This window comes from Lathyrus oleraceus, chromosome 2 (genome assembly GCF_024323335.1).
Source record: "Lathyrus oleraceus cultivar Zhongwan6 chromosome 2, CAAS_Psat_ZW6_1.0, whole genome shotgun sequence".
Lineage (NCBI taxonomy): Eukaryota > Viridiplantae > Streptophyta > Magnoliopsida > Fabales > Fabaceae > Lathyrus > Lathyrus oleraceus.
This window is the reverse complement of record NC_066580.1, coordinates 85,350,253-85,422,341: the sequence shown is the minus strand read 5'-3', so window position 1 is coordinate 85,422,341 and position 72,089 is coordinate 85,350,253.

Here is a 72,089-nt window from a genome sequence, read left to right as displayed (position 1 = left end):
TTGTTTTTAATGTTTGATGATAATAAAATAAATAACAAGTAAATAAACATGCATGATGAATTTGTACAATGATGATGATGAGTACTTTAATGTAAATTACAAGGTAATGACATAAAAGTAAATTACAAAGAAAAGAAACAATATCACAATAGTAATGGTTAGTGAGTATAAATGATATAAAACAAATATAAGTCAATAATACCAAAATCACAATAACAAAGGTTAATGGCAAACAAAATTAATGAAGTAAAATTAGTGGTTAGTAATATGTACAAAAATGAATATTTTTTAAGACTATTTTCTTATGCCAAAAAGACTTAAAATATGACACATTAAGGGATAGCTTATCATTGATGCAAAGTATTGAAGATGATTAAAAAATCAACTAACAATAGATTTGTAACAAAGAAAGTTATGCAACCTTAAGTTCATCTATTAGTATTAAAAAAAAGTGATTTGTTCTCTTTCTTTTATTTTTATTCCTCTTTTATTTAACAAGATAATAAGGTAGTAAATAAATTAGCATAATGTAAATGATATAGTTAGATAACAATAAACATAAACATAAAATACTTGAAATAAAGTGAACAATAAAATAAATTGCAAAAAAAATAAAGTGCAATAATATAAATGTTAGGAGTTAATATTTAGTAGTTAGTAACAATAAGCAAATGGATTAGCAAGTTAATGTAAAGACATGGTTTCATCTATGCATCAAATGACCCAAATATGGTTAAAATAGAGGCAATCTATCAATGCCTCAAAGTATCATGAATGATCTATTGATCAACCATAGATAGGTTTGAAACATTGAAGATTTAATCAACTCTAAACAACCATGGTAAAGATCTAATAGACCTCATCAACCAAACAAACACAACAACAAGTCCATAATAAAAGAAAATGATAACATACACAAAGCAACCACAAAAAGGTGAAAAAGGATAGTAAGAGTAAAAAATCTTTAAAAAAGGGTGAGTAAACCAAAGTCAATCTTTTTTTTGCAAGCTTTAATCTAAACCATCTCAAAAGACCAACCAAGAACAAGCAATCATTTTTAATAAAAAAAAGAAACTAAAAGTTAAAAAGTTTAAGTTAAAATCATTACCCACAAAATGTGAAAAAAAGCTAGGTAGAAATGGTGTTGAGCTTGAATGTGAAGTAAGGGGTTTGGGATAAAAATATTTGTGGTGAAAGCTTAGTAAAAGGATTGGGTTATGAGTGTTAGAGAGTGAAAAACTTTGAGGAAAAAAATGTGAAATGAAAAAAAGTTGGTAGTGGTGACTTTTGGGAGAGAAATTTTTTTTGGGTTTTGATTTAGGTTTGGAGAAGAGGGGTTGAATGATATTTTTTCATCAATTTTGGGCGCTAGAAAGCATGAAAAATGAAGGGGAATGGTGCATCTATTTATAGGGAAAGTTAGTGGGAAAATGGGGGGAACCAAATACCCTTTGTGCAAAAAAAAGCTCTTTTTTTTGGAGTGTGGGAGGCAAAATCCGGTTTCCCCCCTTTTCCTCTTTTTTTTTTTTAATTTTTTTTTTTAATTTTTTTTTTAAAATCATGCCTTGATCCCATGCAATGTGTATTTGGTTATGAAAGTTAATATAATTATGATGAGGAGATAATGAAAGCATGCATGTGCAGTAGGGCCATGAATCAGATGAAAGTTGTATCGGAGTAGGGTGAATTTCGGGGTATGACACTCATTACTCTTGTGTATGGTGTTTCTGTGCTTCTGTGTTGTTCTTGCTGCAGGTTGCCGTCTTTTGAAGATGAATCAGGCTCTTTGAATGCCTGAGGAATGAACATATCATGTGCATCATATACATTAGCATTATACTCATATCATTCTGCATAACAAGTGTTCTTGTTCGTGACTTCTCACTCTGGTTCTTGTGTCAGGCAGGATAGCTGATCAGCGACCGCACCGTTACTCAACCAGATTGAATCATCAGAGGAATATGGACCATGTTCAAGCAGAATTGGCTGAGATGAGGGCAAACATGGCCCACTTTGTGACGATGATGCAAGGGGTTGTTCAGGGGCAAGAGGAGCTGCGTGCCTTAGCCCAAAGACAGGAAGCCGTGATTCCACCGTCCAACCGTGCTTCACCAGTGGGTGTGCCTGTTCATGATAATGTTGTTGCTGCTCCCATCACTGATTATTCCATGAGAGATGATTTGAGGGGTCTTCGGATTAATGGACAACCTCTTGCTGCAGAGACTGTTAATGCCAGAGCTACCCGGGCTCCGGTTCGTCATCCTGCTCCGTTGGTTGACCGACAAGAGGACATGTTCACTTTGCTTAGTGAAGACGATGATGTAGTGAGGACTGAAGAGAGGGATAGGAAAGTTGATGCCCTTGCTGAGAAGATCCGAGCTATGGAATGTCTGACCTCTCTTGGGTTTGATGTGACTGATATGGGTTTGGTTGATGGGTTGAGGATCCCTTACAAGTTCAAAGCGCCATCCTTTGATAAATACAATGGCACTTCCTGTCCTCGCACTCATGTGCAGGCTTACTTCAGGAAGATCTCAGCATATACTGACGATGAAAAGATGTGGATGTATTTTTTCCAGGATAGTCTATCTGGGGCTTCCTTGGACTGGTACATGGATCTGAAGAAAGAATCAGTCAGAAGCTGGAAAGATCTGGGTGAATCCTTTCTGAGGCAATACAAACACAACATGGATATGGCGCCAAGCCGAACTCAGCTGCAGAGCTTGTGTCAGAAGACTAGGGAAAGCTTCAAAGAGTACGCCCAGAGATGGTGTGAGCTAGCCGTAAGAGTACAACCTCCGATGTTGGAGAGAGAGCTGACTGACATGTTCATCGGGACCTTGCAGGGTGTGTTCATGGATCGCCTGGGGAGTTGCCCGTTCAGTAGCTTTTCTGATGTTGTTGTCTGTGGGGAGAGAATAGAGAGTCTTATCAAAGCAGGTAAGATCCAAGATCCTGACTCTTCAAGTTCTTCGAGTTCTAAAAAGCCATCCTCTGGGGCACCCAGAAGGGGAGAGGGTGAAACCAATGCTGTGCATCGTAGGAGGAATGTGAACAGAGGACAGTATCGGCAAGTTGCTGCTGTGACTACTCCAGCAACTCATCCCCAACAGCAGAGAAGACCAGCTCAGCAATATCAACATCAACAACATCGTCCTCAACAGCAGGCTTACCAGCCTCACAGTGGTAATCAAGCTGGTACGAGTAATGAGAGGAAGAATATCACTTTTGATCTGATCCCTATGTCATACGCAGAACTGTATCCCGCTTTGATAGAGCGGAACTTGATTACTCCCAGAGACCCGCCGGCTATACCTGTCAACCCTCGATGGTGGTATAGGCCTGATCAGCATTGTGTGTATCATTCGGGTGCTCCTGGTCATGATGTGGAAAGCTGCTTTCAGTTGAAGAATAAGGTGCAGGACCTTATGAGATCAGGGATTCTGAGCTTTAAGGACTTGGGTCACAATGGTAATCAAGCTTGAAGATAACAAGCCCCGGGCTGGCGATGGCTTTTCTTCTGAGGTCTTCAACGAAGAGGGTTGTTCAAAAGCGGAAGCTGTTGATGCGAAGGATACTGGCATTTGTCATCCCTGGAGGGATCTGTCACAATTGGGTCACTGTGGGCGTTCCTACAGTTGTTCATAAGTCAGAGTAATAATCACTTTGTTTAAAAACCCTTCTCCCATGCCAAAAGGAGAAGTGATGACATTGTTGGCAGCATTTGAGTAATGATATTTTCATTCAAATAAAAGCATGTTAAAACATTTGTTTTTCCATTTGTTTTCCCTTTTCGCTTTTTGCATGAAATTGGTGATCACAAAAAACCCCAAAAAACAAGAATAAAAGCAATCTTTTCATCTGCATAACGATTGTCTTGTTTGATTTCCAAAAAGCTTTTCATATTCAAATCATTATGCAGGTTGTTTCTTAAACCCATTGAACATAATGATCCGACGTCATCTCCCAATTTTGAATTCCCTGTATTTGAAGCGGAAGAAGATGATGTTGAAGGGATTCCTGATGAGATTTCCCGACTTCTTGAGCAAGAAAAGAAGATCACTCAGCTGCATCTCGAGAATCAGCAGAACAGCCAGCTGGGGCATTAAAAAAAACAAATGTAAGAAAAAAAAAAGAAAAAAGAAAGAGGAGGGTGCAAAATCAAAAAAAAAAAAATCATCAAAAGAAATCAAAAGAAATCGAAATCAAAAGAAAGAAAGAAAGAAACAAAATAAAAATAGCACCCTCAAAGTCCCAAGTTGACTGATGCTGAATGGATTCAGAGTCGTTACGACCAAGTGAATCTGATCAAAAAGAAGAGATTAACTGCCATGTGTCAGGGTCAGTTATATCAGCAGAGAGTGAAGAAAGCATTCAATAAGAAGGTCAAGACTCGAGAAGGTGACCTTGTGCTCAAGAAAGTCTTGTCTTTCGCGCCCGATTCCAGGGGCAAGTGAACCCTAAGCTATGAATGTCCATATGTTGTCAAGAGAGCCTTTTCAGGCGGTGCTTTGACAATTACAACAATGGATGGAAAAGTTCACTCTTCCTGTGAATTCCAGATGCAGTCAAGAAATACTTCGCCTAAAAAAAAAGTAAAACAGCTCGCTAAGTCGAACACCCCAAAGGGCGACTTAGGCAAAAAGGAGCGTCTCGGTGGATTGAAAACCCGAAAGGGCGATCCAGGCAAAAGTTAGAGACATTGAGAAAAAGAATTTGCATCCCGCTAGATTGAGCACCTCACACTGGGGCAATCTAGGCAAAAATTAGGGATTTGGCAAGTAACTGCATCTTGACAAGACTGTGTTCTACATCTGTCATCCGTCAGGGATTCTCGATTCGTCGTCAACTGAAGCTTCGGATACATCGAGATTCAAATTGGTAGAGAAAGGGACATTATGTTCAATGTAGCCCTCTCCAATATATATCACCGATTTCAAACTTGTACAGATCTATGGAGTCTCGCCCTTTGCAGACTACCATTCCATCACACTGATTTGAGCTTTTATCCCATTATTTGCACTCTTATTTGTTTCGACTCAACAAATGTTTTGCATGTTTTAATTGATAAAGTATCATTGTTTTCAAAATAAACAAATTTTTCACAAAATTGTTCTTAAACAAAGTGAACATTCACAATGATGGAAGGATACTTAGGAGATCCGCAGTGCTCTCCCAAGGGTGGTATGATTACCAACAGGTAAGACATTTGTTCGTATCTCGAGCATGACTGTATCTTTTTCCTGTAGAACCTCTCATGGTTTCTTCTTAGCGAGGTTGCTTGATGCAGTGTTGGTTGAAGTTGTTCATCTTCATGTCCCCGGCAGTGCAACATTCTTCCTCCAAGTCCCTGTTAGCCCTATTGTGGTGCATCTCCAGTAGAGTGTTGTTTGAGCCCTATTGTGGGGCATCCCCAGCAAGTTTGTTGTTTGAACATACTTATGTGGGCCAGTTCCCAAGCAGAGTGTTTATTGAAAACTTCAATTTTCGTCTCTCCAGTAGAGCAATCTTTTCCTCTCCCCGGCATGGGTGGTTTTCTTTGGAGGATTCGGTAGTTGGTGGATTGACATCCCAGTAATCTGGCATTCCCTCGGATAGATATCCTCAGCGGAGTTGTTGGAATGATGAACTTTATCAATGCCTATCTATCCTCCTCAGAGATCCGGTTGCTTCTTGGTATCTCTGATCTCCAGCACGGGTTGTTGTTGCGGCGTGTCTGCCTGTATAGTGAACTCCTTTATCCGGCTGTGATTGAGGATCCCTCCGGAAGCCTATTGTGGCCTTCCTCCCCTGCAGGATGTTGTGGCCCCTGATATCCCAGTCTCCAGTGGATTTTCTTGGCTCTCTGGTGACTTTGGTTTTCCCTCTGGAAGAGTGGTGCCGGATGGTTGATTCCTGGACCTGTGTGTTGAGCATGTCTGTTTGTCAGCATTCATCATACATTTTTTAGGTATAATGCATACATGCATAATCATAACATTCAGATACTCATGTTGCACCTTTGGCCATGTATCCGTTGATGGTTGTCTCCTGCTAGTTATGATACAGATCTCTCCAGTAGATCCTCCCCGACCAGATGTGGGTGTGTGTCTGATCTCTCCATGTAGAGTTGACCCCTTAAGCAGAAAGTGTCTGTCATTTCCTTCTACGCTCCCCACTGAGTTTTATCCTCGTGGATGACGGTTGTTTTCGTTCCCTCCCTACACACATAACGGGATGGGTTTTCCCTATTGAGTTCTTTCCTCATTAGGATGAGTCTTGATTTTGTTTGCCTGTTTGGATCGATCCTAAACTGTTTTACTTATGCCTGTCTCTTGTGCTTCCCTGTGGTATAAATGAATAGTTGCTCACTAACCGGCACTCATTCATCTTATCTTCAGCGGAATTTGTTGGCTTCTACCTACAAACCGGTAGTTGTAAGTCCTATCTTTGTGGTTTTCTACCTACGAACCGGTAGTTATAAATCCCACTTTCGTTCCCTAGTAGAGGTAACCATTGGGTTTCATTCTGGTTGTTGGCGGATTTTGCGGTCTTCTACCTACTACCCGGTAGCTGTAAATCCTTTTTTCTCACTCTGTCTCTCAATAGACTGTTAGTTGGCTTCTACCTACGAACCGGTAGTTGTAAGTCCTATCTATGTGGTCTTCTACCTACAAACCGGTAGATGTGAATCCTCTGTTCTCCCCTGTTGTGGAGTCGACCCTTGTGCTCATCCTAGTTGATGACGGTTGCTTTTCTGTGGTTTTCTGCCGACTAACCGGTAGATGTAATCCCCTCTTTGTGGTTATCATTACCCAGTTGGTATTGATATTCCTTTCCCCTTTCGGGTGTTTGCTTTGGTTAAGCAATCTTATTCCCCAGCGGGTCTTCCCCTTCCTTTTGATTGGTCATCTTTGCATACCTAGTCTCGGTATCCCGATGCCTTTCGATTTCGGTCGATTTATCCATTTAACAACCTACAGCCCGGTTATGGATAATCTCCCATGCGAGTGTATTATCTACGTTTTGACGGCTATAGATAATATATCTCATGCGCTCTTTGGTCGAAGTTTTGTCCTTCCCAGTTGAGTAAGATTCGTATTCTTTGTGGAATCGAATGTCCATCCATTAACAAGTTTGCTTTCGCTCTCTTCAGGATGGTGTCGGTCGATTTATCCATTTAACAACCTGCAACCCGGTTATGGATAATCTTCCAGGCGAGTATATTATCTACGTTTTGACGGCTATAGATAATATATCTCATGCACTCTTTGGTCAATCTTTTGATTGTCTTCTCCAGCAGAGTAAGATTCGTATTCCTTGTGGAATCGAATGTTCATCCTTTAACAAGTTTGCTTTCGCTCTATTCAGGATGATGTCGGTCGATTTATCCATTTAACAACCTACAAACCGGTTATGGATAATCTTCCATGCGAGTATATTATCTACGTTTTGATGGCTATAGATAATATATCTCATGCACTCTTTGGTTGAACCTTTTGTTTGCTTCCCCAATTGAGTAAGATTCGTATTCCTTGTGGAATCGAATGTCCATCCTCTAGCAAGATTGCTTTTCTAGCCCTCTTCAGGATGATGAGTGTTTTGGAACACAAACCAATTCATGCTTTGGTCGGTCACCTGTTTCATGCCTACAACCTGGTATCCTTGGTGTTCCTTCCTTTCTGCTCTCTGTCGTGACCTTGATCCCCAGTGGGCTACCTCTCCGTTGGTTTCGATAAACGTTGAGTTTTTCCTATTCGTCCGTTGACGTATAGTGGTATCATTCCCCTCAGAGTCACCTCTCCGTTGGTTTCGGTAAACGTTGAGTTTTTCCTATTCGTCCGTCGACGTATAGTTGTACCCTTCCCCAGGAATTACCTCTCTGTTGGTTTCGATAAACGTTGAGTTTTTCCCGATCGTCTGATGACGTTTGGCTGTATTAGCTTTTGCCCAAGTGGATTTACCTCTCCGTTGGTTTCGATAAACGTTGAGTTTTTCTCATTCGTCCGTTGACGTCTGATTGTATATCCTATTCCCCAGTCATTCGTTAATGTCTGGTCGATCCCCAGTCAGAGTTCCCCATTAGCGTCGTCGGTAAACGTCTTGTCTGGTTTCCGGTTGCAAGTATTTGATATCCTTTCCATTCATCCGTTGATGTCTAGTCTCCTTCTCCGTTGGTGTCGATAAACGTCGAGCTTCTCCTTCTCCGTTGGTTTCGATAAACGTCGAGCTTCTCCTTCTCCGTTGGTGTTGATAACCGTCGAGCTTCTCCTTCTCTGTTGGTGTCGATAAACGTCGAGCTTTTCCTTCTCCGTTGGTGTCGATAAACGTCGAGCTTCTCCCGTTCGTCCGTTGACGTCTGGTCGAGTCTTCCCATTCATCCGTTGATGTCTGGTTACCTCTCCGTTGGTTTCGATAAACGTCGAGTTTTTCCTAGTCATCCGTTGGCGTCTAGTTGTGTTCTCTTTTCCATTCATCCGTTGATGTCTGGTCTACCTCTCCGTTGGTTTCGATAAACATCGAGTTTTTCCTAGTCGTCCGTTGGCGTCTAGTTGTGTTCTCTTTTCCATTCATCCGTTGATGTCTGGTTACCTCTCTATTGGTTTCGATAAACGTCGAGTTTTTCCTAGTCGTCAGTTGACATCTAGTTGTGTTCTCTTTTCCATTCATCTGTTGATGTCTGGTTACCTCTCCGTTGGTTTCGATAAACGTCGAGTTTTTCCTAGTCGTCCGTTGACGTCTAGTTGTGATTTCTATTCCCATTCATCGTCTTTCGATGTCTGGATGTGGCTGTACCTTTGAAAGAGAAAAATCAAAATCCCCAATAATAAATATCAGATCCCAGTTGAAGTTACTGTTGGATCCCCGCAGAGTGCAAATTTCTACGTTTCTTTAGTATTCAATCCCTGTTTACCCTGAAAGTCTGACAGCCGTTGCTCTCATCCGTTCGGGTTCCCAGTTGATTGAATAGGGGCAGCTGTAGCACCTCAAATTTGCACCTCCCATTTTGTATATACATTTTCATTAGCATTGCATTGTCCACTGCATAGCATTGCATTGTCCATTGCCAAGTCATCAGGCAAACACTGGTCAGGAGATCCAGTTGTGCAAGCAAGCAAGTGCATTTCCTATTGAAGCAATCCCTAGGGTGGGTTCATTGTGTTCATATGACCTAGGGATCATTTTGAAGTGATAAGGCCAAAGGTCGGATGTTCAAAGCTCATCAGTCAAGATGCAATTCATCTGAAACCCTAGAAAGTCAACCAAAGTCAACTGTCAATTCAATCATGGATTTGAAGGTGGAAGATGGTTAGAGAGGCCTCATTCATGTTCAAACAAGTCTCATTTGACATTTCAAACATCAACAATTATGAATTTGAGGTCAGATGAAAAGTTTCCAAAAATCGTAAGTGACCTGTAATTTGAAATTGCCAAAAATGGAAAGGTTTTATCCTCAAGATTACATCATCAAGAAAGCTTCAAATGAAATTTTTTCCAACATGAAAGTTGAAGATCTTTATCTCCCATTTCCAAAAAGTTCAAGATCGTGAATTTCTCATGTATGGTTGAAAAGATATGGATCAATCATTTCCAAGTTAATTTGAACTTCAAGAATGCATAACTTTCAAACCATAAGGCCAAATGGAGTGGTTCTTTTTGTAACATTTCTCTCTTGACATGCACTATCCAATTCATGCATCATAAGCCATTCATTTTGATCATAAAAATATTGGCATTTTCATTTGAATTTTGGAGGGAACTTTTAAATTCAAAAATTATGCATTGTCCACACTTCTAACACATGCATTTGGCTCCAAATTGGTTTTTTAAGTACATTTCCAAGCAAATTCGAGCACTGTTGCATTGCTTTACACACATGAGGGTGAACTTGCAAATTTGCATAAACATTTGGTTTTCACTAATTCCAATTGCATTGGCTTAATTGTGATTAGCAACATGATTAAGGCATCATATAAAAGGCAAAGCATAACAGAAAATGGGAGGAACACTTCATAATTCTCAGATCTAGATCCATTTTCACCATTTTCTTCACTTGGTTCTCTCACTTTTTCATCAAATTTCTTCATAAACCTTGCCTTGTTCTTGATTAATCCTTCATCCACGAGCATAATTGAACATTTTGGAAGCAAGAACCATCAGGTTTCGAGCTGATTTGAAGCTGTTGAAGGTTGCATCCATTAGGGGCAGTTGGAGATTTAAGCAATGTCAAGCAAGATTGAGCTATCAACATTCATCCATTCAATCATATGAGAGCTTAGGAAGATCTGTTTCTGCATTGCCAAGCCTAAATCCATCAAATCCAGTTCTGCATCTCCTTGAAGGTTAGAATTCGACTCTCACAATTCATGAAATAGTTATATGCATGTGGTAGATCTTTTAACACTGAGTGCATTGAGCTTTGATCATCAATTTCCATGGAGAAATGAGTTAGTTATTGTGATTCTAAGTTTGATAGGTGAAACTTCTCTTGCCCGATCCATTCATGTTAGTGAGAGTTAGGTTAAATTGGATGTGAATTCGTGTTGTGCATGGAAAGATGAACATGATGATATAATTATTTTGCGTTTCTGGCACAATTGTTCTTGAGCTGAAGAACACGTATGAATATTGATGAACTTGCTAGGGTTTCTGTTTCCAGGCCGTGTTTGATCTTCATGAGCGCCATTCTGCATGCATTTTTGTGTTAATTTCCATGCATTGGTCCAACGTGTTGCTGGCTTGGCATAATGATTGGACGAGAGCGCTTCCCACTGCCACCTCAGTTAAGTGAAACGATGCGTTTCACTTAACTGGCGCGCTCAATTCAAAACTTCACTCGGTTCGATCCTTGGTGGAGGCAAATCCAAATTGCCTTGCTTCATTTTATTCATTTCTTCCATCCATGTTCATACATGCCATTTCATGTGTTTTTAATTTTTCATTCACTTAGAAAATTCATAACTCCATGATTAATGATCCAAATGACCTGGGAATTTTTGCATGTTGTTCCTCATCATGTCTAGTTTTTTTTGAGTATTTTTCCAGAAATTGTGCACAGTTGGAATTTAATTTTGCCTAGGGTTTGTTTATGCATGTGCTTTTTGGTACCTTGCTTGCCATTTGCTTTGTGAAATGATGAGTTTTAATCCAATGATTCTGAAATTTGGTATGCTTAAACTAGACATCTTGCTGGACATTTTGGTGTTGAGTTTGCATTTTTTGCATTTATGGTTGTTGAGATATGATCTGGTTAATGTAGGTTTGACAATGTGTGTCACACCTTTGCTTGCTCAACTTGATGATTTTCTTTGCCATGTCAAATAAATGCCAAATGATGTGATTGTTTGTATGATGCCTCTTATGGATGTTAGGATTGATCATGAATTGTTGTGGAATTTTTGGATTCATTTCTGATTTGTTTGGTATTTTTCTTGCTGGATGATCATTTGTGGACTTTTGAATAGTCATGAACTTCAATGATTTGTGAAATGCTGGTTGTGTATCATATGGATTTGAAATTTTGCACATTGTTTCTAGACACTGTGAATTTTGTTTTGGATTTGTTTGAAGTCTTTATCATTTGTCAATTCTGTTTTAGGCTTGTGTTAAGTTGATGTATCAAATTGTGCCCTAGTTGAGCTTGTTTGTGCTTACCTTGCCTTATGGAATTTATTTGCCATGCTTAGACTTGTCCAAATGCCTTGATTTTTGGTGTATTGATCATGTGATGTGTTCTGTTTAGACATGATTTTTCTTGGGATTTATTGAACCATTTTGGAATTAATGTGGATTTGTTCATTCTGTTGTTTCAATGTGCTTCCAACTTGCATGCCTTGCCTTATTTGATTTGTGAAATGCTTTTGGTGCATGATATTGATGTGGAACCTTTTGGAGGACGTTCTTAATTGATTAAGGTTGCTTCATGTGGATTTTCATGTTCTGTTTTGAATTATTTCTCCCTCTTTGACCCTAGGCCTTGTCCTAGTGGTTGGTGCTTATGTTTGAGCTTTGTTTTCAGGTTAAGAAGCATATGGTCATGAGGAGATTGATTCATTTGCTTGAGTTGGATTATTTGGTTAATGTTGACTAATCTTGACTTGTTTTGTAGGTTGCTTTTAGCTCATTTGAGTTGAGCTTGTGCCTTGCACATTGTTGCATTGCTTGTTTGACTATGTCTGTTAACTGTTGACCATTGGTTGTCTGTTTGACTTTTTGAGTTGTATACTGATTGAGTTGGATTATTTTCAAGTACATTAGTTGCTTAAGTTCATTGTGAACTTGCTTTTGCTTTGCTTGATAGCTTAAGCATTGAGGTATAATTTCTCTTCTTCATGTAGTCTGGAAGACCTGGCCTGTTATGGGGTCAGGCACCTGTCTGAAGTCCTCCTTAAGAGGCCATGTTTTTGTGTGTTTATTTTTGTGCTAAGCAGGGAAAGTCCTTTGGTAAGGCAATTGGCAGATAAAAGAGATGTGTAATCCATCTCCTGCTAGACAGTGTGTCATCACTTTGCTCACATTACATGTTGATGCATTGTGGATATTAACCCAAGATCTATAGAGTCATTACTTGTGGAGAGAGTTCCCACTTTCTGAACTCCCACACCTTCTCTCATCTGAAGCTCTCCCTGACCAGGGATAAGATTTATGAGGCACACCCCTCATCTCCATTTCATCTTGCTTCACCCTAACTCTCAATGTTAGGGTTAAGAGCTAACATCATCCGATTCCAGTTGGCTTGTGTTTCACAACCTAACCTTGTGTGAGCCCACTTTGTTTGTATATAGTGTGTGCTATTTGATGTGATTGATTGCTCTGTTTGTGCTGTTTAGGATAGCTTGCTCCCTGTGCAAGTTAGATAGCAACCTTAACTTAGGGATGGTATGCATGATAACTTCTAGGCTCGAGTCGTAGTCTCCCTAGTAGTTTGTGTCTCCCTTTGTATCTGGTTAGGCTAGTCCTTTGTCCCTGCGTAGGGGAACTACGTCGCCCTGATCCTCATACCAGATGAGGTACGTAGGCAGGAGATGAGCAGATCTCTCCGGACACCCTTTTTGTTTTGTCCCTTTGTGTGAGTTAGAGTCCGACTTAAGTCCAGCGATTGACAGTTGGTTTCCAGTGTGCGTGTGTTTGGTTCGGAGTCTGATGTAAGTTCAACGATTGGCATTAGGATTTCAGGTTTGCCTGTTTTGTGTGGAGTTTGACATAAGTCCAGCGACTGGCAGTCGATTTCCTGTGTGGTTTTGTTTGGCGTGCGTTAGCCGAGCTACGAGTGCCCTGATTCTTCTCCAGTCAGAGAAGATACGTATGCATAGGATGCGACATCCTAGCGAGCACAATCCCCCCTGTCCTGAACTACGTCGACTCTGATGTCTGTGCCTGATAGACTACGTAGGCTCAGGATGCGATATCCTGCCGAGTTAGTTTCTTTTGTTTCTGTGGCTTTTTCAGCCAGTGTTTGATGTTTGAGCAGTGTTTAGCAACCTTTATCCTTCCTTTTGTGCGTGGATCCCGTCGAGTACGGCGGATGCGTAGGGGTGCTAATACCTTCCCTTCGCATAACCGACTCCCGATCCCATCTCTCTCTGGTCGCGAGACCATGTCTTTTCCAGGTTTTCTTCGAGCGTTTCCTTTCCCTCTTTTGGGATAAATAACGCACGGTGGCGGCTCTGTTGTTTTCGTTTCCCGCCGGTTTTTCGCGTAATGCGACACTGACCACTCTATAGATGAAAATGTAGAGTATGTCGAATTAGAACCAAGGAAACTGTACTTCGACGGTTCCAGTCATAAGAATGGAACTGGTGTTAGGATGTTGATTATTTCTCCTGACAGAATTCTAACAAAATTCAAGTACAAAGTTGAAAGTTTGTGTTCAAATAATGAAGCAGAATATGAAGCTTTGATTGTTGGACTTGAAATATTGTTGAAATTGGGGGCAACAAGAGTCGAAATAATGGGTGACTCTGAACTGGTGATAAAGCAGTTGACTAAAAAATATAAATGTGTGAAAGAAAATTTAATCATGTACTTTGTAATAGCCAATAGACTTCTCAAGGAATTCGACAATGTGGCCTTTAGGCACATTTCCAGGGTGGAGAACCAAGAGGCAAATGACCTTGCTCAACTTGCGTCTGGATACAAAGTGTCGAAGGAAAAGTTAGAAGAGGCCATTGAAGTCAGAGGAAGAGTCATATATACCAAATTGTCCCCATCAGATTTGGAGTCAATAAGATTAGGATATGGTGACGAAGAAAATTTTGAGATATTCAATATAGATGATTCAGGAATTGAAGACTGGAGAAAGCCCATCAAGGATTATCTGCAAGACCCAAATCAGAAAGCCGAAAGAAAGGTAAAATACAGAGCTTTAAGTTATGTACTTTTTGGAAACGAATTGTTCAAAAAGACTGTAGAAGGAGTCTTGTTGAAATGCTTAGGTGAAGATGAAGATTACATAGCTTTGTCGAATGTGCACAGTGGAGCATGTGGCGCACACCAAGAGGGTCATAAAATGAAATGGTTATTATTTCGACAAGGAATGTATTGGCCAGCAATGCTGAAGGACTGTGTCGAATTTGCAAAAGGTTGTCAGGAATGTCAAATACATGCAGGCATACCACATGTTCCTGCAAGTGAGTTGCATTCAATTATAAAGCCTTGGCGATTTAGAGGTTGGGCTTTATACTTGATTGGTGAAATTCGACCAGCCTCTTCAAAAGGGCAAAAGTACATTTTGGTTGGAATAGACTATTTTACTAAGTGGATTGAGGCCATACCATTGGTAAATGTGGATCAAGAAGTAGTTATAGATTTTATCCAAAAGCACATAATTTATAGATTTGGGATACCAGAAAAAATAACAACAGATCAAGGATTTGTGTTCACTGGTAAAAATATGCAGAAATTTGCACAAGAAACAGGATTTAAACTCCTTACTTCGACACCTTACTATGCTCAAGCCAATGGACAAGTTGAAGCAGCCAACAAGGTAGTGATAAATTTGATCAAAAAGCATGTGGGGAGAAAACCTAAAAACTGGCATAAAATTTTAGATCAAGTTTTGTGGGCTTGTCGAACATCTCCAAAAGAAGCAACGAATTCGACTCCATTTAAGTTGACCTATGGACATGATGTAGTTTTACCAGTCGAAATATATTTGCAATCAGTTAGAGTTCAAAGGCATCATGAAATCCCATCAGATATGTATTGGAGTATGATGATGGACGAATTAGTTGATTTAGACGAAGAAAGGTTGTGTGCGCTGGATCTAATAAAGAGACAAAAAGAAAGAGTCGAAAAGTTTTACAATAAGAAAGTAAAATTCAAGACCTTTTCAATTGGTGATCCTTTTTGGAAAGTAATCCTTCCTATGGATCGAAAAGATAGATTAATGGGAAAATGGTCTCCTAAGTGGGAAGGACCTTTCCAGATTTTGAAAAGTTTTTCAAATGGTGCGTATGAAATTGAAGAGATAGGAAAAGACGAGAGAATCTTAAAGATAAATGGCAAGTATTTGAAAAAATATAAGCCAATATTGCAAGAAGTAAAAATAGCAGTAGAATAATTGTGAAAATAATCGTGATAGCTTTGCCAAACAAAAATGGCACCAAAGATATTACAAAGAAAGCCTCAAAGGGCTGAGAATTGTTAAACTAATTCGACTACAATTTGATACTAGCAAAAGCTTCCTTCAATGTGGCAAATTTCTTTTTCTGAAACTGGAGTCGATGATCACAAAGACTTTTGTGGGTATAGAGAGTCTCAATCTCTTGAATAAGTTGTTGAGCCCTTTCTGCATGTCGAATACCCACCTTCAGTTCATCGTCAATCTCATTTTGCTTAGGTTGCTGTATGGATGCTCTGCGCTTTTTCTCTTGGAGATTTTTTCTTGAAGAACAACTATTTGTTTCTCCCATTTCGGGATATTATCATCACAAGTAGCAACTTCTTTTATATAAGTTTCAGAAAGCTGCTGCAGGTTTGAAACTTCGCCAGTCGAAGTAGCAACAACATCCCATTCAGCAACTTGAGTCTCGGATTTTGTGGAGATTTGTTGGGAGAGATCTCTTTGACGATGAAGGTCTGCAGTCGCCAAGACAATGAGGGTCATCAGCTCCATCACAAAACTGCCAACCTCAGCAGAAGTTTCCAAGACGTTTATTTGTTTCAAAATCTTCTTGAGTTCAATATGAGCAGTGGCGTTTTCTTCTAAAACATTGAACAAATCAACATCAAGGATTTTCGTCTTAATCTTGGTCAAGATGGTTGTCAAGATATTGCGCTTCAGAACTGGCCCCAGAGGTAGTCGAACTACTTTGTGAAGAATCTTGAAAATTGTGACGAGCGCTAAGCATGGCTTTCAGATATTTTAAGGGTCTCTGCACCTTGAGACTCTGAAGCTCTTCGCGAGAGAAACCAGTTGAACCAATTGATATGGCACTTCCTTTGGTCTGGTCAGGAGCGGGTTGAGTGCTTCGCCCTAAAGTTTGCCCAGCATCTAGTTGTTTCGACTGGTCATTCTCATCTTTAGCAGCTTCTTCTTCATGGTCATCTTCGACCTGTCAGTGTCATCGCCCTCATTTGCAGCATTTAATCCTGGATGAGGAGGAGAATCATCTTTAGAAGCTTCACTCACTGTAGTGTCGAATTCTGCTACAGTCTTCCTGTCATGATCATTTTTGGGGATATCTTCTTCTCGGACTGTCTCTTCCAGATTTTCTCAGGTTCAGGATTAATTTTTGTCTGCGCCATCTCCATTGTTGATCCTTTTGTCGAATCCTTCAGAGAAGTGGTCGTCGAGTTGACAGTTTTGAGAGCAGAACCACTATCAGGTTTTGGTTTGTTTTTATCTGTAGGTTTTCCTTCGACAGCCAATTGTTTATGAAAATAATTCTAAGTTAGAAGAAAGAAATGCAATGAAGATGAACATAGATAGTCAAAATAAGGATTTACCTCAGGAATCTCAGTATTAAAACTAGATTTCCCACTCTCTGTATCCTTCGACTGAAGTTTGGCGGTTGGAGTACTTGAAGAATCTTTTTTAGCTGACTTAACAATGGATCTTTGGGAAGAGACCCTCTTGATATTATTTTTCTTCTGAGGAGGGGGGTTTGGCTCTGGAGATTCATCACCACATTCTTCATTGGGAACTCTCGCCTCTTCTTTCTTTCCTTTTTGGACTGGTGGGGGCTTTTGACTTACCTAGTCATGCAAACCATAGCCGGTTAAGTTCTTAAAAGGAAAAAGAATAAATGAAAAGGGTGAGGTTTGTACCTTTGTCGAAGGTTTCTTAGCAGCATCTGGTGACGCTTCGACAGAAGCTTTCTTGGTAGGGATCTTTACGGCTAAGGAAAGAAAGGAAAATTAGAAACAAATATAAGAAATACATGATAATACAGTTAGAATAACAAAAGAAAAATCGTGTTTCCTGTTAACACCTTCAAGAATGGGACTTTCCATGCGAACGTGTTCTATTCCAATATGAAGGTGTCCTTGGTAATCGTCCAGATGATACTTAGTCGGAACCACACGCTCAACAGGTTTTTTGTAATGTTGACGAAGAATTTTCATGTATTCCCCACAAACGAACCAATCTGGAAATTGAGGGCTTAAGGCCACGCCAAACTCAGCAGTCGGTAGAGGAGGAAATTTTGGTGAATGACAGCTGAAAGCCAGGTCATAGCGCGCTTCTGGTCGAACATGTGAAGGCAATGACAATTTTTCAAACCTCTCCGTCAATTTATGTTTTAATTCTACTGCTGCTTCGCGTATGGTTCGACTAAGATCATCAGGTCTATACACAGTTTCGAAATATTTTTGAAATTTTTGTATTTCTTTAATATGTCTCTGAATACCTTTTTTGGTCCGATCCTGCACGAAAGCAAAAGCATTTGTTAAATGTGTGGTGAAGGTTGTTACGTCAAAAAATCTGGTAGAATAATAATCCTTCCACCACTCATCAAACTCAGGAGTTTAGAGATAAAATGGTCGAAAGATCACTGGTCGAATATCAAGAGAATCATTAGTTAGCTTCTTCGACAACTCTTTGCTCTCATCTTCTTTATGAAGGGAGTTGTAAAAAATGATAGATCCTTTCTTTGGGAAGATGGGTCGAGGTTTTATTTGGATCAAGCCAAACTGTCTAGTAACGAGATTGGGTTGGTAGAGTATCAAAGCTATTTGGGTTTTGGTTACGTTATGATGGGAAAAAAGGAGCCTGGGGGTTAAAAATGATTCCCAAACATCCAAAAATATATTCTCATCCTTCTGCATTTCCAAGGGCAGTTGTTGGGTAAACCATTCACGTCCAATTTTTCTACTAGCAAAGGGTGCCATGGTCGAAGTGAAATGATACCTTTTGGCAAACATCATGACATAACCGTTGAAAGCTTGTCGGAGGCTAATTCCTTCATCAGTTGGCGTTAGTTGCACCAACCTAGGCCATTCGACAGTCCTGTCCTTCACTTTTTCTTCGTTCACTTCGTGTTTTACAGGAAGAGAAGCTTCAAAGGTGGCATTGAGCCATAATTTTAAAAGCCAGAAAGGTCCTGACAAATTTATTTTACCTTGTTCTTTGATGGTTTTCAAAAGATTTACACTCTCACTCAAGGATTCGTAAAGATTCGCCAAAATCAATTCACTTAAGCATAGTTTGGTTCCTATGTGAAGCTGATTGGCCATAGTGATGAATCTTTTGGCAACTTGGAGGGAACGGGAGCAAAACACATATTTTGTTAGCCACAGAGTCAAAAAGGCTATATGTTCAACATCCGAGACTTCTGTGGTATCCTTGTCATGATAATGAGACATGAATAAAGAGTATGGAGCAAAGCTAGTGTCGAAAGCTATAGAATCTTAATTTAGGTTGGTGGGGTCGAAATCTATCCCATTGGGGAGAAGGCCAACGATGGCTGCTGCATCGAAGAGAGTGGGGGTGACCATCCCACAAGGAAGGTGAAAAGTGTTATAGGTACTATCCCAAAAATAGAGTGAAGCTAAAAGCATATTGGGGAAAATGTTGGGTCCTACTCTCTACAATTGAATGAGGTCGAAAATACCTATTTCCTTCCAGAAATCTCCTTTAATCTTTTCAACCTTATCTAGCCAGGATAAATAGTCTGAAGGGTTTTTCGACCATGGACAAGTTCTAAAGATCCTAGCATAATTCAAATAAGTTAAATTGAACTCTCCATCATCAGTTGAACTTTGTGGGTCAATTTGTTCTACAGTTTTCTCTTGAGGTTGAGGTTTTACTCCAGCACCTATGGGTTTGGTATGGAAATAGGTGGGAAAAAATTCTTTCAGGCGATCTGGTTTAATGTCTGGATTGGGGAGTGGACCTAACATAGCGTGACAAATACCAGAAACAAGAACAGGAATTAATACCTGGGATTTGTAGATACATTCCTTCTCTCTCTCATTGGGAGGTTCAGGAACGTATTGTTGGTTTGCAATAGTCATTGGTTCATTCAACTCGTGCGCAAGATGAAGAGTTGAATCTTGGGTCTCCTTGGAGTGTTTGCTACTGGAAGATTTTGGAGGAGCCATTGTTGAGAAGAACAAAGAAATTTTTTCAGGAAAGTTGAAAGTGTGAAAATGGGTATGAAGAAGAAAGTTTGAAGCTTAAAAAGTTTCAGAGAAAACAGGTTGTGAGTATTTATAAGGGAAGATGATAAAAACGTTTGAGTTTTTGATGATAATCGTGGGACACGTGGCTGAATCACGACGGTGATGATGAAGATGTGAAAGTTTGAAAAAGGCCATGATGTTAGGTGTAGGAAATGATGGGGGTAAGGTCTAAACATGGGCTAGACATGATGTTTCTGAAAAAGTGTAATGATGAATCTGTTTGGGAACTTGAGATTATAAAAGCTTGGAAATAGTGGAATTAAATGAAATGGCATCGAAATATTGGTTGACAACAAATGATTGTTTCTCCAGAGTAGTCGAAACATCTTTGTTGGGGGGCAATTTGTATACATGTATTTTTGACGCCATGAAATTAATAAGCAGAATAGTGTTTTCGACAAATGGAGATGCTTGTTCTACACTTCGACAGATTGGTGGTTCGACATTTCGACAAGAGAAGATGTCTGCAGATGAAAAGACGTCTTTGACAAGTATGGATTGTAAGACCCCAATTTTGTCCCTAAGATCCCTCATGGCATCATATCATATCATTGCATTGCCTCAAGGATCATTGGACACCTTGCTTCCTTCCCTAGGGGTGGGTTATCTTTTTGAGAGTGATTCTTGATCACCAAGCATTGTTTGCATTTGTATATCATTGCTTTTCTTTTTACCACTAACCAAAAGTACAAAAATATGTCATCTAACCTTTGTCTTGCAGATGAAGCATTAACAGGTCAAGGCAGTTCAAGGCATTCATTGAGCAATAGATGGTGGTCATTCTTGAGATTTAGACCCCATGATCATTCACCAGAGTTCGTATGAGTTATGATGTCATTTTGAAGCAAAATCCCAAGTGGTAGAGGCTTGAATTTCATCAGAACATTTTCAGGTCATCTGAAGACCTAGAAAGTCAACTGTCAAGTCAACTGTGGATTTGGAGGTGGGAAGTGACTAGAAATACTTCATTCATGTTCAAACAAGTCTCATTTGACATTTCAAACATTCACATTGAAGAATTTGAGGTCCAGTCAAAAATTTCCCAAAAAAGAAAGTGACCTATAATTTGAATTTGCCAAAAATGGAAAGGTTTTGGACCAACTTCAACTCAAAGTTACATCATCTAAAAAGCTTCAAATGAAATTTTGTTGAACATGAAAGTTGTAGATCTTTCTCTCCCATTTCCAAAAAGTCCGGGATCAAGAATTTCTCATGTGTGGTTAATGAGATATGATCAAATCATGACAAAGTGTGCATGGAACTTCAAATGAGCATAACTTTTCAACCAAAGAACCAAAATGGGTGGTTCTTTTTGCTACATTCTCCTCTTGACCTCTAATTTCCAAATCTTGCATCATATTACATGAATTGTCTTCATATAATCACTTGTTAATCCATTGGTTTTTTGGAGGGAAATCACAAAATTCAAAAATGAACCATTGTTTGAACTTTTTGCCATCACCCTTGGTTTTAAAATTGGATTTTAAGTGAAAATGAATCAAATTCGTGCACTGTTCACACATGCATTCCATGCATAAGGTGAAAAACCACATTTGCACATACACCTCATGTGATTAATCTCACTTAGCATTTGGGTTAAGCATGATTACAGAATAATTAGCAAGGCATATATAAAGAAAAACCTAACTGTTTTCAGGGGATTAGCATTCATTTTTCAGATCTAGATCCAAATTCTTCAAACTTTTCTCTCAAACTTTTTTGCAATTTCTTCAAACAAAAGCACATTCTCTTGCTTGATTCTTGATTCTGAAGTATTGTTAAGCAAGATTGGACGTGGAACCAAGAGAAACAGTGTCAGATTGAAGCATACTCGAAGATGGAAGCATTCATGGTGATTCCAAATTTTGCTGGATTCGTATGCAATTAAGCTTCAATTTCTCCTTCAATCATCTATACAAGCATCATAGAGGAACATTGGAGCTATCACCAGCCTTGAATCAAGCCAAATCCAAATCTGCTCTTCAAGAGGTCATGAATCGATTCTCTTAATTCTCAAATCTATTATGATGTTGTTGTAGATCTTGATGTGCTGGTAATTTTGAGCTTTGAATTATGCAATTTGGTGTTGTTTTGAGTGAGATATGATAGATTGAAGTTTTGATGTTGAATCTTATTCTCTTCGATCCATGCGTATTTTGATGTTTTTGCATGAAATGATTATGGATTCTTGATGTACATTGCATGATGAATCGATTGGTACGCTTTTGGATAATTTCTGGACATGTTTGAGATTTTTTGGAAAATCCAGATGAAGATCTTCATGATCTTCATCTTCAACCTTTGAGTGTTCTTCATTTTCCAGAAATGGCTACAGTTTTGCTACAATTTTGCTACGATTGTTCATCATTTAGCTACGAAATGCATTAGGCCACGGTTTCATGTATTCAGCACGCTATTCTGTTTCCTTGCCACGCTGTGCTAGGGTTTGATGTTGATTGGTCCACATGCTTGCCTTGTTTGCACTTTTATTGGTCCATATGCTTTGACCACTGCCACGCTATAGTTGACTTGCCACATGTTTAAATGAAACGCCGCGTTTCATACTTGGCGCGTTTCTCATTTGAATGCATGCTGACTTCGATTCCCAGTTGTGGCAATATTTCAAATGCTAGTTCATTTTCTCTTTTCCCTCATTTTCCATATGCTATGCTTCTCATGTTTTTTTAATTTTTTCTCATCTTTAAAAAATCATATCAATTTGAAAATTAATCCAAAAAATACCAGGTTTTTTGCATTGTGATCCTTATTTGACCTTGCCTTGTTTATACCTTTGTGAAATGCTTGTTTCTTATCCAATGAATGTGAAATTTTGCATGATATAACTAGACACATTTCTTGACATTTTGGTGTTGGTTTGGTATTTTTCCTATGCTCCATTTCTGTTTTATGATTGTGCTAAGTTGGTGTGACAATTTGTGTCACACCTTTTGATGTTCAACCTGTATGATGTGTTTGCCATGCCATATGATGTCCTATGATTCTGATTTTTTGTGTGATTCATGTTATGAATGTCTTGATTGCTCATGAATTTTGTTGGAATTATTTGAATAATTTCTGTTTTAATTGAGATTTTTCATTCATGTTGATCACTTATGAGCTTTGAAATTGCCTTGAACTTCATTTGATCATGAAATGCTTTTGGTGATTGATTTTGATGTGAGACCTTTTGGAATGTGTCAATATGTGTTTGAAGTTGATTCATGTTAAATTTCAGCTTCTGTTTTGAATTTTTTCTCCATGTTTGACCCTAGGCTTTGACCTAGTGGTTTGTGGCTTACATTTGACCTTTGATTTCAGGTTAAGCATTCAAGTTCCATAATTGATGATGCTTCATCACTTGAGAATTGATGTTTGCTTTTGATTACTAATCTTTGTGTGTTTTGTAGGTTGATGTTAACTCATTTGAGTTTGACTTATTGGCTTACACATTGTGTACATTGGGATTGTTTGTTGCTTATTGACTGTTGTTTATTTGTCTGAGCATTGTAGTGATTTGTTTAGTGTTTCCACAGGTACATAAGTTGCTTTAAGTTCATTTTGAACTGTGCTTTGCTTGGTTGCTTAACCACTTAGGTATAATCCCTCTTCTTCATGTAGTCTGGAAGACCTACTGTTATTGGTAGGCACCTGTCTGAAGCCCTCCTTAAGAGGCCATGTCTTTGTGTGTTTAAATTTTGTGCCAAGCAGGAAAAGTCCTCTTATGAGGCAATGGGCAGATAAAAGAGATGTGTAATCCATCTCCTGCTACTCAGTGTGTCATTCACCTTGCTCACACACTTTCCATTATTTAAAGCTCTCCCTGACCAGGGATAAGAGTTATGAGGCACACCCCTCATCTCCATTTCATCTGCTTCACCCTAACTCTCAATGTTAGGGTTAAGAGCTCAAACTACCCCATTCCAGTTGGCTGTAAAGCCTAGCCTTGCTTGAGCCTAATTGATTGTATATAGTGTGTGCTAATTGACTTGTTTGTTTGCTTACTTGATTCATCTGTGCATATTTGCTTATGTGTGCCTTTGTGCATTTATCATCATTGCTTGTATATCATCTCATGATCATTGTTCATATCTTTGTGACGTCTTTATCTGTCCATTGAGGAGTCAATTGTAAGTCCATTTATTGGCAGTTGTTTCCTGTGATTTGGTAGGAGTCGAGTGTAAGACCATTTATTGGAAACTTATTTCCTCTTGCTTATTGCATTTGTCTGTTTTTGTGAAGAGTCAATTGTAAGCCCATTTATTGGCAGTTGTTTCCTATGATCATTCTTTGTGAGACTAGTATAAGTCCATTGATTGGCATCTGGTATCCTTATTTTCTTTGTTTTGTGAGACTAGTATAAGTCCATTGATTGGCATCTGGTATCATTGTTTCTTTGTTTTAGGAGATTGGTGTAAGTCCAGTGATTGGCATCCGGTATCCATCTTTGTTGGCTTTGCCTGATACATTGTTTACCTGTTATTTGCTTGTTGCCTAATCCAAAGGAATCACTTGAATCATCTACATATGATCTCAAGAGGTGAACATCTAAGAAGTTTTACATCCTCACCTCCCTTTTTGTTTATTTAAACCTCCATTTGCATGTTAACCCAAAACCAAAATATTGCGCAAACATCTTCATTTCTTTTCAAACTAGAAACCTAGGCCTTAAGCCTTTGAATTTCAAACTTCATTTTTCACAATACTTCTTTTGAATTGAATTTTAATCATACTTTGACCATATTTTGTAAATACTCATAATTGGTTAATTTCACTCATTCAATTGTTTTGTGGCTTTGTCCATCCTTGATAAGTTTCATACATTAGCCATAGGTTTGATTTATCCTAGTTGGTTGATGTTAATCTCACCTTTTGTCCTTAGTGATTGAATTGTAAGACTTCCTTGCTTATTATAGGGTTAACCCCTCACTAGCAAGTTGAAGCTTTTCTCACATGTTGGACTTGTTGTTGATATAGGTTGAGTTTTCTCCCGTGGATAACGAAAGACCTTAGGGCTTTTGTTTTAAAATCAATTCACTCACTTTTGGAAATCTTTTAGCCGAACTACGGTGTTTTGATCCTTACCTTCCATGGAAAGGTATGTAGGCAACGGGTTCATCCGTTCAAACACAAAAATAATAACTTGTATATTCTTTTCTCATCCCTTCAATCATGTTTGCACAATAAATATTTCATAGACAAATAACATTTCATACAACAAGTTGTGAAAAGGGCTCCCTAGGAGTACCTAGGACGTTTTTGGTGCCTAACACCTTCCCATTACGTAATTAACCCCTTATCCAGATCTTTGATCTTTTCATTTATTTTCTGTGTAAAACTTCTTAGGCTTTTGTTCGCTTTTTAGCCATTCCTTTTGATAAATAAAAGTGCGGTGGCGACTCGATTCTTTGTATGCTTTGCTTTTGATTTAATCGATAAATCATAGTGATGAATACACCGCTACATGGATGATGTTATGATATTTCGACAATTCGAAAAGTCTGAGGAGACGCGTCGTTTCGACGTAAAGCGGAAATCCAAATTCAAAAGAGTTAGGACGTTTGGCAGAAGACGCGTGGAAGCACCTGGCGAAAGGAAGTTATGCAGAGAGCCAAGTGTCATAGTTTTAGTATTTATTCGTTAGTGATAGTTATTTTGTTTGTATATAAATAGGATAGTTGTTATCAGAATGGGTGGTGAAAAACTTGTACAAAAATTCCTGCAAAATACTCAAAGTACCCGTGTAAGAGTAAAGAGTCTTATCTAGAAAATGTACGTGTGAACAAACACCATTTCTTTAAAGTTTCATCTTATAAATTTCAAAGTTCTTTACCAATTTTCCTTTACATTTACCAGTCATTTATCCTTTGCATTTACTTTATGCAGTTTATTCTTCGCCATTTATTTTTCGCCATTTATATTAATCTTGTTAAGTTTACTTTTACTTAAGCACTTTTAGTCAATATCTTTCGTACATGAAAGACTTAGTAAACCAAATAAAAGATACAAAGGTTGTTCTAAAGATTTACAAAGTTATTTAAATTTGCACATGTCCTAGGATTTGTATGGTTGATCCTGCAAGTAACCCAATTCGACAAGTTTTGGAAAACCATAGGTTGTTCGCCAAAATCAACAGCGAACAGGTAGTCATATGAGCACCAACCAGAGCTGCATCTATATGTAACATGTCAACTATCTCTTGAGAATTAGGAACACTCTCTAAGCCACTGAACGACAACTGGTCTAGAATAGATATACCCACAAGGTAGGTATACTCCTCAAGCGTAGGCAAAGGCTGGAAATCCGGAAAAGTGAAGCAACGGTACAAGGGATCATAAAACTGCACCAATACACTCATCAATCCTTCGTCCACTTGAGTAGTCAGAAGAGAAAGAAGCTTCCCAAAACGAGCTTTGAAACCCAAGGGATCTAGTACGTAGGATGTCAAATTCCTTAACTCTTTCAAGTCGGGTCGTTTGAAACTGTACTTCTTTGTATTCCTTCTTTGTCTTTCCATGTCTGAAAATTTGCAAATAGACCTCTTAAGTTCCTTGAAAATTTTCTTATTATTGATGATATAGATGCAAATGGGTGCATGAATACATGAATGCAACAATCACACTCAAGTATCAAGCAAAGCACACCACACAAAGGTCATGGGATGGATCATGTTATCCTTAATATTAATCATCCATTTTGGTGGATTATGGTTTACACCTTATCAACATCTAAGTTCCATTGATATTAAGGATACGTGAACGGATCAACCATGAATAAAGGGTTTGTTGCAAGTCACGAGCATGGAGTCCCGGTTAAGAACCACCTAAAGGGAGTGTACTAGGGTTTAACCTGCCAAACATGTTCTACAAGAGGTTCCCATAGTCATCATCCCATCTTTCGGATATTATCGGAGAAACGACTACTCGTATTCCAAAAATATTCTCAAGAGAGACTCTTATGAGTGTAGTATTGCTAACAATCGCATCAAATCTTACACTTGAACGACTTTCGCACTACATCCTAAGAATAGGCGAAGATGGGCTTGGTAAACTAAGGTCCTTGGCTTCTAAGGTCTATATTGGAAAGAGTAATGTCTAACCACAACTACTTGTGTGACATTATTGATCCCAACATGACCTCCACCAAGTGAATGGACTTGCAAGTCAACTTGCTAAGGAATAACTCCACACAAGTCAACAAGACTATGCCATTCTCCTATTTTAAGTGCACTCGAGTTCGAGTATAGAACTCATCTCACAAAGATCACCAAGCATACAAATAATTAATATCAAGCAAATCAATCATTACATACAATACAGTAATCCCAAATTGCACAAAAATATGTCACAAAATAAAATACAATACAATAAAATAAAGTATGAAAAGTAGGCAAAACCCACTAGGCAAATGTATTCCCCAGCTCAGTCGCCACTTTTCTATAGCGGGGTATTCGTTACCATTAGAGATATTGACTAAATCCAAGGTAAACCATACAAGTCGAGTCGCCACCACACTTCTATTTATCCAAAGGAATGGTTAGAAAGCGAACAAAAACCTAAAAGTTTTATCAAATCAAAAACTAGTAAAAATGTCAGAGATCGGGGTAAGGGGGTTGGTTATGCAATGGGAAGGTTTTAAGCACCCAAAACATCCTAGGTACTCCTAGGGAGCCCTTTTCACACTTGTTGTAAGGTTGGTATTTTATGAAAATTTGTTTGTGCAAACATGATTGAAGAGATGAGAAGAGAATATACAAGTTATTTACATTTTTTGTTTGGATGGATAAACCCGTTGCCTACGTACCATCTTAAAAAAGATTAGGATCAAAACCTCGTAGTTCGGGGTAAAAATCTCAAAATGAGTTGGTGAATTGATTGGTCCAAAAGCCTTATGGTCTTTTGTTATCCAAGGGAGAAAACTCAACCTAAAACCACAAATCCACCATGCGAGGATAGCTTCAACATGCTAGTGAGGGGTTAACCCTATAATAAGCATGGAAGACTCATTGTCCATAACTAAGGATATAGGTCAGTATTACATCTACCTCAAGGATAACTCAAACCTAATAGCTAAAGGTTATGAAAAGTTTTGATTAAGAAAGTGGCCATTGAAACCACAAAAGTATTTGAATGAGTGGTATTTACCAATGAAAAGTATTTACAAAATATGGTCAAAGTTGACTTAAAGATTCAATTCAAAATGAGTGTTATGAAAAGAAAGTTTGAAAATCAAAAGCATAAGGCTTAGGTTTCTAATGTTTGAAAACAAAGGTTAAATGTTTACACAAAAGTTTTGGCTTGGGTTAGAGTGGAGGGAAGAAGAAGAATGGCTAAAGTCCTAATCAAACAAGAGATAAGGGGTAAGAAACAAGACCACAAATGGAGTTCCTCACTTGAGATCATATTAATGATCCAAGTAGCTCCCATCCTTTGGAATATGCAAGCAAAATAATAGTAAGCTCAAGCAACATCAAAACTTTTATGAAACAAATCAAGAATGGACAAGAGTGAGTTTAGAGGTTTGGTCCTTCTAATCCATCTTCACATTAAGATCCTTTTTACTCCAATTTGCATAGGGAAAGTCCTAGAAACGTAGTCCATTTGTCCATTTCTTTGCATTGGTCCACAATAATCAAAACAAAAGCACAAGCACTATAATATATACACAATTATGTGCTCAAGTGAGCAAAAGGCAAATTGCATTAACATAAACATGTGCTCAAATGAGCAAAGGAAAAAGCAAATGAAATAATATGTACAAGAACAGTAAATTGCATAAAAGTAAAGAACAAAAAGTAAATGTTAATTGTTAATGGTTAATGTTAGTAGTTAGTATGCCAGAAGGAAAATTTAGCGCTATGTTAAGCAATCGTAATTGGACTTATGTAGAAGTCACAACCATCTGAGGCTGGTCAATAATAATGTGGGCAACAACACAAGTTAGAAGTCTTGGTTAGTGAACCAAGTTCCAACAACTTGCCATGCCAAAAAAAAAGAAGAGAAATGATCTTGTATTGGTTTAAGTCCTTTGCATGATTTAAGAAGCAATTTATCCTTAATGCAAAGCCATTCACTTGATCATTTGATCAAGATGAATTAGATTTGAATCAAGGAAGATTAAACCTCCCTAATCAATGCTAACTTATCAACCTTTAACTCATTGATCAAAAAAGAAAAGAAGAAGAAGAAGAAGAAGATGGATAATGAAAATGAAGAAAATAAAGTGCATCAAATAAAAAGGAATGTACCAATCCATAAATGTTGACCAAAGTTAGGGGAGATCAAGGTCAAACCATAAAAATCAGAAATGGGATGAAGATTTGAAGTCAAGAAATAAACAAAATATTTTTGGCATTTTTAATATTTGAAAATAAACTTGAATTAAAATATTAAACAAAAGGTCAAACTTCAAATTCACTTTAAATCAACTTTAAAAGGTCCAAGTGAATTATCCCAAGTTCAACAAAGTCAAACAAAGTTTGACAAAAAGTTTCAGCATTTTTAAAAGTCAGAAACTATTTTTAATCAATTAGAAATGAATAAAAATAATCTAGTTGAACTAAAATCTCAAATAAATCTCAAATCAATTAATAAATTGATAAGAATATTTTTCATAGATCCATCATCATTCAAAGAGGTTGAGAAAATATTTTTGTATTTTTTGAATATCAAAAACTATTTAAAATGAATTAAAAATAACCAGAAAAGAGAAAATTATTAAAAATGGCAAATGATAAAATAAAAAATATTAAAAATCATTTTTAGAAACTAGAAATTAAAAGAGAAATAATGCAATTGGTCCCATATTTTTTGGAATTAAAATGAGAGAGTTATGAATTTTTGAAATAAAATGGAATTAAAGAAATTAAACAGAAATTAACGAAAATAGAAAAATCAGGAACTGTTGGATGACTTCATTAATTGACGTGGCATCATCCAATGGATCAGGAGCGCGCGCGTACCATAGTCATTAGTCAACTAAGAAACATATTGAATTAAAAAAAGTCATAACAATGGAGCATGGAGATTAGATCTGGAGATTGAGATCAATGGCTCATATTGAATATGGCAATGAGACGGTGGCCAGCGCCACCATCTTCTCCGGTGAGCTCCGGCGAAGGTCAAAAAATGCAGAGATTCAAATGCTCACTAAAATGGACGATCCAGGCACCATTCGAAAGGTGAAGTGATGTACATCACTCCTATATCACTCACTTCCACTCTAGATTCCTATTAAGAGAGAAATCAGAGATGGAAGTTTGGTGATGTTCAACTGAACTTGCTCGATTTCAACAATTAAGCACTTAATAATGATGCCTATATAGAGAGGATTTCAGACAACACAATATCAAGGCCAATGGATCAAAGTATAAGGAGATTCGAAGCAAAAAACAGTTGATCAAAACCTTTGGATTATGAAGATTTGAGTCCCTTTCCTTGGTTCCTTTTGCAAAATAGAACTTCAATGGATCAAATGATGAAGGTCTAGGAACTTTAGTTCTGAAAATTCAACCAAATGCAATTGAATTTCAGATCTGAATTTTTGAAGAGAAATGAATTTTCTTCCTTTGGTATGGTTGGGGATTCACTCTTGCAGCATTTCAGGCGCCTTCAGGTTGGAGAATTATGAAGCATAGCACATGTATTTATAGCTGAAATGGATGCAAGCAAGTGAGGAACTCGTGTTCATGGCAAATGGATTTTTCATTGCATGGGCTTGTGTGATCATGTGGAAGGCCCAATGAAGACTGAAATGACCTGCTGAGTTAATGTGAATTGCAAATGGACGTGTACATTAAGTGTAAACAGCTCATGCATGGCAATTTTAATTGAATTTCACAAAATGCACTTAATCTTCATGCCTTCGAAAATGGTGCTTCCAAACTCCAAATGCCACCTTGTGAGTAATGGTTAGAAAGCTTGTTGCATAAGGAACAAATGATATGTTGATCAAAATTTCAATTGGGCCATGGAAATTAGTGAATTTTGAGTTTAAAGTGTAGGGTGCAAAACATGCATGAGTGAAGTTTCCAAATTTGGCCAATGTTGAAGCCCTTCTTTCTCAATGGTGCAAGCTCCAAATGATAAAACCTTCAACCTAAAGGTTTTAGATATTTTCAATATAATCAATTTTGACTTAAATTTTGCATCATTTGGATTTTTAATGAAGAAGTTATGGGCACTTGAAGTTGGACTTTTTTCCATTTCAATGCATTTGGCCCAAAGTGACCTATAATGTTTTGCATTATCACATGTATTTCTTTTGAGATTTTGAAATTTTGCTCAACATAACATTTGAAGTAGACACAATAAGCTTTCCAATGAATTTGGTTCCACCTCAAAATAATAAAGAATTAAAGAGTTATGTTTTTGTGAAGTTGACTTAAAATTAGGGTTTCAGTCAAAATGACCTATAATGTCTTGGGGTGGATGATGATATTCCAAGCTTCATATCAATTTTTGATGAACATGAAAGTTGTTCACATTGTCCTCAAGAACATTGTTTCTCTTGGGATCATCTCCATTTGACCAACACATAAAATGTTAGGTCTCAGTGCATTTCAAAATAGTCAGATGAATTGACTGATCAACTTCTCAAGTCAAAAGCTCATATCTTGATGAATTGATGATTGAGGGAACTAAAATAAGTTCAAATATGCATGGAATGATGAATTAAATAACTTCCCTTTATGGTATTTAACCATGGGCTGAGGTTTCTTCATGAGCAAGGCACAGTTGGTACACAGATGAATTAGGGTTTCCTTGAGAACAAACCTCAAACCCTTTGACTTGCTTTGATCAAAAATGATGAGTTGAGATACTAGGGAGGCATATATTATGGATGAGAGCTTTGGGAGCTATTGCCATGCTTGCTTTCACCTTCTCTTGACCCTATCATTGCACAAAAGATCTCCTAGAAGTTCGTAGACCTTGTGATTGCTCAAGCTACAAACAAGAAATGTTAATGACATATTTTTGGGCTTTTGGTTAGTAAATAAAATGAGAAAAGCAATGATATACAATTTAAGCATGCTTGGTGATCTCAAACCACTCACAAGAGATCCCACCCAAAGGTAAAGGAGTCAAGATGTTATGACCCTTGAGGCTTTGCAAATGCAATGTTATGATGCCATGAGGGATCTTAGGGTAAAAATTGGGGTCTTACAGGGCCCTTATAGGATCTGACCCGAAAATTACAAAACCTGGCCCAAACTAACTATTTTAATTAAGTCTGGAACTTCAACTAATTATTCGGTCCTCCTTCACTTAGAATCAACATTTTACTTCAATGTGAAACTTTTATCTCATCCTCTCATATTTCTAACGCATATTAGAACACATCAATCTGATCCTCGTAGCTCAAGTTATGATCTACATAGTAACAAGGTATGAAATAACTATTTATGCTAAAAATAAAGTACGAAAATACACTAAAATAGTAAAAATAATAGAATAAACTATAGAGTTTCTTAAGTATAATAGTAGAAGAATGTGCATCAAAATGCACAGATCGCCACCAAAATGAAACGATGTTCGTTCGAAGCTTTGGGCTCAATCATGCCGATCATATCAATTCCCTACATGGAGAAGGGCCACGGGGAGGAAATGACGTTCAACAGTGTCGGAGGAACGTGAATATTATCTGCATATATTTGAAACTTGTGGCATTTCTTCACAAACTTGCAACAGTCAGATTCCATTGTCAGCCAATAGTAACCTGATCGCAACATCTTCTTCTCCATTGCATGTCCATTGGAATGAGTACCTAAGGAACCTTCATGGACTTCAGTCATCAATAAGTCTGCTTCGTGTCTATCCATGCATCTGAGCAAAACCATATCGAAATTTCTCTTGTACAACACATCACCATTTAGGTAGAAGTTGCCGGCTAATCTTCTCAAAGTCTTCTTATCTTTCGAAGATGCCCCAGACGGGTAAATCTGACATTGGAGGAAACACTTGGTGTCGTAATACCACGGATTCTCGTCTTTGATCTCTTCAACAGCAAACACATGAGATGGCCTATCAAGACACATTACAGTCAAATTGGGAACCTCATTCCAATACTTCACTATAATCATTGACACCAACGTTGCAAGAGCATCTATCATCCGGTTCTCATCTCGAGGGATATGATGAAACTCAACCTTTGTAAAGAAAGTTGAAATTCTCCTCGCATAATCTCTATATGGGATTTAGCTGGGTTGATTCATCTCCCATTCTCCTTTGATTAGATTCACAACCAAAACTGAATCTCCGAAGACATCTAAGTATTTGATTCTGAGATCAATGGCCTCTTCAAGCCCCATAATGCAAGCTTCATATTCTTCCATATTGTTTGCACACTTGAAAGTCAATCTAGCTTTAAATGGAAAATGCATTCCTTGAGGAGTAATAATCACTGCCCCAATGCTATTACCATATTGATTAACAGCTCCATCAAATACCATGCCCCAATGAGAACCAGGTTCTTGCCCTTCTTCAAGCAATGGTTCATCACAATCTTTTATTTTCAAGATCTCTTCATCAGGAAAATCATACTGCACTGACTGATAATCTTCAATTTGTTGGTGAGCCAAATGGTCAACCAAGTTACTGCCTTTGATCGCTTTCTGAGATTGGTATTCAGTATCATACTCTGATAATAACATCTGCCAACGGGCAATTCTCCCAGTTAAAGCAGGCTTCTCAAATATATACTTGATTGGATCCATTTTGGATATCAACCAAGTGGTATGATTCAACATATACTAACGCAGACACTTAGCAGCCTAAGCTAATGTGCAACAAGTCTTCTCAAGCATAGAATACTGAGTCTTCCAGTCGGTGAACTTCTTACTGAGGTAGTAAATTGCAAATTCTTTCTTTCCAGTTTCATCTTGCTGACCAAGAACATAATCCATACTATCTTCAAGCACAGTCAAATACATGATCAATGGTCTTCCTTCAATAGGTGGAGACAAAATCGGAGGTTCAAGCAGATATTCCTTAATTCTGTCAAAAGCTTTTTGGAAGTCTTCGATCCAATCACAAGACTGATCTTTCCGAATAAGCTTGAATATAGGTGCACATGTGGCAGTCATGTGTGAAATGAATCTTGAGATATAATTCAAGCGGCCGAGAAAAACTCTGACTTGCTTCTCAGTTTTGGGCACAAGCATCTTTTGTATTGCTTTGACCTTGGCAGGATCAACTTCAATACCCTTCTCGCTGACAATAAAGCCCAACAACTTACCAGAACGAACATCAAAAGTACACTTATTGGGATTCAAGCAGAGTTTATACTTACTTAAATGCTGGAATAACTTCAACAAATTCTCAACATGTTCCTCTTCGTTACTCGATTTAGCAATCATATCATCGACATAAACTTCAATCTCTTTATGCATCATGTCATGAAAAAGAGTAGTCATTGTTCTTTGGCATCACGATATAACAGAATGTTCCCTAAGGTGTAATAAATGTGGTCTTCTCCATATCTTCGGGTGCCATCTTGATCTGATTGTATCTCGAAAACACATCCATAAACGAAAAGACTTTTAATTTAGCAGTATTGTCTACAAACATATCAATGTGTGACAGAGGGAAATCATCTTTCGGACTGGCTTTATTCAAATCTCTATAGTCAACACACATGTGGACTATTCCATATATCTTCAGCACAGGCACAATATTGGCCACCCATTGTGGATACTCGGTAGTCAAGAGGAAACCGACATCAATCTGTTTCTACACTTCTTCTTTGATCTTCACTGCCATATCAAGATACGTTATTCTCAACTTCTGCTTGACTGGCGCGCATTCTGGCTTCAACGGAAATCTATGCTCCACAATCTCAGAATCCAAACCAGGCATGTCTTGATAGAACCAAGAAAACACATCTGAATACTCTCGAAGAAGATCAATTAACCCCTTCTTAACCTCTGGACACAGTTAAGACCTAATCTTGACTTCCTTCACATCATCTTCGGAACCCAAGTTGACTAGCTCAATCTACTCTTCGAATGGCTGAATGGATTTTTCATCATGCTTAAGAAGACGAGATAATTCATCACTCACTTCTTCATCACTTTCCTCCTCGGCCTCAAACACAGGAAATTCAAAATTTGGAGAAGGAGGAGGATCATTGTATTCAATGAGGTTAGAAACCAACCTGCATAATGATTTAATGTTTTGATTTTAGAGAAGTGAATTTGTGACTAAATATTATGCAGATGGACAATTATATTATTTATTTATGTTTTTTGTGATTACCATTTTCAGAATAAAGAAAAAAGTAAAAACAAAACATCATAGATGTAGATTAATAGAATTTATTAATGATCAAATTTAAAATGTCCAACAATGTTCACTTCTCCCTTAGGCATAGGAGAAGGATTTTCAAAACATATAAAAGCAATTACTTAGATCGATGCAAAATAACAGGAATGTCAACAGCGGTCCAATTGTTGCAAGCCTTTCCATGCGTCACAAAATTGGTGCAGTCTTCCTCTTCGTCATCCTCTGGAACAGTAGCAAAGTGTTGTTCATTGCCATGAAAGAACCCTCCGCTACGGAAGCTAAGTTGCATATCCTCAGACCTAGCAGTTGATGAACCTTGCTGAAAACCCAAACCGGTTCTACCTTTGTTGTCGGAGACCTCTACCACGCACCCCCACTGATCAACATTACCTTCTTCAACAATCTTCCTTGCATCTTTCAATGAGGACATAGGTTCCCCAACCCTCTTTTCAGCAGTAATAGATAAGGCTTGGAACAGAGTTCCGACCTCATCCTCACCTTCAGCATAAGAGAAAGGTGACAGGTGGCTAACCAACATCGCCTCTTCCCGCCAACAAAAACAGGCTTTCCATTCTTGACAAATTTAAGCTTCTGATGCAGTGTGGAGGTAACAACTCCCGCCTCATGGATCCATGGCCTTCCCAACAGACAATTGTAAGCCGGGTGGATATCCATTACTTTGAAAGTAATCTAAAAATCACTCGGACCTATCTTCACCGGAAGGTCCACTTCTTCTATCACTGTTTTTGCGCGAATCGTCAAAAGCTTTGACGATTACACCACTATACCTCATGGGCGCTCGTTGATATGACAGTTTTGATAATGTTGACTTTGGCAGCACATTCAACAATGTCTGGTGTCAACAAGCACATTGGACAAGCGTCATCTTTGTAGTTCATGGAGATATGCAAAGCCAAGTTATGATTCCTACTCTCCTTAGGGAGTTCTTCATTACAAAAGTTGAGATTGTTGCAGGAAGTGATGTTAGCTACTATATGATCAAACTGATCCACCGTAACATCGTGTTCCATAAATGTTTGCTCTAGAACTCTTTGCAGTGCTTCTCTGTGTGCCTCAAAATTCATAAGAAGAGACAGTACTGAAAACTTTGAGGGGGTTGGGAGCAGTTGCTCCACCACATTAAAATCACTCTTCTTGATCAACCGAAGTACCTCATCATCATCATTAGTTTTCAAATTGCTGGATTCACCAGACTGACACTTTGAATCACTAATTGGATCTACTGTAGGCATTTCCACCTTCTTACCAACTGTTGTATCTTCAACATATTTTGGGAACACTGACCCAGACACTCGACCGCTACGGGTCACCTTAGTAACATCGACAATGCTCACAACAGAACTGGTCGTAGGAAATGGAACCTATTGACCATTCTTCACCATAGTTGCATTATACTGATACGGAACAGCCTTATCGGATGCGTACATGACTGGGCCCGCTAACCGTATGACCAACGACGATATCAATCTCTGACTGATGTTGTTATTGTTATTGTTTTCGTACTGAATTACTACTCTTTCTGGATTCTTGAAAACGGGCACTATGACATTCACATCGTCATCTACATGACCGGATTGAACAATTTGAATCATACCCTCATCCATCAACCGTTAGATGTCTCTTTTCACAATCATACAACCCCTCGGGTTAACACTGCAGATAGCACAACCATCATGGTCATGCTCATAATCGTTCACCATACAAATGTCCTTGTGCATCGTCACCAAGGACCTCTTTATGAAAAGGACATCCAATACTTTAAACTCTCTTGGACAACCGTCCACCATGTTGACAGATGAATTTCCATGTGCTGGCAGTGGGTTTGCTTTCACGTTCGGTGCTCGGTCCTCAAAGGACACCATTCCACTCTTTATCAGCTTCTGAACTTCATATTTGAGTGGATAGCAATTCTCAATGTCGTGTTCGGGTGCTCCTTGATGAAAAGCACAAGGATGTTCAGGCTTGTATCACCATGGAAGTGGTTTTGGAATCTATGGCGGGTTTCTCGGTTGGAGTAGGTTCTTGAGAACCAAAGATGGATAAAATTATGCATAGGTCGTAGGAATTGGGTCGAAAGAGACCTTCTTCCTCTCGAAAGTTTGTTGTTGATGATTGCTGGTATTGTTGTTGTAAGTGTTTGTTTGTTGTTGTGGTTGTTGATGTTGACGTTGTTGTTGTTGAATTGGTATTGATTGACTTGCGGAAAATACAAGAATTACTGAGGATACTTGATGATGGGGTTGACGGGGTGGTTGATTTCTTCTAATATGAGGCCTCATTTGCCTCCCACTAGTTATTGTGTTGGCTTCACTGTCTTTCTTCTTCCCGAAACTGTTGTTGTATCTCTTGCTTGACAATACCTCCTCCTTTGACAACTTCCCCTCTCGGACACCTTTTTCAAGCCTCATACCCATATTTACCATTTCGGTAAAGTCACTGGGGGCACTGGCGATCATGCACTCATAATAAAATGAGCTAAGGGTCTTCAAAAAGATCTTGGTCATCTTCTTTTCCTCTAAAGGAGGGTTGATCTGAGCAGCTAATTCTCTCCATCTATGTGCATACTCTTTGAATGTCTCCTTATCCTTTTGAGACATGGACCTCAATTAGTCTTTATCAGGCGCCATATCCATATTATACTTATACTGCTTGACAAAAGCTTCTCCCAAATTGTTAGAAGTGCGGATGCTTGCACTGTCCAACCTCATATACCATCTGAGTGCAGCACCAGTCAGACTGTCTTGGATGTATTGGATTAACAGCTGATCGTTGTCAGTTTGGGTAGACATTTTGCGGGCATACATCACCAAATGACTGAGCGGACATGTGTCCCCTCTGTATTTTTCGAAGTCAGGCACTTTGAACTTCACCGGAATCTTCACATTCGGCACCAGACATAATTCAACAGCACTCTTCCCAAAAAGGTCCTTACCCCTCGATGTCTTCAACTCCTTGTGCAGCTCAAGAAATTGATCCTTCATCTCATCCATTTTCTCATAAACATCCAGACCCTCAGATGGCTCGGAATGATAAATGGTGTCTTCCACACGAGGTAAGGTGTGCACTAAGGGAGGTGGCACAGACATGACCGGGCTAGATGCTGGCATGGAAGCAAATGTAGGCGTAAAGCCTTCAGGCATGAAGTTCGGAGGCATTCCCCACGGGAATCCGGCAGGCATGGCGGGCGCGAAATGAGCGGTAGTAGCAGACATGGTAGAGGTAGCCACATCTGAAATAACAATCCTCTGAGGAGGAGGAGTTGCGGGTGTTGGAGAAGATTGGATCTATGCAGCTAACACTGACTCCATCATGGCAGTCAGGCGAGCGATCTCCTCTTTCAGGTCTCGATTCTCTTGCTCAAGATGTTCCATTATTCTGAAGTGATTGGTGCGAGTGTTGTACCGATGAGTCAGCTTGGCTAAAGCACAAAAGAAACACCAATGAGACATCTGGCGAAAGAGAAACCTGCTTATGCAAATGATGCATGGAATGCAATGCTTGTTTTTTTTTGTTTTCAAGGAACTTACTATATTATTTGCAAATAAACATATATTTTTAACAATAATTGCAACAATTTGACATGACCACAAAAAATATATTTTTATTTATATAATTGGAAGGATTACACTGAGTACAATTTCAGAAACCAAATGAAAAATACAAGAGAAAAGGAGACTAGTCATCCTAAGGATCCCTAACAACAATGTCAGAAGATTTGGCTCTAGGCGCGTACTTCCTTCGAATGCGTCGAATCTCGGTCTCAAAAGAAGCCTTCATCTGAGTCTTCTCGAGGACAAGTTGATCAATAATCTTCTTCCAAGCAGTGGAAGGCTGAGGCATGCTAGAGGAAGATGAAACCTTCGGCTCTCTCTGTCTCTTTGTCACTCGGTCTTCAAGTAGCTCAATAAGTGCATCTTTGTCCTTAGACTCCAATTGCAACTCCCCATGCTTCTTGCTCAGAGCATGGAAACACTCTTCCCACATATCCTTCTCTTGCTTCATCTTGGCAAGCGCGTCTTCCAACTCCTCTACATATTGGTTAGGAAGAGTTAAGGCATCTTTAACGCCAAAGCTCTCTTCTTCGCCCAAAGAGTATAAGCTTCCAAAGCTACTCAATTGCACGAACCAAACACAGATCTTCCTTTCCTATGCACATTATGCCAAGCATGCATATTTTTTTGCTTCAAATGTTGGGTATCTTTACCCTCTTGATAGAAAATACCTTCTAACAGAGTGTTATTAGGTTTGTCTCTCAAGGGGAACCCAAGTTGACAACGAGCCAAAGCAGGGTTGTAGTTAATTCCTCCTTATGTACCAATGAGAGGCACGTTAGAGAATTCACCACAACTGTCAATAATATCCAAACTGCTCAAATAAGTATCATACCAAACTATATCATCATTGGTGAGAGACATAAGTCTTTGAGACCACCGTAGACATTATTTGTTCTCCACAAAAGTAGGTGTCTGAGGCAAGTGCGAAATAAACCACTTGCACAGAAGAGGAATGCAACAGACAATAGTTCCTCCACCCTTAGAATTCCTTAAATGCAAAGAAAAGTACATATCACCCAACAAAGTAGGCACATGATTCCCAATCAAGAATATTCTAATGGCGTTAACATTAACAAAACCGTCAATGTTAGGGAACAAAGCTAATCCATAAATGAGCAACACAAAGATAGCTTCAAAAGCATCTACACTACCGGCTTGAGCAAAGGCAGTAGCTTCCTTGATGAGGAAATCAGATGGCAACCCAAATAATCCTCCTTTCTTTGCCCAATGAGATGAGATTTGGGAATCTCTTCCGATCCATTAAATGGCACTTTGTTAGAAACGGGTATTCCCAAGAAATGGGCATACTCCTCTAACGTAGGCACAAGCTGATAATCCGAAAAAGTGAAGCAACGGTAGAGAGGGTCATATAACTGCACCAATACACTAAAAAGTCCTTCAACCACATCAGCAGACAAGATAGATAGAAGCTTCCTATGATGTTGCTTGAAGTCCAAGGGATCTAATACAAGAGATGCTAGCTTCCTTAACTTTTTCAAGTCGGGACATTGTTAGGGACCAATTAGCACTACTTTTCATATATTTTTATTGGTTCCTTTTACCATTTTTTATTGAATTACACACTTTTATCCTCACAATTTTTTAAAAATGCAATTAAGTTTAATTGATTATGTTTTGAGTAGATATTTCACGTATTTGTTAGTTTTGTAGAGTTTTTGGACAAGAGAACATTGGAGTGCATAGGCATAATTTAGAAGAAGTTTCAATGGAAATTTAGAAGCATTTGAAGAACCAAACTTGGGAGAAATGATTAAATGAAGCTTGCAAGGCAAAGAAGCTGAAATTGCTTCAGTTCGCGTCACGACCAGGGTTGGCGCCGCGAACCTTGCGAAAACAGCACGCATTTGGTTTGGGCCAATTGTTTTGTTTTCAACCCAACTTTAGTGTGACAGTTTTGTATCATTTTTAGAGTGCTTTTCAGTTTTAGACCAAAATGAACATTTAAGGAAAGGATGAACTCTTTAAAAAACAGAATGGAAAAAAAGGAAAAATCATTCACAAGTTGTAGAAGAAAAACAGAGTTGAGTTTGGTATTTCATTTTGCTGTCAAAAATGATGATGAGGAGCTAAACCCCACTTTGTCAAGATTGGAGGTAGTAGCTATTCCTTATTGTTTATGTATTCCATTTGACTCTTGTATGTGACAAAAGGTTATTGATGTAATGAATGATATTTTTGCCCTATTTTGAATATTCAGATTTGAGTTGTTGTTGAGAAAGATTATTCAAGTCTTGACTTAAAATATGCTTTCAAGTAGTGAATGAGTTGTAGAAGTAGATTTATACACTACTCTTCTTTTGTATCAAACATTAAAGATTGATATATTGATAGTTAGGTAGAGAAATCATTTAACCATTAATATAGTGATTATCACAATATCATTTAGAAATAAATGATATTGAGAGGATACTTGAATATCATCAATAATTTTAAGTCCATATAGTTGTCATTGAGGAAACATAAGAAATTTGGATAGTGAACTCCAATCTTGCCAAGCCTTTTATAATTGATTAAAACTATTTTTATTGTCTTAGTGTCATTTTACTCAAAAGATAACTATTCAAACAAAACAACTTGGTTACATTATAAACTTATAACAATTTGAATTATAGAACGGTGGTAATAACAACCAATCTATGTGGATACGATATTAAAATATTTGCCGGATATATACTTTTCAACAAATTGGAGCCGTTGTCGGGGATTGGGGTTCGATATTACAAGCATTGCAATAATTCATTGTTCTAAGTTTTTTTTTACTTATTATCACTCTTGTGTTTCACTTGGTTTGTTAGTTTTGTATATTCTAATACATGCGAGGAAAGGCTACCGAGGAGCAATTTCAATTCGATCCCGAAATTGAAAGAACACTTCGAAAGCTCATTAGCAAAACACGAAGAAGAAGGAAACTAGCCGAAGAGAGGAACCGGAGAGAAGAAGTATCTACTTCTTCACTTGTTCAAATCAAAGAAGTGGGTGTAGAAACTTGTGAAGGAAGCATGGCGGATGAAACTCCTACCGAAATGTCCGCTAATAGTCCAAGAAGAAATGCCCAATTTGCTCGCAGTGGAAGGAACACGGAGATGAAGACCAAAATCCTCCAACTCCTTTATGCAAATCCATTCACCGGAATGGACCATGAAGATCCGTATACCCATCTCATCAAATTCTATGAGATTGCGGATTCTACGGGAATAGAGGAAGCGGGTGAAGAAGCATTATTCAAGAGAATGTTCCCACACTCCTTAGTGGGAAAGGCAAAAGAGTGGTATCTTGATCATGCACCAAGAGTGATAACGGATTGGAATTCATTAGAAGAAAAGTTTCTAGAAATATATTTTCCTCAATCCCGATTCATGGAAGCCAAAACGGCTATTGCGGTATTCACTCAAGGGAGCAACGAATCTCTAAATGAGGCTTGGGAAAGATTCAAGTCAATGTTGAGAAAATGAAAAGGTCATGGTTTTGATGAACTCACTCAAATCTTTATTTTTCTAAATGGGCTCCAATCAACTCACAAGACACTTTTGGATGCCACCGCGGGTGGCTCTCTTATGTCAAAGAATACGGAATAGGCAAAAGTCATTATTGACCGGATGGCACTCAATGATCGTCAAAGTCAACATGACCGTAGTTATTCACAACAGAAACCGGGAGTTCTTGAATTAAATACCAATGATGTTATTCTTGCTCAAAACAACCTACTTTCTCAACAAGTGGAGTTGCTCACTCAACAAATGTCCAAACTTCCACAACAAATGAAGGAAATTCAAGGATCTCAAGCTAGATATCAAGTAGCATGTTGTGAACTATGTCAAGGAGATCATCCAACCGGTTATTATCCTCCATTGGAAGAAGTGAGTTATGTGAACAACCAAAATCAAGGTTATCAAAGGCAACCTCCACCCCACAACAACTCATATCAAAGGAACAATCAAGGCTATCAACCATCAAGGTTCAACAACCAAAATTTTCAGCAACAAAGTCCTTATCAACATCCAAATTCTCAAGGACAACAATCGCAAGGCGGAAGTTCAAAGTTAGAAGACACTCTCACACAATTCATGCAAGCCTCCATGGCAAACCAAAAGAGCAATGAGGAAGCTATCAAAAATTTGGAGAATCAAGTAGGCCAACTTGCGAAGCAATTGTCGGAACAACACACGGGCTCTTCCTTCTCCGCTAACACTCAAACCAATCCAAAGAAGCATTGTAAAGCAATTGTTACTAGAAGCGATAAGGAGTTGACAAGTGAAAAAAGTGAGGAGATTACAATAGAGAATGATATGGATGTTTGTACCTAAAAGTGAGGATATGGAGTGTGAAAAGGAGAAAGAGGCAGAAACTGTTCAGTTCGCGCCGCAATCACCTTTCGTGCCGCAAAAAGAGCGGAAACAGAAGGGATCAGCAGAATAGCAGGGTGAAGTGGATGAGAAGAAAGAAGCAGAGCCGAGAAAAAAGAAGAAAGGAGACAAAGGAGTGAGTGTCATTCCAGCTCAACATCTACCCTATCCGCACGTACCATCAAAGAAGGATAATGCTAGACACTATGCAAGGTTCATGGATATATTTAAGCAACTTCAAATAAATATTCCATTTGCCGACGCACTAGAGCAAATGCCAAGGTATGCAAAGTTCATGAAGGATATTCTCACAAAGAAGAGGAGATATGTGGAAGATGAGACAATCTTGCTTGATGCACGTTGTAGTGCCATAATCCAAAAAACTCTCCCAAGGAAGGAATCTGATCCGGGCCGAGTTGTTTTACCGGTAACCATTGAAGGCACTTACATTGGTAATGGTTTGATCGACTTGGGATCAAGCATCAATTTAATCCCCTTATCCATTGTTAAAAGATTAGGTAATGTTGAGATTAAATCTACAAGGATGACTTTACAACTAGTCGATAAGTCTACCACTTCACCATATGGAGTTGCTCAAGATATGCTAGTGAAGGTAGATAAATTCTTGTTTCCGGTAGATTTTGTGATAGTGGACATGGATGAGGATCGTGATGTTCCTCTAATTCTTGGAAGACCATTCATGAAAACAGCCCGAATGATGACTGACATTGATGATGGACTCATGAAAGTAAGAGTGCAAGATGAAGAGGTAACTTTCAATCTTTTTGAGGCCATGAAGCATCCTAATGACAAGCATGATTCTTTCTAAATCGATGCCACCGAGGAGGAAATAGTGGATGTTGCAAACCAAGTTCATGTTTCTAATCCGTTAGAGAGATCTCTTATCGGAGCTTACAATGTTTTAACCGAAAATGAAGAAAAAGAGATTGAAGCAATATTACATGAATTGGAGTCTTGCGGAGAGATTGCTTATCATGAGGAGACAAATGAAGACTTGGATGTGAAAAATAAAGTGGAAGAGCCAAAATTAGAGTTGAAAATGCTACCTTCACACTTGAAATATGTGTTCCTTGGTGATGATTGTACTAAACCGGTGATCATTAGCAATACCTTGTCCACAAAAGAGGAGCATAAATTGATACAAGTGCTGAAAAAGAATGAAGGTGCAATAGGGTGGGTATTATCTGATAAAAAGGGTATTAGTCCGGCCTATTGTATGCATAAGATCATGATGGAAGAAAATTTCAAACCCGTTGCACAACCTCAAAGGCGCTTAAATCCCTCAATGAAAGAAGTGGTGAAAAAAGAAGTTGTCAAACTCTTGGAGGCCAGAATGATTTATCCTATCTCCGATAGTGAATGGGTGAGTCCAGTGCAAGTAGTTCCAAAGAAGGGTGGTATGACGGTTATCAAAAATGATAAAAATGAGTTGATTCCAACTAGAACGGTAACCGGGTGGAGGATGTGTATTGACTATAGGAGGCTAAATCAAGCTACAAGGAAAGATCACTTCCCGCTACCTTTCATGGACCAAATGTTGGAAAGGTTGGCCGGCAAAAATTTCTATTCTTTCTTGGATGGTTATTCGGGTTACAACCAAATTTCGGTCAACCCGGCGGATCATGAGAAGACGACTTTTACATGTCCTTTCGGCATCTTTGCTTACCGAAGAATGCCTTTTGGATTATGTAATGCACCGACGACATTTCAACGGTGTATGCAAGCAATATTCTCGGATTTGATCGAAGAATGCATTGAGGTGTTTATGGATGACTTCTCCGTTCATGGGTCATCCTTTGATTTGTGCTTGAAAAATCTTGATGTGGTTTTGGAAAGATGTGTGGTAACAAACTTAGTGCTCAATTGGGAGAAATGCAATTTTATGGTCATCGAAGGCGTTGTTCTTGGTCACAAAATCTCTTCCGAATGGCTAGAAGTTGATAGAGCAAAGGTGGAAGTCATTGAAAAATTACCACCTCCAACAAACATCAAAGGAATAAGAAGCTTTCTTGGACATGCTGGATTTTATCGAAGATTCATCAAGGACTTCTCAAAGATAGCAAAGCCCTTGAGTAATTTGCTCAACAAAGGTACGCAATTTCTTTTGGATGAGTCGTGTCTAAAATCATTCCTTGAGTTGAAAGAAAAGTTAGTCACCGCATCCATAATCGTTGCACCAAATTGGACACTTGATTTTGAACTTATGTATGATGCAAGCGATTATGCGGTTGGTGCGGTTTTGGGTCAAAGAAGAGCTAAAAAATTTCATGCCATCCACTATGCTAGTAAACTTTTAAATGAGGTGCAAGTCAATTATGAGACAACCGAAAAGGAGTTACTAGCTATAGTGTATGCATTGGAAAAGTTTAGAGCTTATTTGATTGGGTCCAAAGTTGTAGTTTACATCGACCATTCGGCAATCAAGTATTTGCTAACCAAGCCGGATTCCAAACAAAGATTAATTCGTTGGATTTTGTTATTACAAGAATTTGATTTGGAAATCCGGGATAAAAAAGGTTCCAAAAACTTGGTAGCGGATCATTTGTCCCGTTTGGTTAATGTGGAAATTATAAATAAAGAAGAAGAAGTAAGGGAAGAATTTCTGGACGAAAAGCTTTATGCGATTCAAGTGAGGCCTTGGTTTGCCAATTTTGCTAATTATAAGGCAACCGGTTTGACACCGGAAGACCTCACTAGTAATCAAAGAAAGAAATTCTTAGAGGATCCAAAGTACTATGTGTGGGATGATCCGTATTTGTTCAAAGAGGGTGTGGACAGTATTTTAAAAAGGTGTGTGACACTTGAAGAGTCAAAAGACATCCTTTGGCATTGTCATAACTCTCCGTATGGAGGTCATTATAGCGGTTTGCGAACAACCACTAAAGTCCTCCTAGTGGGCTTTTATTGGCCGTCTTTGTTTAAAGACGCACACGAACACGCAAAGAGTTGTGACACATGCCAACGAAGTGGAGGGATAGGCAAACAGTGTAAGAACAAAAATTGTTCTACAACAGATTCCTTGATTTTGATGATAACAAAGGATGAAACCAAAAATGGCACCCTAACGAAAAGTTTCTAAGTGTGCAGGGTTCTAAAGAAAGAAGAAATAAATCTGATGATGTCATCAGATGCACAACAAGATCAGATACAAATTATCAAGTATCAGAAGCATCTAAAGTGGAATCTCGTTTCAAGAAGCTCTGACTCTGGACAAAACTGCAAAGTATCAGAAGCATCTGAACATGAAGTAAAGTCTAGAAGCTCTGACTCTGAACAAATGCCTTCTGTAAACTCTGAAATTTATCAGCGCTATCTGAACTCTCAAGAAATAACATCAGAAGCCAGATCCCAAGATTCTCCAGATACACGAAGACTCTAATCAGCTTTGTTAATCATGATGAAGTAACGTTTAAGCCAAGTTAAAGTTCTGCAAATGGATTTCCTCAATTAGAAAGAGACGTTAATCTCCACTTCCAAGAGAGAAGATACTACTTGTGGTAAGTAGTCACTTCTAAGAGAAAAAGTCTCCTGCAGAAGCTATTTATGGAATGGCGTAACTACATCTTTATATCCACCAGATTCAACTCTACTTCAACTCTATTTCAACACTACTTCAACTCCTATATAAATAGAGAAGAAATCAACATTCAGCAAAAAAAAAGCAAGAAATCAACTAGCCAAAACTATACTGAATTATTTCACGCTCAAGAAAATCATCTTTGTTTTCAAAGAATTTCACTAAGCTTTTGCTTATCAAGTGAAAAATCTGTTCTTAAATTTGTAATACTTGCTTAACTAGAAGCACTCTAGATTACATATCTTGTATCTTTTATTTGTTTGATTTCCTCAAGTGACTCTTTGTAGTCTGTAGACTTGAGAGGACTAAGAGATTTTCTTCTCTCTTAGGGGTTGTTTGTAATCTTTCAAGATTAGTGGATTAAGTCCTTGTTGAAGGCGAAATCACCTTGGCCGGGTGGACTGGAGTAGCTTTGTGTTATAAGCGAACCAGTATAAAATCATTGTGTGATTTTCTTTTTGGAAAAGCGCTTATTTTTCAAACAATTCAAACCCCCCCTTTCTTGTTTTTCTCACCTTCAAACAGGATGAAATGCCTCTAACCAACATGTTGGAAGAAGAAGCTTTTGATTGTTGGGGATTGATTTCGTTGGCCCATTCCCCTCTTCCTTCTCTAATGAGTATATCCTCATGGTCGTTGACTATGTTTCGAAGTGGGTGGAAGCAATTGCTTCACCTAAGGCCGACTCCAAAACGGTGATAAATTTTTTAAAGAAAAACATATTTTCATGTTTTGGTGTGCCTCGGGTGTTGATAAGCGATGGGGGATCACATTTTTGCAATACACCTCTAGAAAAAGTTTTAGAACATTATGGTGTAAAGCATAAGGTGACTACTCCTTATCATCCACAAGCGAATGGTCAAACGGAAGTTTCTAACCGAGAAGTGAAGAGGATCCTTGAAAAAACGGTCTTGAGTTCAAGAAAAGATTGGTCATCAAAATTGGTTGAAGCTTTGTGGGCGTATCGTACCGCCTACAAGGCTCCTATTGGACTAACTCCATTTCAGATGGTTTATGGGAAGACTTGTCATCTCCCGGTGGAAATGGAGCATAGAGCACTCTGGGCTCCCAAATTCTTGACCTTTGGCTCCACTCTAGCTGGAGAAAAAAAAAGGACAACTCCATGAATTGGAGGAATCACGGAACAACGCTTACCGTTCAAACAAACTGTACAAGGAGAAAGTGAAAGCGTACCATGATGGAAAGGTCCGTCACAAAGAGTTCAAAGTTGGACAAATGGTGTTGCTTTTCAGTTCAAGATTGAAGTTGTTTCCCAGTAAGCTAAAGTCCAAGTGGTCGGGACCGTTTGTTGTAAAGGAGGGGTAAAACTATGGGGCCATCGTGGTTGAGGACCCAAAGTCACAGGAAAGTTGGATTGTAAATGGGAAAAGGCTAAAAGTCTACCATAATGGAGAAGTGAATCGAGATGTATGTGTTATTTCCCTAGCCGGATCGTGAAGATTATTGAACCGTCGAGCTCAAAACGACGTTAAACAAAGCGCTTGTTGGGAGGCAACCCAACATCGTAAGTTTGCAATTCAATTTTTGTCAATTCAGTTGTTAATGTATTCTGTTTTGGTTTTTCTTGTAAAAAAGGAGTTCTTTCCAATGCCCAAACAATTTTTAAAAACTTCCTTCAGTTCGCCTCGCGAACAAGCTTCTCCTCGCGAACTGAATGGAAAAATCACGTTGGCACCGCGAACAGAGCATGGCAGAACCTTTTAAGTTCTATTTTGTGTTATTTCTATTTCATTTATAATTTGCAACTTCACACTTCTCTTCATCACTTTCACTATCCCACTTCCAAATTCAAAATTAATCCTCTCCATTTCAAAAATCCTAAACTTTTTAACAAGAATCAAGTCAATCCTCAACAAAGGTATGTGTAATCTCTCTTCCTTTTCCTTTTTTGTTCCTCATTAAGGTTCACTAGGGTTTTGCTAGAAAGTGATTTAGTTGCTGAATATCACCTTGCATGTTTGTAGAGGATTCAAATTAGGATTGGGTAAGGGTTTATGGTTATGGTTGATAAAAAGTTTTGAGCAGTAGGAACCCTAGAGGCTGTTGATATTTTTCTGGTTTGCAAGGTTCGCGCCGCAAATGGGCCATCGCGCCGCGAACTGGGAAATTTCAGTTTCATATTTTTGAATTATGGATGCTAACTTCACTCATGGCTATTGTGTGGTTGTTTCTGATTTTGTTGTAGATGTCAAAACGTACCAAAACAACGATCTCCGGTCCTTCACGATCCGTGCAACGATTCACTAGTGATGAGCACGAGGAGAGATTTGAAAAATTGATCAAAAGGACCATTCAACCGGAACGATTCATTCGTTTGACACCGGGTGGAACTTATAGGAAGCTGGTGGCGAACTTTGAAAGAAGAAAATGGAACAAAATTTATGAACCAGAGCTAGAGATCAACTATGACATTGTGCGTGAATTCTACGTCAATGCTCTTCAGTTGGAGGAGGGAGTGGCATTTCATTACCAAACAAGAGTGATGGGAAAGATCATTTCCTTTAGTAGGGACGCGATCAACGCCTATTTAGGTAATCCTCTCATTTTGGCGGATAATGGACGGTGTGAGTACCGTGCCAAAGAAATGGCCAATGATTGGGACCTTCCTACCGGGACTGCTCATTTGTGCCTTGAGGGAAGGATTTATGATTTGAATGATCAGGGATTCCCGAAGTCGTGGAAGAGGGAGAGCTTGAACTTGGAAGCAAGGGCCTATTTAGTGCTTCTATTGAACAATATTCGGACATGAAGCCATAGCACCACCATTACATTGGATGTCGGATGCCTATTTTACTACATCATGATTGGTAAATCAGTAGATGTGGCATTCATCATTGCGGGGGAGATGCGCAAAGTTGCGACTAGTGGAACCAAGTTCGATGGGAAAGCTGGTGTTCTAACATATTCGGGGCCGATTATGGGACTTTGCCGAAAGGCAAATATGCCCATTCCGGATGAGGTACACTTGTCTATCACTAGTATAACTAATGATGCTTATTTGAACAGGTTTTTCCAGAGCCAAATGGACAGAGCTGAAGGAGCAGGCACTTCTTCCTCTAGACCCCGAGCCCGCAGTACGCCAGCATTTAATCAGATGGCGTTCGCCACCTACTGCTGTGAGAGTTTTGAGGCTTCTAGGAGGTCTCAATCATTCATTTTTGATGCTATGCAGCAGCAGTTTCAGAATACCTTTCTTGCACCCAAAGCCCACACTTTTCCGTCCCAGGCGGAGTATGCTGCTTATTCTAATTGGCCTGAGGGCAGGCCAACATTTATGGGGGATGCAGGAGGTGGTGGTGCGACCCATGATGATGAGATGGAAGATGTCCTTAGATACGTAGGTGGTGGACATGATGAGTGTAGCGGTGTATTCGTCACTATATGATTTATTGATTAAACCATAAGCAAAGCATACAAAGAAATCGAGTCGCCACTGCACTTTTATTTATCCAAAGGACTGGCTAAAAAGCGAACAAAAGCCTAAGAAGTTTTACACATAGAAAACTAGTGAAAATGTCAGAGATCGGGGTAAGAGGTAAATTACGCAATGGGAAGGTGTTAGGCACCCAAAACGTCCTAGGTACTCCTAGGGAGCCCTTTTCACACTTGTTGAATGAAAATGTTATTTGTTTTGAAATATTTATTGTGCAAACATGAATGGGATGATGAGAAAAGAATGTACAAGTTATTATTTTTGTGTTTGAACGGATGAACCCGTTTCCTACGTACCTTTCCATGAAAAGGTAAAGGATCAAAACGCCGTAGTTCGGCTAAAAGATTTCCAAAAAATTTGTGAATTCAATTTTAAACACAAGCCCTAAGGTCTTACGTTATCCACGGGAGAAAACTCAACCTTATACAAACAACATGTCCACCATGTGAGAAAAGCTTCAACTTGCTAGTGAGGGGTTAACCCTATGATAAGCAAGGAAGAGTTACAATTCAATCAACTAAGGACAAAAGGTGAGATTAACATCAACCAACTAGGATAAATCAAACCTATGGCTAATGTATGAAAACTTAACAAGAATGGACAAAGCCACAAAACAATTGAATGGGTGAAGTTAATTGATTATGATTATTCACAAAAGGATGGTCAAAGTATGATTAAGATTCAATTCAGAAAGGAGTATTAACAAAAGTGAAGTTTGAAAATCAAGGACTTAAGGTCCAGGTTTCTAATTTGAAAAAGACATGAAGATGTTTGCACAACATTTATTTCAAGTTTTAAAATCAAGATGTGAAAAGGAGTTTTGGAACAAAAGAGGGTATGGATAATGGAGTGTAAAACTTCTTAGAAGGGTTCACCTCTTGAAATCATATAGAAGATGATTCAAGTGTGTCTTTTGGAATAGGCAACTGAGCAATAACAAATAAACAAAACAAATGGATACCGGATGCCACTCAATGGACTTACACCAATCTCACAAAACAAAAGCGGATACCGGATACCAATAAATGGATTTACACCAATCTCCTAAAACAAACATGGATATCAGATGCCACTCAATGGACTTACACTAATCTCCTAAGGCAAAACAAAACAAAAGAGTGGATACCGGATGCCAATCAACTGGACTTATACCAATCTCCAAAGAAACAAAACAAACAAGGATACTAGATGCCAATAAATGGTCTTACTCCAATCTCCCAAAGCAAAACAAAACATGGATATCAGATGCCAATCTATCTGGACTTATTCTAATCTCCACAAGATGATCATAGGAATACAAATGCCACCAACATGGACTTACAATCTAATCCTCACATACAACAAAACAAAAGTAATAAGCAAATAGGATACAAGTTGCCAACAACATGGTCTTACACTCAATCCCTTCCAAATCATAGGAACAATGGCCAACATATGGACTTACAATTGATTCCTCAATGGACAAACAAACATGTCACAAAGATATGAAATGATGATCATGCAATAATGAGCAATGATGATAAATGCACAAAGGCATGCAAGCAAACATGTAAAAATGGATCAAGCCATCAATTAAACAAAGTCAAATAGCACACACTATACACAAGCAATTAGGCTCAAGCAAGGGTTAGACTTTAAAGTCAACTGGAATGGGGTGAATGGTGCTCTTAACCTTAACATTGAGAGTTAAGGTGAAGTAGATGAAAAGATATGAGGGGTGTGCCTCATGCTCTTATCCCTGGTCAGGGAGAGCTTCAAATGATAGAAGGTGTGGGAGTTCATAAAGTTGGAAAACTCTCCACAAGTTAATGACTCTATAGATCTTGGGTTAATATCCACAATGCTACAACATGTAATGTGAGCAAAGGGATGACACACAGAATAGTAGGAGATGGACTACACATCTCTTTTATCTACCAATTGCCTTATTCAAAGGACTTTTCCTTCTTGGGGACAAAGATAAACAAGCACAAACATTGCCTCTTAAGGAGGACTTCAGACAGGTGTCTGGCCAAGTAACAGGCCAGGTCTTCCAAACTACATGAAGAAAAAGATGTTATACCTCAATTATAATGCTATCAAGCAAAGCAAAAGCAAGTTCACAAAGGAACTATAGCAACTAATGTACCTGAAATCAATCAAATATAATCAGTATACCAATCACAAAGTCAAAACAGACAAGATAAGAGCCAACAGTCAACACAATCAATCACATGTGCAAAGCACAAGCTCAAGTCAAATGAGCTAGAGGCATCCTATAAAATAAACCAAGTTAGTTCATAACAATCCAATAAACCCAACTCAATCAACTTGAATTAATCTCCTTAAAACATTTGCTTCTTCACCTGAAAATCAAACTCAAACATGAGAAGCAAGACCCCTAGGACAAGGCCTAGGGTCAAAGGAGGGGAAATAAACCAAAACAGAACATGAAAGTTGATCAAAATCAAGATTAATCAAATAAGAACAAAGTCCAAGTGGTCTCATATCAAAACTATGCACCAAATCCATTTCATAAGCAAAACATGTCAAACTAGGCAAGTTGGAATCACATTGGAGCAAACAGAATGATCACAATCATATCAATACCAAAATGGCTCAATAAATTCCAAGAAAAATCATGCCTAAACAGAACACATTGAATGAGCAACATACCAAAAATCATTACATTTGGATAAGAGGAAGCATGGAAATTAAATTCATCAAGTCATGGTATGCAAAAAAACAAGCTCAAACAAGGCCACAAATGGTACATCAACTTCAAGCAATCATAAAACAGAAACCAAACATGATAAATGAATGCAACCAAATCCATGGCAAACTTCAGGATGTCTATAATACACATGCCAGATTTCAAGTCCATCCAATAAACTCCAAGAATTTCACAAATCATGGAAGTTGAACACTCAAGAAAAGTTCACAAATGACTAAACAGAAAAGAAAATCCCAATCAAATAGGAAATGGATCCAAAAATTCTACAAAACAATCATGGCCAGACTAGACATCCAGAAGTATCATCATGCAAAAATTCAGAGCATTTGGCATTCAATAAGCATGGAAAATAAAATCAAGAACATGGACAAGAAATGGTGTGACACACATTGTCACACCTCCAAAGATCAGGTCATATCTCACAATCCAGAAATGCAAAAATCACAAACTATATACCAAAATGACCAGGAATGAGTCTAGATCATGCATGTAAATCCATCCGTGCACAAATCTTGAAAAAATAACCATAAAAAAGTAGACATGATGATGAACATTCCACAAAAAATTGCACATGATTTGGATTATTATTTCATGAGTTATGGATTTTTTATTGTGATGAAAAATTAAAAAAAGAATGAACCAAGCATGTAAACATGGAAGATGAAATTGGAAATTATGTCAAAAAGCCAAATGAAGAATGCTGGAATCCAGAATCGAAGCGCGTTTGAGTTTAAAATTGGCGCTCAGTTAATGAAACACACCGTTTCATTAAGTGAGGTGGCGTGTTTTGATTCGCGGCATGGCATACAAACAAGAAAAAACATGCAAATCATGGCCAGGCAGATTAAAACGCGATCTGGAAACAAAACTTAAGCATTCATCATCATCTTCATACTGCTCATGATCATCAAGAACGAAATCTCAGAGAAATCAACAAGCAATATATCATTCAACTCGTCTTTCATCATAGATCACTAATCTAACCTTGACTTCACTTAATTCTAACCACATGCAAAGAATCGATCGAAATAAGTTTTGGCATCAAAAATTCAAATCCACACAACTTGCTCAAATCTTAATGGAATTTCATGATCTAAGTTGCAGTTTCATCTACATGCCAAGATCTACCAAAGCCACATGAGAATTGCAAGAAATGGAGCATTCGAGTTCTAACCTCTTTGATGAAGCAGATCTTGATTTGCTTGTTTCAAGGCTCCAATTGTGGAAACAGATGCTCAATGATCAAGAGGAAGATGAATGCAAGCAAGAATTCAGCTCAACAATGCTCGATTCTCTTGATAAATCCAACTGCCATGTGAATGTGCAAGGTTCCAACAGCCACGATCTTCAAGGATTCTTCCAAGATTTGCTTCAACAGATGTTCAATTATACCTGCAGATGATGATCAACATAAGAACAAGCAAAAGGAATGGTGAAATTTGATGAACAAAGTGAAAAAAAGTTTGAGAGAATTTGAGATGAAAAGAGTTTGGATCTGAGAATGTGACATGTTGATGCAGAATTCTGTTAGGGTTAGGACTATATAGTACCTGTTAATCACACTAGATAAACATGATTAGGCAAAAATGGAATGGATTAGTGAATTAAGCATGTTAATGGAATTTGGCAAAAATGCCCTTATTCAAGTATGACCAATGGAACAGTGCAAAACCTCTTGCAGCAAGTCACAAATTTTGTTTTAAGGCCATTGCAATTGGTTTGGAGTGAAAATTATGCTTACTTTTCAAAATCACCTTTTTTCCCACCAAAATTCAAATTGATTCACTTGAAAAATGGACTTTTTATGTGATGATTTTTGATGAGATGTGATGAAGGATTATGATAGCTCATGTCAAATGGAGATTGCTCAAAAAAGAATCACATGAATTGGCCTTTTGGTTCAAGAGTTATGCCTCCTTGAAGTTCAACTTTTCTTGACAATGATCTGATCATAACTTGCCAATCACACATGAGAAATGGATGTTCTTGGACTTTATGGAAAGGTGAGAGCAATATCTTCAACTTATCATATCGGAAAAAATTTCATTTGAAGCATTCTTGGACATGTAATCTTGAGGAGAAAACCTTTCCATTTTTGGCAGTTTGAAATTACAGGTCACTTACTATTTTTGGAAACTTTCCATCTGACCTCAAATTCTTCAATGATGATGTTTCAAATGTCAAATGAGACTTGTATGGACATGAATGAGGCCTTTCCAACCATCTCCCACCTTCAAATCCCTGATTAAATGCACAGTTGACCACAGTTGACTTTGCTAGGGTTTCAGTTGACTGAGCCAAGTTCTGATGAATTTCAAGCCTCTACCACTTGAGATCTTGATTCCAAATGATATCACAACTCATATGAACTCTTAATGAATGATCATGGTGCCCAAATTCTCAAGAATGGCCACCATCTATTGCTCAATGGCTACATTTGACTGTCTTGACCTAATGTTGCTTCAGCTGCAAGTAACAAGGTTAGATGACATATTTTTGCACTTTCGGTTAGTAAACAAATGAAAAGCAATGATATACAAATGCAATACATGTTTGGTGATCAAGAACCACACTCACAAGATAACCCACCCACTAGGAGGGAAGCAAAGGTGCACAATGATCCTTGAGGCAATGATATGATAGGGTATGATGCCATGAGGGATACCGAGGTATATAATAGGTGATCTACCGAAAACGTGAATTGGTATATATGCCAAAACACTCATCATCCGCAACACAAACTGGTTAAAGGATGGATATTCAATTCTACAAAGAATACGAATCTTGTTCAGCTGGGGAAAATCAACAAAGGACTCCAACCAAAGAGCGCATGAGATATATTATTTATTACCAGCAGGCCGTGAATAATATACTCGAAAGGAAAAAACACCAGAGATACCGAAGTATATAATAGGTGATCTAACCAAAAAGAGAGACAATCGATACCAAGCATCCGGGTAAACGAGAGACAACTCAAAGGGATAAATTGCAAGCATCCGACAATTATCCAACACTAAAGAATATTCGACTCCGCAGAGGGAAATAACGAATCTTACTCGACTAGAGAAACACAAAAGGTTTCGACTGAAGAGTGCATGAGATATATTATTCATTATCGTCGAAACGTGAATAATATACTCGCGTGGAAGATTATCCGCAACCGGTTACTGGGTTAACAAAGGATAAATCGACCGTAAAGAAAGGCATCGGGATACCACAACTAGGTATATAAAGACGACCGATCAAAGGGAGCAACAATGATTATCAAGCAAACGGGTAAATGAAAGAAGACCCGCTGGGGATAAATTGCAAGCATCCGGCAATTATCCACAGGAACTGGCTGGGGATGCATTGATAAACAATCAATGATCCGGGGAACAAATCACTAGCAAACGGTGAAAAGACCCACTGGCGACTTCAAAAGGGATAACATTGCGAGCATACGGCAATGATCCGGAAGATTTGCTGAGGAATACAACTGCTAGCATACGGAAATTGTCCAAAAGCAAAGAGGAATATCAACATCGAACAACGAATGAAGATAACCACAAAGAGTAACCATCATCGGTTAGGATGAACAACAAGGTTAACTCTGCAAAGGGAGAAATTAGGGTTTACATCCACCGAATACGGGGTAGAATACCAAAAATCTGGCTGAGGAAACAAGAGGTTAACACTACCGACTACTGGGTAGAAAACCAAAGACTCAGCTGGGATAAAATCGCTAGCATCCGGCAATTATCCACCTGTACCACAAGGTACAAACTCCGCTGGGGAGAAAAACCACAACATGGGATTTACAGCTACCGAATACGGGGTAGAAGACCACAAACTCAACTGGGGATAGGGTGAATGAACGCCAAATATCGGGCACTTATTCAACTTATACCACAGGGAGACACCAACTATGTTGGGAATAAAATCTCAACAACAGAAAATCCACCAACAACCAGAACGAACCACAAAGGTTACCTCTGTTAGGGGAAAAGAGATATGACTTACAACTACCGAATACAGGGTAGTAGCCGTACTCTGGTGGGGATAAAAACGAATTAGGGTTTACATCTACTGAATACTGGGTAGAAAACCAAAACTCTTGCCGAAGAATAAAAGGTATATAACCACCAATTCCACTAAAAGGGCAAGGAAAATAGGACTTACAACTACCAGTTACTGGGTAGAGGCCCACAAAACTCCGCTGGGGATAAAAGAATTATTGCCGGTTACTGGGCAATTCATTCATTTATTCCACAGGGAAGTACAAGAAACTGTTGACAAATAGCCAATTCGGGATCAATCCGAAAAGACAGACTGAATCAAAACACGTCCTAATGAGGATATAACTCAAATAGGAACATCCATCCCAATATATGTGTTGGGAGGAAACAGAAGAAACCGTCATCCACGAGGACGTATCTCGGTGGGGCACTGCAGAAGGGAAGACAGACACTTTCTGCTTATGGGGCTGACTCTACATGGAGAGATTAAACACCCGACATCTGCTTGGGAAGATCTATAAAGAGATCTATACCACCCATAGCAAGAGACACACCAAACAAGAGATATATGGCAAACAATGCAACATGAATATCTAAATGTTTTATGAATATGCATGAATATGCGTAATTTATGTTTGATGAATGCTGACAAAACAGACATATCTAACACCAACAGGCCCAGGAATCAAACGCCCGATATTATACTTCTAGGGGAGAACCAACTGGAAAGCCAATCTGCTGGAGATCCACATGCTAGAAAGCAAAGATCTGCAGGGAAGAAAAGAATCAGAGATATCAGGAAACACCAAAACTCTGAGTGATGGATCAGCAAACAATCCAATCAGGGCACAGAAAGTCACAACGGGAAAACTGCCACCAAGACCAATCTGTAGGGGAATAAGAGAAAGTCTCGAAGTTCTGCAGGGAATCCCAGTATCAACTGAGAAACAAAAAGTTCACTGCTGCAAAAGCAACTCCAAACAACTCCGGGGAACAACCCATTGAAGGAGAACAAAATCATCCAAGTAGAATCTAACTACACAAGCAACTCTACTGGGGGATAACTGTCAGCTACTAACAGACCGAACAAGTAGATTCAGCAACAAACCACTCTACTTGGGGAGAACACACATCTGACGGATCACATCAGTAGATTCTGCAATATAAACCACTCTACTGAGGATCAAAAGCAATCAGGAAATCAATCCAATCTCTGGATGCTAGAGCCACCAACCGACCCTACTGGGAATTGAGAGAGTTTCGACAGGCAAAAACTGCCACAACAACCACTCTGCAGACTATGCTGGGAAAAATGGATGAAAATACTGGGATATCGACCCAATCAACCACTGAGTAGGAAAATAAATCTTGCTCTGCTGAGGAGAACAAACACTCTGATAGAGAGAAAGCAACAACTCTACTAGTGACTGCGCTGGGGAGAGTGACAACAACTCTGCTCGCGACCGTGCTGAGGAGACAAATAAAGTCTGGGGATGTCAACCCACCGGCTGAATCTTCCAAAGAAAACATCCATGCTGAGGAAAGACTGCTGCTGGAGAAAACTGAGTCTTCAACAACACTCTGCTTGAGGAACAACCCCTAACAACAACTCTTCTTGAGGAACAACCCCAATAAAGATCTGGAGAAAAGGATACACCCAAACCAAACCAGGAATATGAACAAATGTCTTACCTGTTGGAAATCATACCACCCTTGGGAGAGCACTGAGACATCCCTAGGTATCCTTTCAACATTGTGAATATTCACTTTATTTAACAACAATTTTGAAAAATTATTTTTTTAAAACAATGACATTTTATCAATTAAAACATGCAAAACATTTGTTGAATTGAAACAAATAAGAGTGCAAATAATTGGATAAAAAGCTCGAATTTATTTGATGGAATGGTAGCCTGCAAATGGCAAGACTCCATGGATCTGTACAAATTTGAAATCAGTGATATATATTGGAAGAGGGCTACATTGAACATAATGATCCTTTCTCTACCAATTTGAATCTCGATGTATTGGAAGCTTCAGTTGACGACGAATCGAGAATCTCTGACGAAACGACAGCTGGTGAACAGAAGGTCTTGTCAGGATGCAGTTACTTGCCAAGATCCCTAACTTCGCCTAGATTGCCCCAGGGTGAGGTACTCAATCTAGCGGGATGCAAATATTCTTTTTTTTCAAGTCTCTAACTTTTTCCTGGATTACCCTTGCGGGTTCTCCACCGAGACGCTCATTTTTGCCTAAGCCGCCCTTTCGGGTTTTCAACTTAGCGAGCTATTATGTTTTTCATTTGCATATACTTTTTTTTTCTTTTAGGCAAAGTATTTCTTGACTGCATCTGAATTCACAGGACGAGTGAAATCCTCCCCATCCATTGTTGTAAGCATCAACGCACCGCCTGAAAAGGCTCTCTTAACAACATATGGACCCTCGTAGTTTGGAGTCCACTTGCCCCTGGAATCGGGCGCGAAAGACAAAACTTTCTTGAGCACGAGGTCACCTTCTCGGAACACACGAGGCTTGACCTTCTTATCGAATGCTTTCTTCATTCTCTGCTGATATAACTGACCATGGCACATGGCAGTCAATCTCTTCTCTTCAATCAAATTCAACTGGTCATAACGACTCTGAATCCATTCAGCATCAGTCAACTTGGCTTCCATCAAGACTCTCATTGATGGGATCTCCACCTCTACTGGGAGAACAACTTCCATGCCGTAAACAAGAGAGAAAGGGGTTGCCCTTGTTGAAGTGCGTACAGATGTATGATATCCATGCAAAGCAAATGGCAGCATCTCATGCCAATCTTTGTACGTCACTGTCATCTTCTGGATAATCTTCTTGATATTCTTATTAGCAGCTTCAACAGCCCCATTCATCTTAGGTCTATAGGGAGAGGAATTATGGTGTGCAATCTTGAACTCAGCGCACAAATCTTCCATCATCTTGTTATTCAGATTAAATCCATTATCAGTAATGATCTTATCTGGCACACCATAGCGGCAAATCAGCTGGTTCTTGATAAACTTCACAACCACCTGTCTGGTCACGTTCGCATACGAAGCGGCCTCAACCCATTTGGTGAAGTAATCAATTGCTACGAGAATAAACCGGTGTCCGTTGGACGCCTTCGGCTCAATCATGCCAATCATGTCGATTCCACACATAGAGAAAGGCCATGGTGATGAAATCACATTCAGAAGTTTCGGAGGAATATGAATCTTATCCGCATAAATCTGACACTTGTGGCATTTCTTCACATATTTGCAACAGTCAGACTCCATTGTCAGCCAATAGTAGCCTGCTCTCAACATCTTTCTGGCCATGGCATATCCATTGGAATGAGTACCAAATGAACCTTCATGGACCTCAGTCATCAACAGGTTTCCTTCGTGTCTATCCACACATCTGAGCAAAACCATGTCAAAATTTCTCTTATAAAGCACTTCACCACTGAGGTAGAAACTGCCCGACAACCTTCTTAAAGTTTTCCTATCTTTCACAGATGCCCCAGGCGGGTAGACCTGGTTCTGGAGGAAATTCTTGATATCAAAATACCAAGGTTTGTCATCTTTCACTTCTTCAACTGCAAATATGTGAGCTGGTCTATCCAAGCGCATCACAGCAATATTGGGCACTTCATTCCAATATTTCACAACAATCATCGAAGCAAGCGTAGCAAGAGCATCTGCCATCCGATTATCCTCTCTAGGAATATGATGAAAATCAACTTCTGTGAAGAACGTTGAAATCCTTCTTGCATAATCTCTGTACGGAATGAGACCTGGCTGATCCGTCTCTCATTCACCCTTGATATGATTAAAAACTAGGGCCGAATCACCATACACATCAAGATGCTTGATTCTCAAATCAATGCATTCTTCAAGTCCCATAATACAGGCCTCGTACTCTGCCATATTATTCGTGCATTTGAAAGTTAGCCTTGCTGTAAACGGAATATGAGTACCATGAGGAGTAACAATCACTGCCCCAATTCCATTTCCATACTGATTTACAGCGCCATCAAACACCATCGTCCATCTGGAACCAGGTTCCGGACCTTCATCAAGTGTTGGCTCATCACAATCTTTCATTTTCAAATACAGAATTTCCTCATCTGGGAAGTCATACTGAACTGACTGATGATCTTCAATTGGCTGGTGCGCTAAATGGTCAGCCAAAATACTACCTTTGATAGCCTTCTGAGCTCGATACTCAATATCATACTCAGACAACAACATCTTCCAACGGGCGATCCTCCCAGTTAAAGCAGGCTTCTCGAAGATATACTTGATTGGATCCATTCTGGATATCAACCAAGTTGTACGATTTATCATGTACTGGCGCAAACGCTTAGCGGCCCAAGCCAAAGCACAGCACGTCTTCTCAAGCATTGAGTACCGAGACTCACAATCAGTAAACTTCTTACTGAGGTAGTAGATAGCAGATTCTTTCTTCCCTGATTCATCTTGTTGACCGAGGACACAACCCATCGAGTCTTCAAGAAAAGTCAAATACATGATCAGAGGTCTTCCTTCCACAGGCGGAGACAAGATCGAAGGTTCAGACAGATACTCCTTGATACTGTCGAAAGCTTTCTGGCAATCCTCGGTCCAATCATGAGACTGATCCTTCCGAAGGAGCTTGAATATCGGCGCACATGTGGCAGTCATGTGGGATATAAATCTGGAAATATAATTCAAGCGGCCAAGAAAACCTCGGACTTGCTTCTCAGTTTTGGGTGCAGGCATCTCTTGTATTGCTTTGACCTTTGCAGGATCAACCTCAATACCTCTTTCGCTGACCACAAAACCCAACAACTTGCCGGAACGGACTCCAAAAGTACATTTGTTCGGATTCAGGCGAAGTCTAAACTTCCTCAGCCGCTGAAAAAGCTTCAACAAATGCTCAATATGCTCAACTTCCGTTCGGGACTTAGCAATCATATCATCAACATAGACCTCTATCTCCTTGTGCATCATATCATGAAACAAGGTAGTCATAGCTCGTTGATATGTGGCTCCTACGTTCTTCAGACCGAAGGGCATCACTCGATAACAGAATGTTCCCCAAGGTGTGATGAATGTTGTCTTCTCCATATCTTCGGGTGCCATTTTGATTTGATTATATCTGGAAAATCCGTCCATAAACGAAAACACTTTGAATTTAGCTGTATTATCTACCAACATATCAATGTGTGGTAGAGGGAAATCATCTTTCGGACTAGCCTTATTCAAATCTCTGTAGTTAACACAGATACGGACTTTTCCGTCCTTCTTAGGAACAGGCACAATGTTGGCCACCAATTGAGGATATGTAGAAGTCACCAGAAACCCCGCATCAATTTGCTTCTGAACTTCCTCTTTGATCTTCACTTCCATATCTGGATGAGTTCTTCTGAGCTTCTGCGTCACAGGCACGCACTCAGGTTTCAAAGGCAGGAAATGTTGCATAATATCTGTATCTAGACCTGGCATGTCTTCATATGACCAAGCAAAGATATCGGAATATTCTCGTAGCAAACTGATCAAATCCTTCTTGACAGACTCTTCAAGGTGCGGCTGAATGATCTTCTTCTCGTGCTCAAGGAGATGGGTGATCTCATCAGGAATCTCTTCAACATCATCTTCCACTGCCTCGAATACAGGGAATCCAAAATTGGGAGATGGCGTTGGATCATTATTTTCAATGGGTTTTAGGATCAACCTGCATAATGATTTTGGTTAATGAAAAACTTTAGCATTTAAACAAGCAAACCATTATGCAGATGAAAAAGGTTGCTTTTATTCTTGTTTTTATGGGTTTTTTATGATCACTGATTTCATGCAAAAGCAAAAAGTGAAAACAAATGTTTAACAATGCATTAATTCAATGAAAACATCATTGTATATATGCTTCGCCAACAATGTCATCACTTCTCCTTTTGGCATGGGAGAAGGGTTTTAAACAAAGTGAACAATTACTCTGATCTATGGATGACTGTAGGAACATCTACAGCGACCCAATTGTGGCAGACACCACCAGGAATGACGAAATTGTTCAGATCCTCTGCATCCTCTTCCAAGATAGCAGCAACTTCCTCTTCAGGTTGCTCAGCATGGATGAAACCTCCACTCTTGAACAAACCTTGCTCATTAAATGCCCCAGTACAGTAGCCAATGCCAGCCCGAGATCTATTGTCTTCAAGCTCGATCACCTTCCCTAAACCAGCAACTGCACCACATTCAGTGGCCAGTTTTGCATCACGGTAGGAAGCAAATGAAGGAGACTTCTTCTCAATTGGTTCATCAATAGATAAAGCTTGGAAAGGAGTTCCAACTTCATCCTCAACGTCAATATATGAGAAATAAGACAAGTGGCTAACCAGGAGAGCCTTTTCTCCCCCTACCACAACCAGTTTCTTATTCTTCACGAATTTCAGCTTCTGGTGTAGGGTGGATGTCACGGCGCCAGCCTCGTGAATCCATGGTCTGCCAAGGAGACAGCTGTACGATGGGTGGATATCCATTACCTGGAAGGTAACTTGGAAATCACTTGGTCCAATCTTGATTGGGAGATCAACTTCCCCAATCACGGTCTTACGCGACCGATCGAATGCCTTCACAACAACACCACTCTGCCTCATAGGAGGCCCTTGATATGACAATCGAGAGAGTGTGGATTTTGGCAATACATTAAGGGATGATCCAGTGTCCACCAGCACGTTGGACATGGCATCATATTTGCAATTCATAGAAATGTGTAAAGCCATGTTGTGGTCTCTTCCCTCCTCAGGGAGATCAGTGTCACTAAAACTCAAAGTGTTGCAAGCAGTGATGTTTGCAACAATACTATCGAACTGTTCTATAGTGACATCGTGATCAACATATGCCAGATCCAAGACTTTCTGCAGAGCCTCCCTATGGGGTTCTGAATTCAACAGCAGAGAAAGAACGGAGATCTTGGATGGCGTTTGTAGAAGCTGGTCTACAACGTTGTGCTCACTCTTTTTGATGAGCCTCAGCATCTCATCACATTCTTCATTCACAATGCCACTTGGGCCAACTGAAGAAGAATGAGTCTTTTGTACTGAGGAGGGTTTGGCAACATCAAGTGTCGGGTTCTGAATTTTCACAGCCGTCCCAACAGGACGCTCAACGGAATCAGAAGCAACAGAAGCTTTGGGAGGTGCAGAAAACACACGACCACTCTGGGTCAATCCGCTCACATCAACGATGTTGGTTACAGACGTTGAAGGCAAAGGCACTTCTACCCCATCTTGCACGGCAACGGGATTATACCTGAACGGAACAGCTCGGTCAGAAGAATAAGGCACAGGGCCTGCAGGCTTAATCACCAGAGAAGGAGAAACCTTCGGCTTGCTGCTATCATAGCGAATAACAACAGGCTCGGGTAGCTTGAACACAAGAGATATAACATTTACCTCCGGTTCATCTTCATCAACATTGCGATTTTGCAGAATCTCAATGGTACCCTCATCCAACAACTCTTGGAGTTCTCTGCGCACCTGGTTACAACCCAGACGGTTAACCGAGCAAATGCGGCACTTGTCGTGGTCATGCTCCATGTAGTTGTACTGACACAACAACCGATGTAATTCAACCAACGACTGTCGAATATGGCTTACATATTTGACCTTGTACTTCCCAGGGCATCCCTGGACCATATTAACCGATTTCCCATGCGCAGGAAATGGGTTCTTGGTAACATTCGGGCCTGAATCTTCAAAGCTCAGAATTCCACATCTCATAAGGTCTTGAACCTTAGTCTTCAGTGGATAACAGTTTTCAATGTTATGTCCCGGAGCACCGGAATGATAATCACAGTGTTGGTCTGGTTTATACCACCATTGGGGATTTGCAGAAATAGCAGGAGGATCCCTGGGAGAAACCAACTTCCTTTCCAACAAGGAAGGATACAGCTCTGCGTATGACATAGGAATTGGATCGAAGCTGATCTTCTTCCTATCATAACTCAAGTTAGCTTGGTTGGTTGTACTGCCACGAGGCTGGTAAGCCTGTTGCTGTGGACGCTGTTGTTGCTGATACTGAGGCTGTTGATATTGCTGCTGATGTTGCGGTTGCTGATATTGCTGAGCATTGTCTTTGAAGACAGGTGCTATATGAGCCACATGGTGTTGATTGTTGTTACGCCGTGCTGGCTTCCTCTGAACAGAGGGTCTTCTAGGCTTGGAATGGGACTGCACAGCATGTTCCTCCCCATCCTTCTTCTTAAACGCCCCATACCGGTTAAAAGATGAGCTCTCATCTTTTGCTAATCGTCCTTCACGGACACCTTCCTCCAATCGCATCCCCATGTTCACCATCTCGGTGAAATCAGAGGGAGCACTTGCTACCATCCGCTCATAATAAAAAGAACTAAGAGTCTTCAAGAAGATCTTAGTCATCTCTTTCTCCTCCAGCGGTGGAGTAATCTGAGCAGCCAGCTCTCGCCACCTCTGGGCGTACTCCTTGAATGTCTCTTTGTCCTTCTGAGACATGGCCCTGAGCTGATCACGGTCAGGCGCCATATCAACGTTGTATTTATATTGCTTGACGAAGGCTTCACCAAGATCATTGAAGGATCGAATATTAGCACTGTCCAAACTCATGTACCATCTGAGTGCAGCACCGGACAGACTGTCTTGAAAATAATGGATCAGAAGCTGATCATTATCAGTTTGGGTAGACATTTTCCTGGCGTACATGACCAGGTGAGCAAGAGGGCAAGTGTTCCCTTTATATTTTTCAAATTTAGGCACTTTGAATTTGATCGGTATCTTGACACCGGGAACAAGGCACAACTCGGCAGCAGACTTGCCGAACAAATCTTTCCCTGGAGGGTCTTCAATTCCTTTCTCAGCTCAAGGAATTGATCGTTCATAGCATCCATATTTTCATTAACATCCGGGCCCTCAGATGGCTCGGAATGATAGATGGTGTTGTCTACCCTAGGCATGGTATGCACGACAGGAGGAGCAGCAACAGGGACCGGGCTAGATGCCGGCATATGAGCAAAAGTTGGAGCAGGAAGATCAGGCATGAAACCTGGAGGCATACCCCAAGGAAACCCGGCTGGCATAGCATTGGGCACAAAATGAGCACTGGCTGGCACAGTCGAAGCAGCAACCTCTGAAATAACCGTCCTCTGGGGAGGAGTTGCAGTAGGTGGAGAAGGTTGATTCTGAGCAGACAGAAACTGCTCCATCAAAGCGCTCAGGCGAGCGACCTCTTCCTTCAGCTCTCGGTTCTCTTGTTCTAGCTGATCCATAACTCTGGCAGAATTGGCTCGAGTATAATACCGGTGAGTCAGCTTGTCTTCAAAATAAATGAAGAACACAGAGTTAGGACAAGAAGACCAGAAACAAGGTACCTGCTTATGCAGAATGATGCATGAAATGCTTGTGCAGATGCTTTGTTTTATTTTCAAGGAACCCTTAGGGTATTTATTTGCAAATTTTGAATATTTAAAGCATTTTAATTTCTCATGGAAAATATCTCATTCAATATATTCAACAAAGAAGTACAGCATTTTTGATCATTACAAAGAGAAAAGGAAAATAACATCCTATGGATCCCTAGAAGCTCGGGATGCTGGAAGACGAAAGGCACACAGCTTCTTGATCTCTCTCTCATAGGCTGCTTCCATGTCCGCTTTCTCCTTTGCAAGTCGATCATACTTCCTCTTCCAGAATTTGGAATACTGAGGAAGCAGAGAAGTCCAGGTATCATTCGGATCATCGATCACCCGATGCTCGAGAAACTCAATCAGAGCATCCTTCTCCTTAAGCTGCTGCAACAATTCCTCTCTTTCACGGATCCAAGCACGCGAAAGGTCTTCCTCTTTTAACTCCTCTACACGTTGGATAGGGAGGGTTGAAGGCCCAGCCACATCCAAAGGTGTAGGTCTCGGATGATCGTATGGCATCAGGTACACGACAGCTCTCTGTCTGACCCAAGAGGTGTATGGCTCCAAAGCAATGCAATTCTTTGGACCCAACTCGTTCCTACTCTTCTTGTGAATACTGCGCCAAGCACGGACAAATCTGGCTTTCAGGCCTTGGGGATCTTTACCCTCCTGAAAGAACCCACCTTCTAACAGAATGTTATGAGGTTTATCCTTTAGGGGGAACCCAAGCTGACGGCGCGCGAGAATAGGATTGTAGCTGATCCGACCACATGTACCAAGAAGAGGCACATTCGGGAATTCACCACAATAATCAATGATCTGAACAGTATCATACACGCGATCATACCAAGAGATATCGTCATTAGTGAGAGACATAAGCCTCTGAGACCACCGTAGACATCCCTTGTTCTCCTTGAAAGCAACTGTCTGTGGCAAGTGCGAAATAAACCACTTGTACAGCAGAGGTAGACAGCAGACAATAACTCCACCACCCTTTGCGTTCCTCAGGTGCAAAGAGACATAGGCATCACCCAACAAAGTCGGAACAGGATTAAGAACTGAGAAGATCCTAATGGCATTCATGTCCGCAAACTTGTCGAAGTTGGGAAACAACACCAAGCCATAGATGAGCAACACTAATAAAGCCTCAAAGGCATCCTCACTCTTGGCTTTCCCATAAAAGGTAGCTTGAGCGATGAGGAACTCGGAAGGAAAACCCTAAATTCCGCCTTTGGTAGTCAGATTAGCTTTGATCAAATCTTCATATATGTGCAACAAGCTTGCAATCTCTCGAGCGGTCGGAATACTCTCTAAGCCACTGAACGGCACCTGATCCAGAATCGGAATCCCAATGAGATGAGAATACTCCTCCAAGGTCGGTAACAACTGGAAGTCCGGAAAAGAGAAGCAGTGATACAGAGGATCATAGAACTGAGCCAGAGTACTCATCAATCCCTAATCAACCTGAGTAGTGAGCAGAGGCAGAAGCTTCCCATAACGAGCCTTGAAACCCAAGGGATCTAATACATAAGATGTCAGATTCCTTAACTCTTTTACATCAGGCTGTCTAAAGTTGTACTTCTTCGTATGCCTTTTTGGTCTTTCCATGTCTGAAAGTTTTGCAAATAAACCCTTTTAAGTTCCTTGAAAATTTTCTTTTTCTGATGACATGAAATGCGGATGAATGCATGAATGCATGAATGCAACAATCACACTCAAGGATCAGGCAAGTCACACCAGACAAAGGTCATGGGAAAGTTCATTGTATCCCTAATATCAATCATCCATTTTGGTGGATTTAGGTTTTCACCTTATCAACACCCAAGTTCCATTGATATTAACGGTACATAAACCGACTCTGACATACTTAATATCAACCATCATTTTTGGTGGATTTAAGTATTACACCTGATCAACACCCAGGTTCCATTGATATTAAGGTTGTCTGAACGACTCAACCATGAATCACGGGTTTGCTGAGAGTCACGAGCATGGAGTCTCGGTTAAGAACCGCCCAAAGGAAGTGTACTAGGGTTTAAACCTGCCAGACATGTTCTACCAGAGGTTCCCATAATCATCGTCCCATCTTTCGGATATTATCGGAGGATCGAATACTCGTATTCCAACAATATTCTCAAGAGAAACTCTTATGAGTGTAGTATCGCGTAACAATCGCATCAGAACTGACATCTGAACGACCTCCACACTACGTCATAAAAATAGGCCAAGATGGGCTTGGTAAACTAAGGTCCTTGGCTTCTGCGGCACATGATTGAAAGAATAATGCCTAACCACAAATAACTTGTGTGACATTATTAATCCAACATGACCTCCACCAAGTGAATGGACTCGCAAGTCAACTGGCTAAGGAATACTCCACACCAGTCAACAAGACTATGCCATTCTCCTATCCTAAGGTGCACTCGAGTTCGGGTATAGAACTCGTCTCACAGAGATCACCAAAGCAAACAACAATTGTATATCAAGCAATTCAAACATTACAATCAATACAGTTATCCCAAATTGTACAAAAATATGTCAGATAACAAATAACAACATATCACACAACAAGGGTGAAAAGTAGGCAATACCACCAAGGATTGTTTATCCCCAACAGAGTCGCCACTTTCCTGTAGCGGTGTATTCGTCACTATATGATTTATTGATTAAACCATAAGCAAAGCATACAAAGAAATCGAGTCGCCACCGCACTTTTATTTATCCAAAGGACTGGCTAAAAAGCGAACAAAAGCCTAAGAAGTTTTACACATAGAAAACTAGTGAAAAGATCAGAGATCGGGGTAAGGGGTAAATTACGCAATGGGAAGGTGTTAGGCACCCAAAACGTCCTAGGTACTCCTAGGGAGCCCTTTTCACACTTGTTGAATGAAAATGTTATTTGTTTTGAAATATTTATTGTGCAAACATGAATGGGATGATGAGAAAAGAATGTACAAGTTATTATTTTTGTGTTTGAACGGATGAACCCGTTGCCTACGTACCTTTCCATGAAAAGGTAAAGGATCAAAACGCCGTAGTTCGGCTAAAAGATTTCCAAAAAAATTGTGAATTCAATTTTAAACACAAGCCCTAAGGTCTTACGTTATCCACGGGAGAAAACTCAACCTTATACAAACAACATGTCCACCATGTGAGAAAAGCTTCAACTTGCTAGTGAGGGGTTAAACCTATGATAAGCAAGGAAGAGTTACAATTCAATCAACTTAGGACAAAAGGTAAGATTAACATCAACCAACTAGGATAAATCAAACCTATGGCTAATGTATGAAAACTTAACAAGAATGGACAAAGCCACAAAACAATTGAATTGGTGAAGTTAATTGATTATGATTATTCACAAAAGGATGGTCAAAGTATGATTAAGATTCAATTCAGAAAGGAGTATTAACAAAAGTGAAGTTTGAAAATCAAGGACTTAAGGTCCAAGTTTCTAATTTGAAAAAGACATGAAGATGTTTGCACAACATTTATTTCAAGTTTTAAAATCAAGATGTGAAAAGGAGTTTTGGAACAAAAGAGGGTATGGATAATGGAGTGTAAAACTTCTAAGAAGGGTTCACCTCTTGAAATCATATAGAAGATGATTCAAGTGTGTCCTTTGGAATAGGCAACTGAGCAATAACAAATAAACAAAACAAATGGATACCGGATGCCACTCAATGGACTTACACCAATCTCACAAAACAAAAGTGGATACCGGATACCAATAAATGGATTTACACCAATCTCCTAAAACAAACATGGATATCAGATGCCACTCAATGGACTTACATTAATCTCCTAAGGCAAAACAAAACAAAAGAGTGGATACCGGATGCCAATCAACTGGACTTATACCAATCTCCAAAGAAACAAAACAAACAAGGATACTAGATGCCAATAAATGGTCTTACTCCAATCTCCCAAAGCAAAACAAAACATGGATATCAGATGCCAATCTATCTGGACTTATTCTAATCTCCACAAGATGATCATAGGAATACAAATGCCACCAACATGGACTTACAATCGAATCCTCACATACAACAAAACAAAAGCAATAAGCAAATAGGATACAAGTTGCCAACAACATGGTCTTACACTCAATCCCTTCCAAATCATAGGAACAATGGCCAACATATGGACTTACAATTGATTCCTCAATGGACACACAAACATGTCACAAAGATATGAAATGATGATCATGCAATAATGAGCAATGATGATAAATGCACAAAGGCATGCAAGCAAACATGTACAAATGGATCAAGCCATCAATCAAACAAAGTCAAATAGCACACACTATACATAAGCAATTAGGCTCAAGCAAGGGTTAGACTTTAAAGTCAACTGGAATGGGGTGAATGGTGCTCTTAACCTTAACATTGAGAGTTAAGGTGAAGCAGATGAAAGGATATGAGGGGTGTGCCTCATGCTCTTATCCCTTGTCAGGGAGAGCTTCAAATGATAGAAGGTGTGGGAGTTCAGAAAGTCGGAACTCTCTCCACAAGTTAATGACTCTATAGATCTTGGGTTAATATCCACAATGCTACAACATGTATTGTGAGCAAAGGGATGACACACAGAATAGTAGGAGATGGACTACACATCTCTTTTATATACCAATTGCCTTATTCAAAGGACTTTTCCTGCTTGGGGACAAAGATAAACAAGCACAAACATTGCCTCTTAAGGAGGACTTTAGACAGGTGCCTGGCCAAGTAACAGGCCAGGTCTTCCAGACTACATGAAGAAGAAGATGTTATACCTCAATGCTAATGCTATCAAGCAAAGCAAAAGCAATTTCACAAAAGAACTATAGCAACTAATGTACCTGAAATCAATCAAATATAATCAGTATACCAATCACAAAGTCAAAACAGACAAGATAAGAGCCAACAGTCAACACAATCAATCACATGTGCAAAGCATAAGCTCAAGTCAAATGAGCTAGAGGCATCCTGTAAAATAAACCAAGTTAGTTCATAACAATCCAATAAACCAAAGTCAATCAACTTGAATTAATCTCCTTAATGCATTTGCTTCTTCACCTGAAAATCAAACTCAAACATGAGAAGCAAGACCCCTAGGACAAGGCCTAGGGTCAAAGGAGGGGAAATAAACCAAAACAGAACATGAAAGTTGATCAAAATCAAGATTAATCAAATAAGAACAAAGTCCAGGTGGTCTCATATCAAAACTATGCACCAAATCCATTTCATAAGCAAAACATGTCAAACTAGGCAAGTTGGAATCACATTGGAGCAAACAGAATGATCACAATCATATCAATACCAAAATGGCTTAATAAATTCGAAGAAAAATCATGCCTAAACAGAACACATTGAATGAGCAACATACCAAAAATCATTGCATTTGGATAAGAGAAAGCATGGAAATTAAATTCATCAAGTCATGGTATGCAAAAAACAAGCTCAAACAAGGCCACAAATGGTACATCAACTTCAAGCAATCATAAAACAGAAACCAAACATGATAAATGAATGCAACCAAAGCCATGGCAAACTTCAAGATGTCTATAATACACATGCCAAATTTCTAGTCCATCCAGTAAACTCCAAGAATTTCACAAATCATGGAAGTTGAACACTCAAGAAAAGTTCACAAATGACTAAACAGAAAAGAAAATCCCAATCAAGTAGGAAATGGATCCAAAAATTCTACAAAAAAATCATGGCCAAACTGGACATCTAGAAGTATCATCATGCAAAAATTCAAAGCATTTGGCATTTAATAAGCATGGAAAATAAAATCCAGAACATGGACAAGAAATGGTGTGACACACATTGTCACACCTCCAAAGATCAGGTCATATCTCACAATCCAGAAATGCAAAAATCACAAAGTATATACCAAAATGACCAGGAATGAGTCTAGATCGTGCATGTAAAATTTCAAGAATTTTGGATCAACCATCATGATTTCATAAAAGAAATGGTAAGCAAGGTGCAAGGAATGACATATGAAAACAAACCCTAGGCAATTATTAAATCCGTCCGTGCACAAATCTTGAAAAAATAACCATAAAAAAGTAGACATGATGATGAACTTTCCACAAAAAAT